A 69,732-nucleotide genomic window follows, 5' to 3' on the forward strand; every position below is an offset into this window, starting at 1 on the left:
AGAGGGAGGGAGGGAGGAAGGGGAGGGAGTGAGGGGAAAGAGAAAGAAAAAGGAGGATTTATATATCAATCATAATTTATCATAAATTTGAATTCTGTGAAATACACATAAATAAGACAGTTTTGTGGCTTTTTATCCTAAATTTGCCAAGCAACCTGAGGATTGCTGGGGAGACCCCACAGACAGGGATATGCTAGAGCTGACTGTTAAATTTGGGGGAATGTTGCAAGCCAGTTGTTAAACACAGCCATTATTAAAACTTAAATAATACGTAGACAACAGTGTGAGTGTACTTAATGCCAGTGAACTGTATACTTAAATGGTTAAAATGGTAAATTTTATGTTATGTATATTTTACACAACAAAAAATATTAATCAAGAAAAAATAAAATAATATAAACTTACAATTAAATAAATTATATTAAAAATGAGGGAAGCTCATCATTTCCTACTTATTTCACCGTATTTCACTACTACGTGTGCTCTCGAGGCTACTGTGCTATCGTATCCACATGATGGGAAGGCTGTACCATGACACATGCTGCACATTTCCTCCTGACTCACATTCAGTGATTTCACATTGGTAGTCGTATTATCTGCTCAGGCTGCCAGAGAAAAATAGCACAGACAGAGTGGCTAAAAAACAGAAATTTATATCTCTCAGTTCTGGAGGGTGGGAAGCCCAAGATCCAGGTGCTGACAAGGTAGGTTTCACTCTGAGGCCTCTTCCCCTTGGCTTGTAGGCGGCTGCCTTCTTGCCCTGTGTTCACAATGGCCTCTGAGTGCAGACTCGTGGAGGAGGCAGAGGGGGCACTCTGGGGTCACTTCTCATGAGGACATTACTCCTATTGGGCCAGGGCCCCCTCCTCATGACCTCATTCAACATTAAGCATTTCCTTAGGGGCGCATCTCCAAATACAGCCACACTGGGGGTTAGGGCTTCAACATATGGATATGGGGTGAGAGGGGCACACAGTCAGTCCCTACAATAGTTAACTTGACACTTGGAAATTGGAAAAGCCTACAAATCAGGACTCCTTTTCTGGAGATGGTTTGGTGAACACGTACCAGCACACTGCTCTGAGGGGAAGTGCAGACAATGATCTCCTGGTCCCATTCTTCTGGGTATCCTTCACTTCTCCCAGCCTGGGAGCTCAGCAAGGTCGGGGGTCAACCTTTGATCCCCAGTTCTCATCCCTCTGCTCTCATCTCCTAGAAGCCCAATCAGCATTTGTCAGATTGACCAGGAGCTGAAATGCATCCTGGTGGCATGAAAAGGAGGCTGACAAGAGAGGAAGTCTCGGTCCCACAAAGATGAAACTTGTGAATATGACAGAAGCAGGAACTACAGACACAGGCTCTGGAGTCGACTGTGGGGTGGATGACTTCCCTTCCCTGAACTTCGGGTTTCTCATCTGTAAAGTGGGGGTAGTAACAGTACCTCCCTTGGAGGGTCCCAGTGAGGACAGGATGAGGTAACACTGAGGACCCTGCACACAGCCTGGAAAACTACATGGATCATCACACAGCTACCCATCTTTTAAAGATCTCTCCTTCTTCCATAAACATTCAGTCGGCACTGACTGCCCCACTCACTGTGCCACCTGACAAGGACCCAACGCCCCCTGCGCCAGTGTCCCAGTCAGTCCTCAAGCTTCTCCCTGTGTAGCAGGAAGACAACACAGAAAAGGGAAGCGTTGGCTGTTAATGGGGCCAGAGGGCTGTTGACCTTCGTCACTGCGTGGGGAAGTGGTAGGGAGCAGGGGCTCTGGGCTCAGACCCAACGCCGCAGCGGACATTTACATGCGATGTGACCCTCAGTTAAATCTCATAATCTCACTTGGGACCTGAGTTTCTTCCTGCATAAAAATGAGGATCAAAATAAACCCTGCCTACCTCCTGGGGTTGTTGGGAGAGTTAAGAGCTATTTTAAAATATAACCTGGATTTGTTTTAATCAGGTATGGTAAGTGACACATGCAAATGACTGTTATGAAGGAAGCAGTTTATATTCACAAAACCATAAAAACAAGATGCCCAGCACTCCACGCAGGGCCATGCAAGGAGGCACCAGGGTCAGTCAGGAGGCAGAGGGAGGGAGGGGGAAACATGGGCAGGAGCCTTTGTTGTAGGTTCTGTGAGAAAGACAAGGCAAGGGAGAGCAGGCAGGTTTAGGATCAGCTGGCATGAATAATGTCTGCGGGCTCTGGGGATTAGGGGCTGTCCCTAGTTGCCTGGTACCTGGCCCTGGGATGAATACGGCAGAAGAACATGGGCCTCCTGGAGCATAAGAGCCAGATGGAGAGGTGGTGGGGAGTGTGGGCTCTGGACTGGTTGGTTTGCATATGACAGGCGAGTTCCTGGGCACGTCCACTGCTCTTCTAAGAACTGGCAGCCCTGGGAGGGACAGTATCTCCCTGGTCAGTGAGGCCCCAGATGTCACAGCATCAAGAATACAGCAAATAAGAAAACATGGTCAACACGAGTGCAAAGCACCCGACACACAGGAAGTGGGAGATGTCATCCCTGCCTGTTTCAACTTTGTGGGGCCTGGGTCTCCCTCTACTTGCTTCACATAGTGAAGTAAGCTGAGAGTCTTCCCTTCCCAGCTGGACTCTAGTTCCTGGAGGGCTCACTGCACGATTGCACCCACCAGGGCAGGAGAAGCCTTCTCTGGGCCCCTCCCTGCCTGGAAAACAAGAGGAAGTAAACAGAGTGCTGATGTCAGCAGAGGCCCATGGACAGCCCATGGGAAAGAGCAGAGACCAAGACCTTGCCCTTCGTCCCTCCCCCTTCCCTGTGCTCTTTTCTTTGCCTCGTGTGTCCTGCCTCACCTCAGGGGCCACACTCACATCCCTCCTGCCTTTGTTTCCCCAGACCCTGAGAAGTGGCCAGCTGAATGAAGCACAGTGAATGACCCCCCAGGATGGGCTGTGGAAGGAAGGGGAAGTGAGGGAGGTTAATGGGGGTGGTTGGTGGGGGAGGGGCAATCTTGGGTAAGTGCCAAGCTCACGAGGCAGACAGACCTGAGTGCGGTCCAAATCCAGACCTGGAGGGAACCAGAGTAAGTGAGGTCACCTCCCTGCGGACTGTGGAAGACGTTTGGGCTGAATTGGTGACAGGAGTTCATCCTCCCTTCCCCCAACAGGAATGGGGGAGTTTGGGACTCTCCATGACATTAAGGCTCTGGGCCTCAGTTTCTTCCTGGGTAAAATGGACATAAGGATATATCACCACAGAATGTTGTAAAGCTGAAAATGAGAAAACGCAGGTTTAGGGCTTGACTCAGACAAGAGGGTTCCAAGAAAGGGCAGAATCTGTCCTCTGCGGCCTATAAGTGCAGGCACATAGAGAAAGCCAGGACTACCTGGCTGGCCATGAGAGAACTGTGCAAAAACTCTATTAGGATTGGGAAAAAAACTGAGAAAAGGAAAAAGGAAGTTCAAATCATGTCCTCCCACCCCCATGGTCCATTCTGTGAACCAATGCCAACGCCATCCTGGAGAGCGGGTGAGCAGGGCCTCCATCCCAGCCAGCCCTGGGGGGCCACCAAAGTTCCCAGCCCCCAGTCTCTCACCCCGCCCACCACCAGTCACAGGCGGGCAGGGCCTCCATCAGAGAGGGTCCCAGGGACTGTCACCAGGATGGATCATGACTGCTCTGACCTTCATCCCCTCTGTCCAGGGAAGGCTCTGGATGAGCCTGGGTCGCACAGGTGCTGATGGAACCCCCTGAGAAGCGTTATTAAAAACAGCCTCCGGGCTCAGCCCCCAGAGCTCTGCACTCACAGGGTGAGGCCCAGAGATTCTGTGGCGCAGCCAGGAGGAAGCATCCAGAGGAGCAGAAGGCTCTGTGGGCTCAGAAACACTGGAGCTGAAGTCCTGGACCCGCCACCTCAGAGTCCTGGGCGTGGGGCAGGGCGTGCCTGAGCCCCGGTGTCCTCCTTGTAGAGTGTGGGGACAGAGGGCCCTGCAGATGCAGTCCTGCATCCCTGGGTGGAGGCGTGGCCTCCAGAAGGCCCACCCTCTGGGTAGCTGGGAACCTGCGCCCACCCCCACCTCCTCACCTCAGGGAGGGTGAGAGACTGCAGGGAGCAGAGCAGTGCGGGAGGGGCCTGGTGGGCCTTGGTTCTGCCTGGAGACTGACGCGGGCACTGCAGTGTCCCCTACCTGCAGAGAGAGACCACCAGCATGCTGGGTGCCCCTGGTGCCTGGGCTGGGGGCTGAGGCTTGAGCACCAGCGGCTCCCTCCTCCTCCTTCTCTCTAAGGGGCTGTAGCTGGGCAGGGACTCAGGGCCGTGGACCTCTCCCTGAAGGAGCCTGAACTGGTCCTGCTGTCGCCCCTTTCCCTGGGAGGAGAGAGACACTCAGAGAAGCAGAGAAAAGGAGAGAGAGACACACAGAGAGACACAGAGACTGACTCCTAAGGAGATGCCAAGTGGGTGGCAGAGGCAGGAAGCTGAGGGAGAGAGGAGAGGCCCCAGCTGGCCCAGGTCAGGACCAGCCCCTCAGTGTGCAGAGGAGGGCAGGGAGCCCTAGGTCATGGTTCCCTTTGCACTGACCACAGAGAGCTCCTTTTGCAATATAGGAAAAGAAGCCAGATTGATAAAGGAACTGCCAGTCACAGCAGGGGTGGGCGGGTTTGGGGAAGGCCCCTACCCTCCTCAGTCCTCTGAAGGAGCCTGGTCCTCGCTCTCCTGGTGCTGAGACTCCCCACAGGCGGCCCCTCCACAGGCCTCCCCTCTGGCCTTGAAGGCTCTGCTTGTCTTCTCATCCCGGGAGGAGGGCAAGGCCATGGGTCTGCCCCTGCTGTTGCCCCTGCTGCTGCCCCTGGCATCTCTGCAGGCAGGTGAGAGGCCGGGACTGTCCTGTCTGCCCAGGGCCGCAGGGACCACCCCCCCGGGGGAGGGGCTATGGCTGGGTGTCTGTAGAAGTGTCCCCTGGGGTAGCCGGCCAGGCCTCCCACCCCCAACAAACAAAGAGCTGGTCCCACAGTGCCGGGTCCCCCCAACCCCACACCCTCCTCCCCGCCCCAAGCCTGGAGAGGGGCTCACCCAGGCCAGAGGGCCAGTCCTACCACCTGTCACACATCCCCCTGTAGGTGAGGGTGGCTGACGGTCTGGGGTCACCTTCAAAGTCTCTCCCTCTCCCTCTCTCCTCTAGGTCACTTGGTAGAACCCAATCCAAACACTGACTTTGGGATGAACCAACCAAAGAAACTCTCAGCCTCCAAGGATGGCTCCATCCACATCCCCTTCTCCTTCTGTTACTCCTGGGAATTAGACAAGGTTCCCAACGTGAGACTCTCCTGGAGATGGAAACACTTCCATGGGGAGTTCATCTACAACACGACCCCGCTGTTCATCCATAAGGATTTCAAGGACCGGCTCCTCCTGAACTGGAAACAGGATGGGAAGAACGGCTCCCTCCAGATCTCGAAACTGCGGAGGGAGGATGAGTCTACATACTTCTGCCGGGTGGAGGTGCGCACACTGAGACAAGGCAAGCGGATGTGGCAGTCCATCGAGGGAACCACACTCACCGTCACCCCCAGTGAGTCCAGCTGTCCTGCCTGAGGCTCTTGGAGGCCACTGGGGTCTTGTCTCCCAGGCCTGGCCCAGGCCCCCTCTTCCTCTCTTCTCTCAAACTCCTCTCCCTGCCCCCTCTACTCCTCCCCAGGCCTCTCTCAACCCCTTTTCCCCTTAATCTTCCCCAGCCCTGGGCTGCCTCCCTTGCCCATCCTCCTCTCTGCCCTCCAGATCCAGCGCCCTCCCTCATCCTCAGGCCTCCGCCCTCTGGGCTCCCAGCTCTTCTCCTTTCTTGCTCCAAGCTGGGGCTGCACCCTCCCCTGCCCTCACCCCATGTCCTCCAGGTGACTTGACATCTTTGGGATGTGGCTGCCTCCCCTTTGTCATGTGTCCATGTGTGGAGGCTCGGCCACCCCATGTCTGTCTCCCCACGGCCATGAGCTCAGCCCACACACACAGTAGGTGTGTGGTGGCCACCAATGGTGGCCCGAGGCGTGCCGTGTCCCCATCACCTGTTTCCCATCTCCCCCTTCCTTCTGCTGCTCTGCTCCCCAGAACGTGGCCCTCAACGCTCCCACCCCCATCCCATCTCTTTCCCATCTCCTCTTGCCCGCTTCCATCCTCTTTACCTCCTTGCCTCCCCTCCACCTCTCCCTGTGTGGTTCTAGTCACACTGTCCCCGTTGTCCACCCTGATCTTGCTCCTCTGTCCTGGTCATGACGAGGCAGCAGCAGCGGTAACAGCAGCTCCCGCTGACTGTGTCCTGCGTCCCGGCTGGACACCTTGGCAGCGTCACCCCAGCTGAACCCCAGCTAACCTTCCCCACGACCCCAGTAACAGTCGGCCCTTCTGCCATCCTCCTGTTACAGGAAGGGACACCGAGGCTCGCACAGCAAACACCTGCCCGAAGTCACTCCTGGTGCAGGTGGGGTTTGACCCCAGTTTAACCCCAGAGCCTCTTCTCTTAACCATGAGCCGCTTGGCCTCAGGTACTGACCTGATCATCTTGTTTTGACTATTTTTCACCTAATAATGGACGTGTAGCATCAACGGATCTCCCTCTGTCATTAAGTGGGGCGTTGGAACTTGAACCTCAGTGTATCTGACTCCAGGGCAGAGGTGAGGGGTTCTCCCCCAGGCACAGACAATAAAGAGGTGTGTTGTCTGTAGATTATTTTTTTTTGAAAATCATCTACGATTGTTTGATTTTTATAATCACTTGTGCTGGCAATTCTAAGCAGCATCAGTGATGGATTTCTGCTCCCGGCTGGGATGGACACTCCCCGTGTCTCCCCCTCGGAAAACCATTGCCCCTTCTTGACCACTATGCTCGTTTTAAAGCAAATAGATAGTGACTCACAACCTGAATTAAGCAAGACAGCCTTGGATTAATATTTCCTGCACCTCCTCCGTATTTCCTTAAATGGCCTTTTCTGAAGGACTTCGTCTCGCCTTAAATCCCTCTTCTTCCTTTCCTAATTCTTCCTTCTTTTTCTCATTTCTGTGTTTCAGTCACACTTACTCTGAGTTTTTTCATCAATAAGTTAATTTTTTTCAATTAATTTAATTAATTGGATGGTCATGCTCATTACTTTTTAAAAGATACAAGAAAGTAATAAAAAGAAATGTTTTTAATCCCAGTGAAGTACCACCATGCAAAAAAATCACACCAAAGGAATATCTGTAGCAAACATATCTCATAAGTTTGAGATTGGCTTATTAATTTTTTTTTACAAACGGTTTACTTTTGTAGCCAAATCTAATTATATTCTCATTTGTAGTTTTTCTCTTTTATTTCTAAGCTGAAAACCCCACATCCCACTTGGAATGAAAATATTTTTTCCTAATTTTTGTAAGATTTGATTACATAAGATTTGATTACATTTGATTACATTTGATTACAATTTTCATAATAAAATTCTTCAACATAGTGAGAATTTATTTTGGTATATGGTGTGAGATAAAGAACTAAGTTGATCTTTATGCCAAGAAACAAATCAGTTGTCTTTACTTCATTTATTGAATATTTTTTCTTTCTTCCATTGATTCATAGGCCTAGCTTTTAAGTTCTTTTGTAGAATAGCATCCATTTCTGGTCTGTCTATTCTGTTTCACTAGTCTGTGTTTTCTTATATTAGTACGACACTGTTTTAATTATTATAACTTTATCATGTTTCAATGACTGTTAAGACTTTTTCCATCACAACCACATATTTCTTCCTCAAAAACTTTATTATCATTGCCCGCCTATTCTTCCACATAACTGTTAGAATAAGTTTGCCAAGTACCTAGAAAAATGCTTATGTTGATTTTTTAAATAAGAATTGCATTAAACCTATAAAGCAATTGACAGAAACTGAAATCAGTATGATGTGCAATCTTCTCACTGAGGAACGGGTCCTATTTTATATCCCTCAGTAAACCTTTGTAATGTTCTTCCAAAGATCATGTAAATACCTCACAAGACTTTTTCCTATTCTCTACTTTTATTATTAATGTGCAACATTTTAAAAAATATATACTTGTTATGCTTCATTTTAAAAGTAATGCATAAATTCTGGCCAAGATGCTGGGTTATATGCACATGTTTACCTCCACTCCCTCCCAAAGTCTACTAAAATGACAGCAAAGGGAATTTTTTAAGACAAAAACCCACAAGGACAAAGTATTTGCAATCCAGGTGAACAAAAACAAAACTGAGGACGCTGGAAACAGATAGACTAATGTAACTGGCTCAGGAGACCAGAGGAGTTAAACCCTAAGCCACCAGCAGCGACACCCAGAAGGAAGGCAATTTACACTGCAAAACCCTTTAAAGGGTCAGGAATGGCAGCTCCTAGTACTCGTGAAACTGGGGGTGGAAGGGGGTCTGAAAACTAGAGGACTAGTTGAAATGTATTTAAGAAACAGAGACACCTCCATACCCCCACCCACCACCCCAGCCAAAGAGTGGATATTTGCTTTCTAGAAACGATAATCCACAAGGAGCCTGTGGGGAGTACCCTGGGGCCTAACTGGCGACAAGGATTTATTTCTTAAATCTGGAGATTTGGTGAACTGATGAGACCTTAAACAACTTGACCCCTGTGGGAGCCTCCCAGGATGCAGGTAGCCAGGCTGGTACCCACAACCCACCCACCAAGGGCAGAATATTAGGAGACTCTTCTCTGGGATATCTATCTGATGGGCCTGAAAAGATCTAGAAATCTAACAGATCACACTCTACAGCCCACTAACTGACATGCCTTTTCTGCTATAACACACACAGCTTCCTGCATGCTGGGAGCCAAAGGGGTAAGGTGATTGGGGTCTCGGCCTTGCACCAAATCCCCTGCATGAAGGATTGTACCCTCACCTCAGCTGTGCCCAGGTTGCTTGAGGCTACAGAAGCTGTTTTAAAAATGACTGAACTAAACATTTAAAGAATGCTTTTCCCATGAAATGCAGAGAACAGAACAATCTGGGGGGAAAGGGCATCTGGAAGAATCCAAAATAATGAAAGGAGATTAAAATTTTCAAATAACTATCATCCTCAGAAAGTTAAGGAATTTCATGTATATAACACAAAAGGGTGCTTTACAAAGGAGCTTCTGAAACAAACAAAAAAAAGACCTTGGAAATTAGAGGTATACTAGCAAAGATGGAAAACTCAATAAATAATTGAAAGATGAAGTTTGTGGAAATACCTCAGAAGGTAGAAAAAAATGCAAAGATTTGGATATTGTAGTGGGTGAACAGCAGCCCCCCAAAGGTCATGTCCACATCCTAATCCCCAGAACTTTATACTGAATAATGTGAATACTGCCTTATACTGTTGGAGATGTGATTCAGTTGAGGAATTTGAGATGAGATTATCTGGGATTATCTGAGTGGGCTCTAAATACTAATAAAAGTGTCCTTATAAGAGAGGGGCAGTGGGAGATTTGACACAGCTGGAAGAGAAGGCAGTGTGACCACAGAAGCAGAGACTGTAATGAAGCAGCCCCAAGAAGCTGGAAGAAGCAAGGAACAGATTCCCCTTCAGAGCCTCCTGAGTGAGTGCAGCATGGCTGACACCTTGATTTCTGACTTCTGGCCTCCAGATCTGTGAGAGTAAACTTCTGTTGTTTAGAGTCACCCAGTTTGTGGCAATTTGTCATAGCAGCCATAGAAATTTAATATAGGAATTATAAGGAAGGATAAGAAAAATTGAGAAATGGTCCAAGAGTTCCAACCCCTGAATAATAGAGTTTTAAAAACAGAGAAAAAAGAAGCCCATGGGGAAGAAATTATCAACAAAATTACTCTAGAAATTTTCCAGAATGAAAGAACCCAGCAAAATGGATAAAAATAAAGTGACCAACCCTGGGCCACTGCAACATGAAATTTCAAAACACCAGGGATAAAGGAAGATCCAATACATTTCCAAGGAGGAAATAAACTGGCCACATAAAGAGATTCAGGAATCAGAGTGGCTTGACTCTCTCAGTAGCAATAGAGGAAGCTGGAAGACAGAGGTTGAATGTTGTGAAATTCCAAGGGAAAATTATTTCATTTATTCATTTAACAAATGAAATAACAAGTACTGACTGAGTGCCTATTATATGTCAAGTCCTAATCTGGGCACTGGGATAAAGCAGTTAAGACAAAACAAAATGAAAATGTCCTTAACAATAGAACTTACGCTTGAGAATACAACAAAAAAAGCAAACAAATTTATTCTGTGTGTCAGGTGGTGGTGAGAAGAGAAAAGCAGGAAAATGGAGTAGAATCTGTGGATAGAGGGGCTGGGGGTGCTGCTTTATTCAGATGGAACAGGGAAGGCCGTGGGGACATTGTCAGAGTCCCGGCAGGAGGCAGCTCCTCCAACAGGGTAACTGAGGAGAGTTTTAAGGGGGGCACAGGGTAGGGAACCAGTCAGGGACAGTGAGACACCTGGGACCAGCCACAGGCCTAAGAAGCAGGGAAGGAGTAGGTACTGGGACCCAGAAAGGAGCTGTGGCCTCTGGGGAGAGAGAGTCCACATGCCCGTGATGGTTAGTTCTGTGTCCACTTGACTGGATACCTGCTAAGACATTATTTCTGAGTGTGTCTGTGAGGATGTTTCCAGAGGAGATTAGCAGATGGTGGGCACCAGACAATCCCTTGAGGGCCTGAGTGGAACAAAACAGTAGGAGAAGGACCAACTTGCTCTCCACTTGAGCTGGGACATCCATCTTCTTCTGCACCCAGACATCAGAATTCGTGGTCTCGGTCTTTTGGAATTAGACTGGGACTTACACCATTGCCCCCGTAGTCTCAGGCTTTTGGGTTTGGACTGGAACGACACCACCAGCTTTCTGAACCTTCCCCCTTGCAGATGGCAGAGCGTGGGACTTCTCAGCCATCATAATTGAAGAAGCAATCCCTCATGTTAAAACTATTTCTCTCTGTATATCCTGTTGGTTCCTGTTTCTCTGGAGAGCACTGACTAATACGATGCCCATCAGGGAGGGACCCAAGGGCTATGCCCTGACTCACTCGCCTCTCCCCCTGAGCCCATGGCTGGAGTCCACTAAGACCAGCCTCCAAAGGCACCAAGCAGGGTGGAGAAGAGCTGGGGAGGGATCTGAAGAAATGAGCAAAAAAAATCCAGCCTAGGCACAGATGTGCAGGAAGTGAGGGAGAGGTCTGGAGAAGAAGGTTCCAGTCAAGAGGGAGCAGCAAGGGCAAAGGCCGTGAGGTGGGACAAGTGTATCTGCAACAGAGGAAGAGGTTGAGGGTGGCAGGAGGTGAGGGCAGAACAGGCAGGTCTCGTGTGGCTTTGAAAGCCAAGGAGAGAGCTTTGACTCCAAGAGTGATGGGAGCAGGTGAGGGTTTCCTGCAAAGGAGCGCCGTGATTGGATTTACATTGTAAAAGTGTCCCTCCGGCTGTTGTGTGGAGAATAAGACTGCACAGATGACCAAGGTCAAAGCGGGGAGACTGGTGAGAGGTGGTGAGGCTTGATTAGGGTGACAGCTATGGCAGGTGAGAAGTTGCCAGATGCTGGTTATATTCTGAAGACAGAGCAGACAGGATTTGCAGATGATGGGAGAAGAGAAAGAAAGAAGCAAGGATGACTCTATGGCCTTTGGCCTGAGCATCTTGAAGGATGGGGTTCCATTTACTGAGAGGGGGAGTTGAGGGAAGAACAGGTTTGAGAAGAAATGAAGAGCTCTGTTTTGAACATCTTAAATTTGAGATGTTACCAGACAAACAAGAGGAGGTGTGAGGAGGCAGTGAGATATATATGACTCCAAGTGCAAGGGGAGAGATGGCTGGATGTGTAAGTTCAGGAGTTTTCTGTGTATGGCTGGTGGTTAATGCCATAGGGCAGGATGAGATTATCTGGGAAGTGAGTGTAGAGAGAGGAGGTCCCAGCACTGAACGCTGATGGTTACAGGTGGGAAGACAAGGAGGAATCAACAAAGAAAACTGAGATGGAGCTGCTAGTGAGGCAGGAGAAGAACAAAGAGAGATGGTGTCCCAGATGCCACGTGAAGAACATGTTTCATGAAAGGGAGAATATCAAACGCTGAGATGTTGAGTAAGATGAAGAAAAGGGGGTGTAAGAGATCTAAATCCTGGATTTCAATAGTAGGAAGGACTAGATACTACCTAAAACAACAAGATCAAACAATAGCAGTAAAAGCCAGTGACTTAGAAATATGAGGTTAATGCCAAAAAATAGCTAAAGTTGCTGAAAATAGTTCCATCTGGGGAGTGGGAAAGGAGTGAGGAGGCTTATGCAGGGGGTGCTGTTTTTATAACCTGTAGGGAATTTGTTGATTCTTTAAATTATGTGCCTATACAACTTATATAAAAATAAATATTACGTTTTAAAATAATAAAAGTACTGGTAATACATACTTGTGCATAGTTTTAAAAATGGTCAAACACACAGAGGGAATCAAATGAAAAACAAGTTCCTCTCTCCACTTTATCTCTCAGCCATTATCTCTTTCTGCAGAAATATTGTCTCTACAGATATAGATATAGTTACAGATATATAGAGATGGAACACAACAGAATCAAACTGCATACTTTTCTGCTCTTCAGTTTGCTATGTTTACTTCATGGACCTCAAGTATCTTTCCACTTCAACACATATACATCTACACCTATCTTTTTATTTATTTATTTTTAAAAACATCTTTATTGGAGTATAATTGCTTTACAATGGTGTGTTAGTTTCTGCTGTATAACAAAGTGAATCAGCTATACATATACATACATCCCCATATCTCCTCCCTCTCACATCTCCCTCCCACCCTCCCTATCCCACCCCTCTAGGTGGACACAAAGCACCGAGCTGATCTCCCTGTGCTATGCTGCTGCTTCCCACTAGCTATCTGTTTTACATTTGGTAGTGTGTATATGTCCATGCCACTCTCTCACTTAGTCCCAGCTTACCCTTCCCCCTCTCCATGTCCTCCAGTCCATTCTCTATGTCTGCATCTTTATTCCTGTCCTGCTCCTAGGTTCTTCAGAACCTTTTTTTTTTTTTTAGATTCCATATATATGTGTTAGCATACAGTATTTGTTTTCCTCTTTCTGACTTACTTCACTCTATATGACAGTCTCTAGGTCCATCCACCTCTCTACAAATAACTCAGTTTCATTTCTTTTTATGGCTGAGTAATAGTCCATTGTATATATGTGCCACATCTTCTTTATCCATTCATCTGTCGATGGACAAATCAAAAGCTTTTCCCTTTCATCACTTTAAATATGTCCTGCTACTCCCTTCTGGTTTGCAGAGTTTCTGCTGAAAGATCACCTATTAAACTTATGGGGATTCCTTTGTATGTTAATTGTTGCTTTTCCCTTGCTGCTTTTAATATTTTTTCTTTGTATTTAATTTTTGATAGTTTGATTAATATGTGTCTTGGTGTGTTTCTCCTTGGATTTATCCTGTATGGGACTCTCTGTGTTTCCTGGACTTGATTGACTATTTCCTTTCACATATTAGGGAAGTTTTCAACTATAATCTGTTTAAATATTTTCTCAGTCCCTTTTTTTTCTCTTCTTCTTCTGGGACCCCTATAATTCGAATGTTGGTGCATTTTATGTTGTCCCAGAGGTCTCTGAGATTGTCTTCAATTCTTTTCATTCTTTTTTCTTTATTCTGCTCTGTGGTAGTTATCTCCACTATTTTATCCTCCAGGTCACTTATCCGTTCTTCTGCCTCAGTTATTCTGCTATTAATTCCTTCTAGAGAATTTTTAATTTCATTTATTGTGCTGCTCATCAATGTTTGTTTGCTCTTTAGTTCTTCTAGGTCCTTGTTAAATGTTTCTTGTATTTTCTCCATTCTATTTCCAAGATTTTGGATCATCTTTATTATCATTACTCTGAATTCTTTTTCAGGTAGACTGCCTATTTCCTCTTCATTTGTTTGGTCTGGTGGGGTTTTACCTTGCTCCTTCATCTGCTGTGTATTTCTCTGTCTTCTCATTTTGCTTAACTTACTGCATTTGGGGTCTCCATTTTGCAGGCTGCAGGTTCATAGTTCTCGTTGTTTTTGCTGTCTGCTCCCAGTGGGTAAGGTTGGTTCAGTGGGTTGTGTAGGCTTCCTGGTGGAGGGGACTGGTGCCTGTGTTCTGGTGGATGAGGCTGGATCTTGTCTTTCTGGTGGGCAGGACCATGTCCAGTGGTGTGTTTTGGGGAGTCTGTGAACTTATTATGATTTTAGGCAGCCTCTCTGCTAATGAGTGCATTTGTGTTCCTGTCTTGCTAGTTTTTTGGCATATGTCCAGCATTGTAGGTTGCTGGTCATTGAGTGGAGCTGGGTCTTAGCATTGAGATGGAAATCTCTGGGAGAGCTTTCACCATTTGATATTACGTGGGACCGGAAGGTCTCTGGTGGACCAATATCCTGAACTCAGCTCTCCCATCTCAGAGGCTCAGGCCTGACACCCGGCCAGACCACTAAGACAGTGTCAACCACACGGCTCAGAAGAAAAGGGAGAAAAAGAAAGAGAAAGAAAGAAAGAAAGAGAGAGAGAGAGGAAAGAAGGAAGGAAGGAAGGAAGGATGGAAGGGAAGAAAAAAATAAAATAAAGTTATTAAAATAGAAAAAAATTATTAAAAATTAAAAAAAGAGAAAGAAAGAAGAGAGCAACCAAACCAAAAAACAAATCCACCAATGATAAAAGCACTAAACACTATACTAAAAAATAAAAAAAAAAAGAACCCCCACACACAAAATGGACAGTCAGAACCCTAGGACAAATGACAAAAGCAAAGCTATACAAACAAAATCACACAAAGAAGCATACACATACACACTCACAAAAAGAGAAAAAGGAAAAAATATTTATATATATATAAAATAAAAAAAGGAAGAGAGCAACCAAGACAATAAACAAATCTACCAATGATAATAAGCTCTAAATAATAAATTAAGATAAACATAAAACCAGAAACAAATTAGATGCAGCAAGCAAACACCAAGTCTACAGTTGCTCCCAAAGTCCACTGCCTCAATTTTGGGATGATTCGTTGTCTATTCAGGTATTCCACAGATACAGGGTACATCAAGTTGACTGTGGAGATTTAATCTGCTGCTCCTGAGGCTGCTGGGAGAAACTTCCCTTTCTCTTCTTTGTTCACACAGCTCCTGCGTTCAGCTTTGGATTTGGCCCTGCCTCTGTGTGTAGGTCGCCTGAGAGCATCTGTTCCCCACCCAGACAGGACAGGGTTAAAGGAGCGGCTGATAAGGGGCCTCTGGCTCACTCAGGCCAGGGGGGAGGGAGGGGTACAGAATGCGGGGTGAGCCTGCGGCAGCAGAGGTTAGCATGACATTGCAACAGCCTGAGGTGTGCCATGTGTTCTCCCAGGGAAGCTATCCCTGGATCACGGGACCCTGGCACTGGCAGGCTGCACAGGCTCCCGAGGGGTGTGGAGAGTGACCTGTGCTTGCACACAGGCTTCTTGGTGGCTGCAGCAGCAGCCTCAGCATTTCATGCCTGTCTCTGGGGTCTGCGCTGATAGCCGTGGCTCGCGCCCATCTCTGGAGCTCATTTAGGCGGTGTTCTGAATCCCCTCTCTTTACACACCCCGAAAAATGGTCTCTTGCCTCTTAGGCAGGTCCAGACTTTTTCCCAGGCTCCCTCCCGGCTAGCTGTGGTGCGCTAGCCACCTTCAGGCTGTGTTCATGCAGCCAACACCAGTCCTCTACCTGGGATCTGACCTCCGAGGCCGAGCCTCAGCTCCCAGCCCCCGCCTGTCCTGGCGGGTGAGCAGACGAGCCTCTTAGGCTGGTGAGTGCTGGTCAGCACCGACCCTCTGTGTGGGAATCTCTCCACTTTGCCCTCTGCATCCCTGTTGCTGCGTTCTCCTCCATGGCTCCAAAGCTTCCCCCCCCGCCCCCACCCCCACCCCCGTCTCCGCCAGTGAAGGGGCTTCCTAGTATGTGGAAACTTTTCCTCCTTCACAGCTCCCTCCCAGAGGTGCAGGTCCGGTCCCTATTCTTTTGTCTCTGTTTTTCCTTTTTTCTTTTGCCCTACCCAGGTACGTGGGGAGTTTCTTGCCTTTTGGGAAGACTGAGATGTTCTGCCAGCATTCAGTAGGTGTTCTGTAGGAGTTGTTCCACATGTAGATGTAGTTTTGATGTATTTGTGGGGAGAAAGGTGATCTCCACATCTTACTTCTCCACCATCTTGAGGGCACCCCCTACACCTATCTTTTTAAATGGCTGCATGGTCTCCCACTGTAGCAATGGATCATAATTCATTTAATCACTCTCATATTTAAAGACATTTAGGTTGTTGTCATATCACAAAGTTGCAGAGAATACCCTTAAACACAGGCCTTTGAACACTTGTACCAGCATTTCCATAGGATAATTTCCTAGCACAGAAATCACTGGGTCTAAGGGCATGCACACACATTTTACATTTTGATAGATATTCCGAAATGCATTCCCAAAAGTTGTGCCTTTGTGTCAATTGTGTCCCATTGTGTCAATACTGGGTATTTTCCCCCACTCAGGTCAGTTAAACGCAAAAACAAAAACAGCCTTTTATTCTTTTAATCTACATATCTAAAAATTATGAATGGATATTAGCATCAGGGTTATCTTTTTACAAAATGAATTAGAATTGCATAGTTTTCCATATTTTTCTGTTCTAGAATCATCTATCTGGGAATTATCTGTTCCTTAAATTTTCACAAGAATTTTCCCATTAAATATCCTGAGCTTGAAATCTTTACGAAAGGTAGTTCTTTAATAGTGTTCTCAATTTCTTCTTTGTCTACCCATAAGTTAAAGTTTACTATTTCTTAAACCCATTTTTAAAATAAATTTTTAAAATTTATGTTATTTATTTATTTTGGGCTGTGTTGGGTCTTCGTTGCTGCGCACGGGCTTTTCCTCTAGTTGCGGTGAGCAGGGGCTACTCTTCGTTGCAATGTGCGGGCTTCTCATTGTGGTGGCTTCTCTTATTGTGGAGCACGTGCTCTAGGCACGCAGGCTTCAGTAGTTGGGGCGCACAGGCTTAGTTGCCCCGTGGCCTGTGGGATCTTCCCAGACCAGGACTTGGGCCCGTGTCCCCTACATTGGCAGGTGGATTCTTAACCACTGCGCCACCAGGGAAGTCCCTCTTAAATCCATTTTTAAAAATTATTATTTGGGGCTTCCCTGGTGGCGCAGTGGTTGAGAGTCCGCCTGCCGATGCAGGGGACACAGGTTCGTGCCCCGGTCTGGGAAGATCCCACATTCCACGGAGCGGCTAGGCCCGTGAGCCATGGCTGCTGAGCCTGCGCATCCGGAGCCTGTGCTCCGCAACAGGAGAGGCCACAACAGTGGGAGGCCCGCGTACCACACACACACACACAAATTATTATTTGTCTCAGAAAATCATCAATTTCACAGAAATTTTTTAAAATTATCAGCCTATGATTGAGCACACACTCACTCATGATTTCAACAGACTCTTTGTGGTTGTTAGATTTGCAGGAGTCTTACCTGTCTTCTTGTTTGTTTTTTCTCTAACCACTTCCTGTATTTGTTACTCCTTCTGCTGTTCTGTTTCATAAAAACGTTTATTCCAACACAGGTTTTCATTACTTTCAAACTATGAGTTTCCTTAGAGCTGGCTCCTCTCTGTTTGGTAATTTTTTTCTTTGGAAATTGACTTTTCATTCATTTTTAAAATTTCTTCCCATTTTAAATAATTACAGCATTTAATACTATGAATTTAGCTTAGAGTGTGGTTTAGTCATATTCCAGGAGTTTTTAAAAAATACACCTTGCTCTTGTTCTTATTTTCTAAATAGCATGTCATTATATATATTTCTTTGACTAAGAACTTAAAATTTTTTATCTCAACTGAGTGATGGGATTCACACTTTTATTATTAATTTCTACAAGCAGACAGAAAATTCAGTCCACACTAACCTGAAGATTTTAATGGAGTTGGATTTTCTGTATGTGGCTTAGTATTATGTCAATTTTTTAATGGTGCCTTAAACATCTACAAAGACACAATCTGTGTGTAGGAACTAAAGTTCAGTACATATTAATTTAACCGTAATAATATATTTCCAATATACATTAGGTGCTTTACAGATGTTTTCTCACATATTAAGACAATCATGTAAAATGACAAATACTGTTTGAATCCACTTCTATGAGGTACCTAGAGTAGTCAAATGCTTAGGGTCAGAAAGTAGAATGGCGAGTGCCAGGGGCTGGGGAAAGGGGGAATAGGGAGTTGGTGTTTAATGGGGACAGAGTTTCAGTTTGGAAAGATGAAAAATTTCGGAAGATGGATGGTGGTGATGGTTGCATGATAATGTGAATACACTTGATGTCACTGAACTATACACTTAAATATGGTTAAAATGGTAAATCTGTGTTACATATATTTTACCACAATAATTTTTTTTGATCCTGTGACTTAGTTGTCCCTATTTGTAGGTGATGAAATGAGGTTCTGAGATCACAGCACTGGTCAGTGGTAGGGTCAGGATTTAAACAGAGTGATGAGGATTCAGAGCTTCCAGCATCTGCCCTTGTTACTCCCCTCCCTGTGGGAGAGCTTCAGAGACTTGCTCCCCACACCCCCACATTCCACAAACTAGGGAACAAAATGTGACAGCTTCACCCAGATACCTCCAGCCCTTTAGTGAAGAATTTGCGTATTTCTCATGTCTTCCCAGCAACCAAGACAAATCAAGGCCCTACAACCACCAAGACAACCATTCAAGGCCCCACCACCACCATCACCACCACATCTGGCCTCAGGGTCCCAGAGGGCAAAAGGAGTTCATGGTCTTGGCCCTTGAGTACTGAAGCTACAGTTGGGTTGGCACTGGCCAGCGCTGTGCTCATAACTGCAATTGTGGGACTGATTGTGTACCTCAGGTGGAAGAGAATCAAAGGTAAGTGGTCTGGGACCCCCAATCTCTACCCAGGATTCTCAGCTGGGTGTTTCTCAGAACGCTCCTGCATCTGAATGACCATAGGTGTCCATTAAAAATGCAGATCCCTGCTGGGCTTGAGATGAGCTTGGGAATCTGCATTTTTACTGGTCTCCTCAGGTGGTATTTGTGTGTCAAGTTTGGGAACCACAGCTCAAGACCAATCCCTCTCCACAAATCTGATCGTTTCCAGTTCTTTTCATTTGACTTAATCATTTCTCATTTGTCCTCACCTTTTGGTGCAAGGGTAGGGAGGGTCTGCCCTGGGAAATGTAAGGAGAGAACAGAAGGGACAGGAAGGTGGCTCCACTCAGCAAGCACTGGTTGGACACCCATTTTCCAGGGTCTGGGTTATAATTGGAGATGCAAAAGTAAATAAAGCACAGGCCCTGCTTTCAAGGAACTGGGGGATAGGAGGATATGGGGAAGACAGTTGCCTCAAGGGCTAATGGCCTCATTTGCAAAGAGCTATGGTAGGTTGGGAGGAAGGAGGGGTAATCAAGGAGGACTTCCCAGAGGAAGTGACGCCTGCAAAAAGTCTCAAAGAATGAAAAAGAATTAGCCAGGTGGTGAGGGTGCTGTAGAGGTCACTGTCCTTCCAGGGGAAGGAAACCATGCTGGGAACTCTAAGTAGCTCACAGCTGTGGAGGAGGCAGATGAGAGAAGGAGACCTTGGAAATCACACCCCAGAGCCTCTGATCCCAGCAGCAATGTGATAAAGCAAAGTGGCAACCTCAGCTTGGCCTTGCAGATACAGAGTCTGCAGTGGAAGGGCCAGAGGTGGGCCAGGCTGGGGTCACTCTAAAATTGCTATTTTAGCTCTGCAGAGCAAAAACCACAGTGGTTGTGTCCTGAGAGTGAGGATGAACGTTCAAGATGTAGCGAAAATGTGACATAGTCACTGAGGAAATGCAAGATGGTATTTGAGGGTCAACTCAGATGAGAAGCCATAAATCTGTACAAGCATCATGGCACATGACTATGTTTTTTTTCAGCAGTATTCAACCATGCAGGTTTAGAAACCTTTAGGAATTGCTGATTAAAAGTTGTGTTCAGGGAATTCCCTGGCAGTCCAGTGGTTGGACCCTGTACTTTCACTGCTGAGGGCCTGGGTTCGATTTCTGGTTGGGGAACTAAGATCCCGCAAGTCGTGCCACAGCCAAAGAAAAAAAGTTGTGTTCAGCTGCTAGCATCAGAGAACAGAAGTAACAGTGGGTTAAGTAACACAGAGGGTTTCTTTTTTCCTCATCTAAAAGGATCTGGAGCCAGAGAGCAGAGGACACCGTCCTTAGGTACTCAGGCTCCTACCTTTCTGCTCACTGTCCTGGATACTGACTTCTATCCTGAAGGCTGCTTTAAGGTGCAAGATGGCTGCTAGGACTCCAGGCATTATTTGTGAATCTAAACAGGAAACAGGATGTAGGAGGAAAGGACAAAAAGACTATGACCCAGCTCTCTGTCCTCCTTTTAAAGAGCCTTCCTGAAAGTCCTACCTACAACTTCCCCTTATATCTCACTGGCTATATTTAGTCATAGGTCCCATATCTATCTGTAGGGGGGCACACTGCCACTCCAAATAAAATCAAGGTTCTGTAACTGAATAAGAAGAAGCAAATGGATATTGGGATAAGCAAATAGCATTTCCTGCCTTAGGACACATCCAGGATTGAAGATGTGTCAGCAAGTGTGGCAGAAGGACAGGGGAACACAGGAGGTCAAGGAGCGAGTGAGGGGGCAGAGATGGAGAGGAGAGGACTCAGCAGGGAGCCTGGATAACCTGAAAGAAAGTGGATCATCAAGAGACAAGAGTTAGTGAGGTTAAGCACAGGTACAGAGGGATGATGACAAAAGAGACCTGGAAGGAAAGACAGCAGTAGCATAACAATGATACTAGCATTTACCAGGTCAGAGGTCTCAGCTCGAGTGATTAAAAAAAAAAAAAAGGCCCATGGTGTGGCTGAGTGGAGCAGAGGTCACTGGAGTTGGGGGAAGTGGGCAAGTCCAATGTGTTCAGAAGGTGAAGGGGTGCAGGGAAGAGCTGCTCTCCTGATGTGTGTTGAGGACAAGGCAGGACAGGAGTGGGCAGCCTCAGGGTGCCTGCTGGGTGCAGGCTCAGAGTCCCAGGCCCTTCCCAGGTGGGTTTCAGCCGAGCTGCTTCGCTGCTCTGGTCTCTCCAAGGATGAGCTCACAGTGGGACGGGGCAGAGAAGGCAGGCAGGAGACAGGCCTCCATGGATGACACATTGACACACTGTTGGTCCCCCTACAGGTCTGCAGACTAAAGCCAGAACCCCAGCCAGGTGAGCGCTTCTCCTCCAAGGGGGGAGGGGGGTGCTGTTTTGTGAAGCAGGAAGTTTCCTTCTGGGAACAGCACTGGGGAGCCTTTCACAGCCCCTCCCCTCCTGGACTCTCCATCCACACCCTCCCAAGTCCCCTAACAGGCCAGGCTCTTCACTTCCGGAGGCTCCAGCTCTTTAAAAAATCGAGAACAGTGGACCAGCACTTTCTCTGATTCTTTCCCAGAACATCTCCCTTTGTCTTTCTCTGGCTGCCTCTTTCCTCCTTCACCCCCAGTTCTCAGCCTTTTCCTCTGTTCATCCTGGTTTCTCTCCACCTCGTCCTTCCTGAACACACCTACCACCTCCACGTTCTGTCCTCTTTCTTGCCCCTCATCCAATCTGTCCTTTTCCCCTGTGACGCGGGACTTCCAGCTGCTCCGCCCTCTGTCTTTACTCAGAGCAACTTCCCTCCTGGCTTCCAGCCTGGCTCCCTCTCCTCGGGCCCCAGCTCCTCTTCCTTTCCTGAGCTCTTACCCTCCTCATGGCCCACCTCTTCCCTTTCTCCATCTTTCCTTCCACTTCCAGGCTTTTCCTTCTCTCAGCCCCTCCCTCTTTTCTCTCCCTCCTGACTCTTGACAGCTGCCCTCCTCGGACCCCTCCCCATGGCGATGGCATCTCCTCTAGGGACCAAGGCCTGAGCACCGCCCAGGGGACCTGAGATTAGCTTCCTGGTTCTCAGGCTCCAGTTTTAACTGAGGTGCTGCGGCAGAGAGAACAGAAGCTCCCCCTCCTGCTTCTCCTCCCTGTGCCCCTGCAGTAAAGCCGCTTCTCCAGAACAATCCACCGCAGTCAGCACTCAGGGACAGGGCTACACCGCAAATGACCCCTCAACCACGTCCAGGCGGTCTCCTTCTGAGAGCCTCAATCCTCTGCCTTCATCTTCCGAGTGTGTCCAGGCAGGTCACAGAGCCCCCACCAAGAGAACCAGTCCGATGCAGGTGGTAACTCTTTTCTGCCCAGCCTCTGACACATCGCCCCCCTCCTGTTCCCACACAGGGGATCCTTCCAAAACCCGGAGGAGAAATACGAGAACATTGGGAATAAAGGTAGGTCCTGCCGCCATTATCCCCGCTCTCCACCTGGGCCGTCCTTCCCCCCACACACCCCCTCCCTACACACGTGCCCTCAGCATCCTCCTCTCTCCCCCGCCTCACCCACCCTCCCCCAGACCCTGTTCCTGACCTAAAGATGACCTCACTACTGGAGCCCCCTGCCCACTTCTCTACTCTTGCTGCCAGGCCACCTAACCCTGGCACATCTTGATTTTTTCTAGGACAACATACAGGCCCCAAGCTGGACACCAAGGTAAGCAGCTCAGATTAGGGCCTGAAAGAATTAAAGGGAAGTTTGGAGAAGGTGGGGTGGAAGAACAGGGGGACTGTGGTTTCGGCAGGGCATCAGCTGTGGGACTGCGGCTCTGAGAAGGGACAGCTCCCCCTCTGCTGCCTAACACCCTCCCCTTTCCATTCTCCCCCAGGATGATGGCATCCTGTATGCCTCCCTCGCCCTCTCCAGCTTGACCTCACCAGCAGCGCCTCCCCACCCGCCTCCCCAAGAGGGCCCCCAGGAAGAGACCCTATACTCTGTCTTAAAGGCCTAAGGAGTGGGACTGAGTGAGGACCTGCTTAGAGTCAGCTGCACACAGGGATCTCAGTTTCTCATAATCACCCTGGACAGACACAGACGACTCAGAAGCCAGCAGGTGTTGAAGGCCACCAAGGACCTGAGAGACACACAGCCACCTGCTCCAGATCCCTCTTCAACTTCCTAGCCCTTGACCACAAAAATAAAAGTCCCTGTACAATTTGGCTGAATGCATCTAAGGAGAAAGCTGACATCACCTTCCACTTCTGTCCTTCTTGCCATATATTAACCATAATAGATAGCTCACACCCAAGATCCCTCCCCTAGTACCTTTGTTCAGTGACCGCCTCAGGCCAGGGATCAATAAATCCCCAAACACTGGTAGTCAGTCTGGAAGCAAAGGTTTGTCCCCCAACTTTAACCATTCTGCTTTCCTTAGGAAGATAACTAGCATGTATTGTGTTAGTGCCTTACGTGCATCACCTAATTTCAGCATCATCACCCTATATGGCACTGGATGTACCATCTGAGGCAGGATAACAAGACCCAGAATGGTTACAGTGCTTTTCCTAAGGCCATGTAGCTAGTAAGTGGCTGAGGCAGGATTTCAACCCAGACCTGCCCTTCTCAGTGTCCTTCTCCTAGGACTCGGGTGTCATCGCCTTCCCAGATCCCTATACTGACAGGCCTCCCACCAGAAAGCATGATGTGCCACAGTGACACGGAGGAGGAGGGAGAGAAGGCAAAAGAAAGCAAGTGGTTGAGACGAACCAAACCAACTAAACCAGTAACCTGGTTTATTAACATAAACTGCACATCTCTGACTTTAGCCAACAACCTCACAGCCAATGAACAACGCCAACATTTATCAGCTTCTCGGGGATCCTCTGAGAGGCTCTGCCTCCTGCTCCCACAGAAGGGATGAGAGAGCAGGAAGGAGGTGCGAGGCCACAGCTATTCCTCACAGCAGGACACGGCGAGCTCCCCTGCGTCCTCTCTGTGCTGTGGCTCCTCCCTCTGCTCCAGCTCTTCTCCAACATCCTCCATGAGCTGGTCCAGGTCCAGGTCACTGGAGGCTCCATCATCAGAGAGGACACTTCCAGCCTCCTGAGGCCATGGCTCCTGGGGTGCAGGCCCTTCTTTCCCCACCATGGGACAGGCCCCGGGAGGAGCTGGTGGGGTCAGGACCTCTGGCAGTATTCTAGCTTCTTTTTCCTCAGATGAGCTGCTTACTGGGGCCTTGCTTTGGGGAGCTTTAAATTTTTTCTTAGGGCCTAAATGAAAAAGTGATAAAACTGAGAGATTTATTGGGTCATCTGTCCTCACCTTTTACAAGTCAAACTCCTAAATTTCTATTACCAAAACAATCTCTGGAAAAGATGACCTTTCTTAAAAGAAAGAAAATGGGGTTTGGAGTCAGAAAGACTTGGATCCACAGGCTAGACATGGGTCTTGAGCAAACTTTAAACCCTTTAAACCTCAGTCTCTTTATCTGTAAAATGGCAAATATCCAGTCATAGAGATACTGAAAGAATTAAAGGGAACAAGTATAGAAGTATCTATCTAGCCGGCCCATGGAAATATCAATAAATGTTAATTCCCACCTCCTTACCATTCTCCTATCCCTGAATGTCCCTGAATCAAATCAATTAATAACCACCAAATGTTTCTACAGTGTGTGCTGTGTTCTACAATTTGGATGACACCCTTTTGGCCAAACTTTTTTTTTTAAGTAATTAAAAGCTGTGAAATTGTTAAAAAATGATCAAAGGAGGGAAAATGCAGACATGAACCTCATTTCCCCACAGTTTTCCCCAAGTCTTGAGCCTTACCTGGCTGCTCAGGTTCTGAATTCCCATGCCCTTTTTCCCCTCCCATTATGGGTAAAGATGGAGCTGCAGATTCATTTCCCAGAGATCTCTTCGTTGTCTTCCTTTGCGGGGTCCCATCTCGTCCATGTGCTCCACCTGCATCACCCCCAACCCCCAACCGTGAAGGACATTGGTTTATTTCTCACTGAGTGACAGCATGGCTAGGGTCCATAGACTCCCCATATTTGTTCTCTGCCTTGCATCTTATGCTCATTTTCAATCTAGTAAGTCCTCTTGGTTCCTTTCTTCTCCCCAAATATTTCCTTTCCCCCCCCGCCCCCCGGGTCTTCTTCTCTTTATAGTTCACCTCAGAACCCACCTCCTCCAAGAAGTCATCCTTCTTGGCTAAGAATTTAAAACATTCATTCCACCTTTAACCTAAGATTTTATAATTCAACTCACAGAAGTGAGAAGGCTACAGCTTCCCTGACGACATTAGCATGAGTCTTTTTTTTTTTTTTTCCCGGTACACGGGCCTCTCACTGTTGTGGCCTTTCCCGTTGCGGAGCACAGGCTCCGGACGCGCAGGCTCAGCGGCCATGGCTCACGGGCCCAGCCGCTCCGCAGCTTGTGGGATCTTCCCGGACCGGGGCACGAACCCGTGTCCCCTGCATCGGCAGGCGGACTCTCAACCACTGTGCCACCAGGGAAGCCCCTAGCATGAGTCTTGCTCATTTCCTCAGGTTCTGGAGCTGAGACATCAGTAAGGCCCAGCCACATGCAGACCCTCCCACTCTCTGCTTCTGCCTTGCCTTAACTGTAGCACATGTCTCATTTCCAGCTGACTTGCTTACCTCTTGCCTTGGGTTTTTTTGTCTGAATTTTGGCTGGCTTGGGACCAGGCAAAGTTGGATCCTGAGAAAAATAAGGAGAGAAAAATAGGAAAATATAAATGAAGTCACATAATTGTGATTTAATAGAGTGGGATGCTACAGAAATGATGAGTGCACTTAAGGGAGTTCAAATTAGCTTCTGTGAGTCTGATACAATTTAAATCAATGACAGCACTTCCCTGGTGGTGCAGTGGTTAAGAATCCACCTGCCAATGCAGGGGACACGGGTTCGAGCCCTGGTCCAGGAAGATCCCACATGATGCAGAGCAGCTAAGCCCGTGTGCCACAACTACCGAGCCTGTGCTCTAAAACCCACATGCCACAACTACTGAAGCCCATGCGCCTAGAGTCCGTGCTCCGAAACAAGGGAAGCCACTGCAATGAGAAGCCCATGCACCACAATGAAGAGTAGCCCCCCTCACTACAACTAGAGAAGCCCCCACGCAGCAACAAAGACCCAACACAGCCAAAAATAAATTAAAAATTTTTAAATGTTTAAAAATAAATAAATAAATGACAACAAAGATAAAAATGTTCATCCTTTCCATTCTATTTGTTATTAGTCAATGTAAGGCTTTATGCACAACAGAAGGAAATAAAGTTAGGCCACAAACATGATAAAAACTGGTAAATTAAAAATTAAAAGAGAAAGTGAAAAATCTACATTTCAGAGCTTCTAGTTTCCAGATCTACACACAAGGAGCTTGGAAGCTGTAACTGTGTTCTAACAACTAAAAAGCTGAACAGACTGAAATACCAATAACTCTTCTTAGATCCATAAGGATGGTGAGGACACAGGGAAAACCTCTGCCCTCAAAACTGAAGATACACAGGCAAATACAGGGAGCCATGCTTATCAGAACATACACTCACAAGCAGAAACCACCAAGAGAACTAGTGTCAGGATAGGAAAACCTCAACAGTAATAAAGGAATTGCTCAGTGTGGACAAGTCTGAGAGTTAAAAACTCCAGGGATACCCAGTCATGGGGGACTTCCAGACTTTTTGTGAGTTTTACGTCCAGGAGCTCAACCAGATTCTCACAGAAAATATCAAAGAAAAACTCCTTCATGCTTCCAGCAGGGAGAGGGGGAAAGAAACATTTTGAAATATACCAGAGCATTCTGTTCTTCTTAACAAAACCTACCCTCAGGAGAAACCAGTTAACCAGAGCCTAACCTACTAGGGTGTTAACACAGCCTAACTGTCCTGGGGGTAGGGAAATACCCAACTTCAGCTCACTCTAATCACCCTGTCCCACCTAAGGGGGTGGGAAAAAACTAAGAAACACTGTGAAGTTTACAGTCCAGAGGCATAAGTTCATTAATAGACTTAGACCCAATCACAGGATATAGAACACTTCCCCTCCCCTGACACCTTACCACCACATTACTAAAGGTATATTTACAGCAGTACTTTTTACCTGGTACATCATGTTTGGCAATCAAGAAAAAATCTACAAGGCATATCAAATGGCAAAAACACAACCTGAAGAGACAGAGCAAGTATCAAAACCAGGGACTTCCTTGGTGGCACAGTGGTTAAGAATCCACCTGCCAATGCAGGGGACACGGGTTCGAGCCCTGGTCCAGGAAGATCCCACATGCTATGGAGCAACTAAGCCCGTGAGCCACAACTACTGAGCCTGCGCTCTAGAGCCCACGAGCCACAACTACTGAGCCCACAAGCCACAACTACTGAGCCCGCGTGCCACAACTACTGAAGTCCGTGCACCTAGAGCCCATGCTCCTCAACAAGAGAAGCCACTGCAATGAGAAGCCTGTGCGCTGCAACAGAGTAGCCCCCACTCCCTGTAACTAGAGAAAGCCCGTGTGCAGCAATGAAGACTCAACGCAGCCAAAAATAAATAAATAAATAAATTTTTTAAAGTATCAAAACCAAACATGCTAGAGAATTATCAGATTGGAAATTTAAAGCAAATATGATTAGTATGCAAAGGGCTCTAAAGGATAAAGTAGACAGCATTCAAGAACAGATGAGCAATGTCAGCAAAGAGATGGAAATCCTAAGAAAGAATCAAAAGGAAATGCTGGGGATCAAAAACACTGTAACTAAAACGAAGAATGCCTTTGATGGGCTTATTGGTAGACTGGTCACAGCTGAGGAAAGAATCTCTGAACTTGAGGATATCTCAAAAGAAACCTTCAAAACTGAAAATCAAAGGGAACAAAGACTGGAAAAAAGAATGCAATATCCAAAGATTGTAGGATGACTACAGAATGTATAGATATGTGTAATGGGAATACCAGAAGGATAAGAAAAAGAGAAATATTGAAAACAATAATGACTGAGAATTTCCCAAATTAATGTCAGACACCAAACCACAGATCCAGTAAGCTCAGAGAACACCAAGAAGGATAAATGCCAAACAGCCACACCAACGCATATTATTTTCAAACTACAGAAAATTAAAGTCCTGAAAGAAGCCAAAGGAAAAAAAAATCTTACCTGATATGCTAAGGAAGGGGAGAAAATGGAATCATATAAAAGCTCAATCAAAACCACAAAAGGCAGAAAAAGAATGGAAGACAAAAGTAGGAAGAAAGAACAAAGGCAACAAATAGAAAACAGTAACAAATATTGTAGATAATAATCCAACTGTATTATAATTACTTTGAACATCAACAGTCTAAATGACTGTCTAAAATGACCAATTAAAAGACACAGATTGCCTGAATGGATCAAAAAACAAGACCCAACTATATATTCCCTACAAGAACCCCACTTTAAATATAAATACACTTTATATAAATATAAAGACACATACAGGTTGTAAAAGTAAATGCATGCAGAAAAATATACCATGCTAACACTAATCAAAAGAAAGCAGGAATAGCTATATGTTAATTTCAGACAGAGCAGACTTCAAAGCAAGTAAAGTTACCAGGGATAAAAAAGGGCATTACAGGGTTTCCCTGGTGGCGCAGTGGTTGAGAGTCCGCCTGCTGATGCAGGGGACACGGGTTCGTGCCCCAGTCCAGGAAGATCCCACACGCCGCGGAGCGGCTAGGCCCGTGACCCATGGCTGCTGAGCCTGAGCGTCCGGAGCCTGTGCTCCGCAACGGGAGAGGCCACAACAGTGAGAGGCCCGCGTACCGCAAAAAACAACAGCAACAAAAAAAAAGACTCATGATAAAGGACTATTATCTAAAATAAACAAAGACAAATGAACTTATTTACAAAAATAGACCCATAGACATAGAAAACAAACTTACGGTTACCAAAGGAGAAGGGGGGAGGAATAAATTAGGAGGTTGAGATTAACATATATACATTACTATATATAAAATAGATAACCAACAAGGACCTACTATATATCACAATATTTTGTAATAACCTATAAGGGAAAAGAATCTGAAAAAGAATATATATATATACATGTCACTGAATCACTGTGCTATACATATGAAACTAACATATTATAAATCAACTATACTTCAATAAAATAAAAAATAAAATAAAACATACAAAGAACTCATAAAACTCAACAATAAGAAAATAAACAACTCAATTTAAAAATGGGCCACACACCTTAATGGATATCTCACCAAAGGAGATATACAAATGGCCAATAAGAATATAAAAAGATGCTCCACATCATATGTCATCAGGAAAATGCAAATTAAAGCAACAAGATACCACTACACACCTATTAAAATGGCCAAAATCCAGAAAACTGACAATACCAAATGCCAGCAAGGATGTGCAGCAATAGGAACTCTCATTTATTGTTGGTGAGAATGCAAAATGGTACAGCCACTTTGGAAGACAGTTTGATGGTTTCTTACAAAACAAAACATACTCTTACCATACAATCCAGTGATTAAGCTCCCTGATATTTACTCCAAAGGAGTTAAAAACTTATGTTCCCACAAAACCATAGTTATAGTGGCTTTATCCATAATTGCTCAAACTTGGAAGAAACCAAGATGCCCTTCTGTACGTGAATGTATAAATAAACTGTGGTATATCCAGAAAAATACAATATTATTCAGCCAAAAAAAATTAATAAATGAGCTATCAAGCCATGAAAATACATGGAGGAATAGTAAATGCATAGTTGTAAGCGAAAGAAGCTAGTCTGAAAAGGTTACACATACTGTATGATTCCCACTATATGGTATTTCAGAGAAGGCAAAACTATGGAGGCAGTAAAAAAAAAATCAGTGGTTGTCAGTGGTTGAGGGGTATGGGAGGAAAGGAATGAGTAAATGGAACACACAAAATTTTTAGGGCAGTAAAAATAATCTATATGATACCATAATGATGGATATGATGTGTCATTATACATTTGTCCAGGCCCATAGAATGAATGTACAACACCAAGAGTGAGTCCTAATGTAAACTATGGACTTTGTGTGATTATCATGTGTCAATGTAGGTTCATCAACTGTAACCAAATGCACCACTCTGGTGGGATGTTGATAACAGAGGAGGCTATACATGTGTGGAGGCAGGAGGTACATAGGGACTCTCTGTACCTTCTTCTCAGTTTTCCTGTGAACATAAAATTGCTCTTAAAAAGTCTTTAAATATGAAAAATATATGTATTTCATATGCCTGAAAACAGACTAAGGAAATAAAATAATGAATATCCTAAGTGTTCACACAGGGAAGAAAGGTGAGTGAAGAGAAGCAACCTGCTATTCTCTGAAATTGCTCCAGTAGGAACCAAAGAACTACAGTAGGAACTGAGATTATAATCAAAAGATAAGTTCCTAGAGATATGAGATATTAGAGAGAATAACTGAGGAAAGAGGAGACTCTCCTTCCCTGAAGACCTGCTAAGAGATAAAACCAGCCAGCCAGTCAGGGCTACTCTGATGCAGGGACAGGACGGTTCCTTAGAAAATATAAATCCATGCTAACCAGATGCCTTACAGCAATCTCCTAAAAGGAATCCCCAAGATCAATCTTACTTTTTTCTGTTGTTCTTCCTCCTCTTCCTCCAACTCTAACTCCTCCTCTTCTCTCTCCAAGCAGGAATCTAAGCTGTTAGCCCCAGAGAGCATTACGTCTAGAACAGGAATAGGAAGGGAAGGCTAAATAATTTATCCGATAAAATAGGTGATGAGTTAGTGGAGCTGATCCCAGAGAATCAGTCTTCTAATTCTGCCTTTCAGGTCCAAGTCACATTTTCTCCACGAAATCTGATCCTAGATTATCATGGTTCCACCCTTTTCAAAGTCCCGTCACTATTCAACATGCACCCTCCCTCCCTACTCCCTTTTTTTCTCCATTCCTCTCTCTACCCATCTGTGTATCCATCCATCCTGGACACTTGGTCAATGGCATTCGTGGAGAGCCTCCTATTATAGAATCCAGAACTAGGTTGATGATATTGGATATAAAATAAAAGCTTCAGTTGCTGCCCTCATGAAGGAATCCCTTCCCTCTCTCTCTAGTCTTTAACCTCCTACTTATCCTACCTTTTTCTTCCCCACTGTTGTCAGATCCACTGTATCGGCTCCAGAAACCAAACAGGTTAACCCGCTCCTGAGGGAACCAAGAAACAAAAGCATCATCTACTACTCTCCCAGGGGCTATTTTTGTCCTCTGTCTTCAAGGTTTTTAGTTACAGAATTTGTATTCATATTTCATACCATTTTCACTTGAAATTTCATACTTTCTATCTAGATTTTGTAGAGCTTAACTATTATAATATGTTATAATATTATAATATACAATATTATTATAACTTTTTTCCAGTTTGTTTAATTCAGTTAATAACTGGGAAGGGGAAATTCACTGTCATTCTCTACCCCACCCAAAAGCAGAATTTGAGGGTAAAAACTGACTCCACATAAGAGAGAAGATAAGGTAGATATACCTGAGACTCGAAGTTAAATAGGTTGGTGGGATTCCCCCTACCAACAGTCCCTGTTTGGACTGAGAAAAGATCCCATTTGTCCAAGGGTAGGGAAAAGAATGGATGATTTAAGGCATCAAGGGAAGCTGGCCTGGGAAGAAAAGACTAGTTCTAGGACTAAGACTGTGTAATGGGGAAGGACAGCAGGTTTTCTACAGTAGGAAATGCATAACTTGCTTTGTGTCCCAAGTCCCAAAGAGAAGCAGGTATATGATCTAAACTTTCCCACCTGAATACTGATCTGCTCGGCCTCTTGAGCCATCATCAGGGCTGCCCCCAGTTTCTGACTGCAGTCCTTATTCCTGCAATTTTTCTGAAATGAAAGATTTCAGAAAAGTGACTCCAACAAACTGCTACTCACTAGACATTAGCTTTACACTTATTTCCAGTTTCTGGTATTGATATGATACTCCTATTCTTAATCTTTTGAGCTCAGAGACACAATCCCGTCTTATACCCAAACAAACCTTTCATCAATTTCTAGCAAAATTTTCAACCAACATTTTGGTGTCCTCTCCAAAGTAAAGCCCATGGAAATTTGTAAAAGTAAAATTAAAGGAGTTCAGATGACTGTACTTCTAAGCTCGTCACAAGTTTCTTTAGATCCAGCTGCTTGATTTAGTACTCACTGCCTGATTTTCTAAGGTCCCTGAGCTCCTAAACCTCTGCTCATTTGCAAGGCTCATCAAGACAAACTGATTATAGGGAAAAAATATTATTTAGTTAATTCAGTGGTTCTCAACCAGGGGAGATTTTCCCCCCCAGAATATATTCGGCAATGTCTAGAGACAATTTTTTGGCTGTCATAGCTAGGGTTAGGGGTCCTACTGGCTAGATGCCAGTAGGATGCCAAGGGTGCTGCTAAACCTCCTACAATGCCTAGGAATCCCCTCACAACAAAAAATTATGTCAAGTGGCCCAAAATATCAAGTGTCGAGACTGAGAAACCCTAAGTTAATCTGTGCCTTCATTTCTATCACACCTGCTTTGGCTAAACTGTAGAAAACCATGGTCTTTAGGAAGGCCCTCTATCTGCAGACAGGGAAAGAGACTAAGAAAAATCATTATCCTGCTGCAATCCTGGCAGAAAGAAGTGTACCTCATAAATAACCTCACCCTTGCATACTTGGTCAGATATGTACTTTCTCCTCACACAGCTTCCACTGGGAGAAATCAGGTTTAATAAAGAGAGGACTTTGTTTTTCAAGTTCCCTATATCACAACTGACCCCTGAGGGTTGCTCACCACTCCAGCTAACTCCGGAGATAGCTCCTGGAAGTTCTTTAGCATGTTGACTGGGATCCAAGCACGAGAGGCTGTTTCTCCAAAAAATGTCACATGGTACTTGGACTGTAATAAAAGATGGTTCTGTTATAGCCTCTTGTCCTTCTTCTTGCTTTGGCCCTCTAGCCAGAAAAGGCAGGAGAAGAACTGAGGATTCACAAGGAAGGAGAGGCTGGGCCTTCTCTGTTCCTTTAAACCTGACCCACATATCCCACCTTATTCCACTGTCCTTCAATCCTGACCTCAGGAGTCCTAACCAAAGCATATTTATCAAAACATAAATGCCCTAGTAATGATACAAATTTGTTTCTATATCTTTTTGTCACTCTAGCTAAGAATCTGTTTCTGCTTGTGTCTGCTGGCTATGTCTGTATTTCTAACTCTGTACATCTGTTAGGATGGATTTGTTCATTACTTTGGCCTGAGCACCCACCCACCCTGAATCAGGAGAACTCACTGGCAGGGAATCAAGATGAGATGCAAAAAGAAAATATTCCCCCAGGTCAGGATCAGATTCTACCATGCCTGGCCACCTGGAGAAGACAGATGGGTGTAGGGAATGGAAGAGAAGGGGTTAGGTGAACAGAACACAAACTCATCAATATACATGTACATAAAAGGGCAATATGTTTCACAAATAAAGGACCCCCAGAATAGACCCCTCTGTCAACCCTCCACAGTGGTCACTACCAAATGATTGAAGTGACTTCCATCAATGTACAAAGAAGCTCAGAATCTTCCTAGTAAAAATACCTTATCCTTCTAGGCCTTCTGGAAACCCTGAGAACAAAAGCTTTTGACTAGGGACATCTCCAAAAAAGAAGCTACTCCACCCTTCCTTGTTCTCTTTACTTTGTATATCTCTCATTTCCCAATGTCTAAAAAAATCTTAGATCCACTCTTCTCTTTCTACCCATCCAGGGTAGAACTGTCCAACCTTTTTTTTCCGGGGAGATACCACATCCATCGTGAAACCTCTAGAAAACAGGTTCTTTCAAAGCCTCCAAGCTGAGCACTTTATATTCTCCCTCACCCATGCTCTTTCTAAGGCAGGTACCATTTCCATTATAAATCCCTTCCATTTCCTTCCCTCCCTGCTTGAATCTACCACTCCCAAGTTCATGAAGGATGCTCTGACTCTGCCATAGCACCCTACCAGGGGTAACCGTATTGCTTGGCCCAGATGATGGATCCTGGGATGTAGGAGGCATAGGCCACTTCACTCTCATGCCCTGTCCAGGTCTCCTCAGGGATATCACAGTGATTATACTCCAAATCTGCCAAAAGAGAGGAGGAATGAAGGGACGGAAAGAGCCTCATAAGGTGAAAATCTGGATGAGGGAAGAGGAGAGGACAAGAAGAAATTGGTATATGCAGCAGGTAGGACCTAAAGGACACCTGGGAGACCCATGAAGGAAATGCAGCCAGAGCCTGAAGAAGTAGGAGAGTTGCCTCATTACGCTCTATAGAAAGAGACTCCAAACTTCTACCTACATCCCACGCGTCTGACCCTGCTTGCATCAGTGTAACATCATGAAGGTAATTTCTCTGATATTCTGTTTTCTCATCTGTAAAATAGTTGGGCTAGACTAGAGCTTCATAATCTCTTTCAAGTAGTTTCAAACATTCTAGAATTCTAAGACACTGAATCTCTCTCACTGGCTTTTCCCCATACATCCCATATCCCTTCTTATCTGCCAACCCAACACCAACAATCTAATCAGATTGACAGGCTCAAACCAATGCTGAAGAAGATGGAATTCACTCAGAACATACATTTAGATCCCAGGACTCTCCTCACAACATAGCTCTTCAGGGTGTCTTCCTCTAGCCCTTTATGCCAGATTCATCTTGACATGACAGCAAGATCCCCCCCTCTCCCCAAACACTAACTACAAGGACCCCTGGAATCCTAACTGTACTTTTGTCATATTTAATCTAAAGGATGAAAGCAGGCAAAGAAAGGGACGAACAATAAAAACTGAAAAAAAAATTTCCCACTCCATTCTACCTGTATTCTGGTCACAGGACCAATTATCTGGGAGGACTGAGGGGTCAATGTTCCCACGTAGCCGCCTCCATTTCTCACAGTTTGGGAAGGAACACTGGACCCAGACTAGACATTGACCTGTCACAGGAAAAAAACTGATATAAGAGACTCAAAAATATGTTCTTCCTTCTTCAATTTAATTAAAATCAATATACTCCCTGCCACCACCACCTCTGCCAGAATCACAAAGCCTTAGAGATCAACTCATCCAATCCCTAACTTATAAATGGTAAAACCAAAAGCTCAGAGGAGATAACTGACTGCTAAAGATCAGTCTAAATTGGTGGCAAAGCTGAACTTAGAGCCCAGGTCTCACATCTCAATCTTTCTCCTATACCACGCTATCATCTCTCCTCCCCTAAGGCAGAAAGGAGTGTTTCCTGTATTGACAGTTCTTTAAAAAGTTGTCTGGCATATTTCTGGCTAGTGCCTCATTTCTCTGAGGGCATGTCACTAAAAAGTTCTTCTGAAGGACTAACCAGCACCTCTTTTGTGCACAGCATCCAGAGTTCCTGTTTCAACCTCAACAAATTAACCTGACACCAAATCACCAAGTTGCAGCCTTTGGGACCCACAGCCCTGAGTTCACCCCTCTCCAAGACAGGTTTAAGCCTATTGTTTCTCAAACTATTTACTTCAGGCTGCGCTCAATGGTCAAACACTCCTTTTATCCACTACCTTCCAAACTCTCATCCCCACCTTTCTCTACCCCCACATCTTCTAAGTTGACCCAACGTCCCACACAGCCTCTCCTCTCTCCCTCCCAGACTCTTCCACTATAGTCTTTGGGATTCCAAACAACAGCAACAAAAGTCCACGTCTTCAATCTCTTCTCTGAAATTCTGCCTCCTTTCTGAAATCTGGTGATGCGCTAATGACACTGCCCCAACCCGACCCCACCCCACTGCTGAAGCCCTCTAAGAGCCTGTCCTTCTCACATACCCCACGCCAGAAAGTGGGGTCAGCATCATCCTTACTCCCCATTGACACTTGCAGACCATTACTATCCTCCCTCCTATAAAACCCTTCCTCCCTCAAGGTCTATGCCATGGGACTACACTGCCCTCTCATCACCCTTGTCACGATGCTGTCATCTGGTTCAGACTTCTCCTCTCCACCTCCTGCCCTCGTAGATGACCGTTACAGCCACAGGGGTAACTCACAAGGCACCCCGTATGTTCTCCTCCATGCCACCTCGGTCACCCCCTCACCTCAGGAACCCACTCCCACCCTGCATGCCACACCCAGTCATCTGCAGGGACCGTGCACTCCCCTGAACCACTTATCTAAACCCCTCTCTGATAAAAATGCCCCATTCTTCCACCTTACTTGCTCCAAGACCCCTGTGGCAACTTTTAGTTTATCTAGATCTCCAATCCACTGGCCCCTACCTTTCTCTCAATCTAGTAGCAATTAAGGTTGTTTTTCTTCACTCTGTACTTACGCAGGTTTGGTTTCCTTAGATTCTCCTGCAGACATCAACAACTCCCTTTCCCTCTGTCCTTCCTCCCACCCAGCTAGCAAACACAATTCTGAATGAACCCACTCTCCTTTTTCTGTGCCTATACTCATTTGACAGAGCATTGCTAGAGAAAAATCACTGACCAGCCACCTAGGTATACTATATATATTCACAGCTAACAATATCAACCAATATGTTTCTCTAGTAAGTTCACTCTCCCACTGTCAAATTTTACCTTGAATAAGGAATGCCCTCCATCCCACCAAAATCATCCCTCAGAAAAGCAGTTGGCTTACATTTGGGTCCCTTCACAATATCCCATATTATGGATCACCTTCTCAATTACTTTATTTTGAAGAATAAAGTACTGGTTGAGAATGATATATTAGTCTGAAAAGACAGTTTCCAATGATAGTTTTGGATGTTTACAGAGGTGACCTGGCAAGACTAGAAAAAAAGAGTGGGGGAAAGGGCCAGGGACCATAAAAGTGAACAGAGATGAATCAAATAAATGGTGGTTGTAAAAATAATGAATATTAATGAGGAAATGAGTGGGGGAAAATCATCCTAATGCTATAAAACTAGATATTTATGGTTTAGGATGAACTTTCCAATGACAGTTTTTAAAGACATACAGTTCCTTAAAGTTTCCTTTCAAGCAACTTAGAAAGAAGAGGTGTTTGAAAACAGTGTTTGAGGCTCACGATGTGGCTCTGTGATAATGAAGGCTGATGTCACAGACACAGGTCAAGAGCATTTCGGTTGACTGCTCATTCTTTTTTTTTTTTTTTACAACTTTATTGGAGTATAATTGCTTCACAATGGTGTATTAGTTTCTGCTTTATAACAAAGTGAATCAGTTATACATATATATCTGTTCCCATATCCCTTCCCTCTTGCATCTCCCTCCCTCCCACCCTCCCTATCCCACCCCTCCAGGCGGTCACAAAGCACTGAGCTGATCTCCCTGTGCTCTGCAGCTGCTTCCCACTAGCTATCCACCTTACGTTTGGTAGTGTATATATATCCATGCCTCTCTCTCGCTTTGTCACAGCTTACCCTTCCCCCTCCCCATATCCTCAAGTCCATTCTCAAGTAGGTCTGTGCCTTTATTCCTGTTTTACCCCTAGGTTCTTCATGACATTTTTTTTCTTAAATTCCACATATATGTGTTAGCATACAGTATTTGTCTTTCTCGTTCTGACTTACTTCACTCTGTATGACAGACTCTAGGTCTATCCACCTCATTACAAATAGCTCAATTTTGTTTCTTTTTATGGCTGAGTAATATTCCATTGTATATATGTGCCACATCTTCTTTATCCATTCATCCGATGATGGACACTTAGGTTGTTTCCATCTCCGGGCTATTGTAAATAGAGCTGCAGTGAACATTTTGGTACATGACTCTTTTTGAATTATGGTTTTCTCAGGGTATATGCCTAGTAGTGGGATTGCTGGGTCATATGGTAGTTCTATTTGTAATTTTTTAAGGAACCTCCATACTGTTCTCCATAGTGGCTGTACCAATTCACATTCCCACCAGCAGTGCAAGAGTATTCCCTTTTCTCCACACCCTCTCCAGCATTTATTGTTTCTAGATTTTTTGATGATGGCCATTCTGACCGGTGTGAGATGACTGCTCATTCTTGAAACACTAGCTTCCTTGGGTTCTGTGATCCCTCATTCTCCCGCTTCCCCATCCCATCTTTCTGGTAGCTCCCTCCTCAGTCTCCTTTACTGAATTCTCCTCGCTCTCTGTCCAATCTCTAAATCTCTGAGTTGGAGTTCCAAAGCCTAATCATGGGTCTTCACTCCCCATGCTGCACTTTCTCCTGAGGCCGGCTCATCCATTCCCTCAGCTTTGAAATCCACTTTCACACCTGACAACACACAGAAGTACGCTAACAGCCTCTGTTCTGAGCTCCCGCTTCCTATAGCCATCTTGCTCTTTGATCTCTCTATCTGGATGTCTCACAACGATCTCAGGCCTAATGGGCCCAAACCCAAATGCTTGATCTTATCCTACAGAACTATTTTTTCCCACCTCCTTTCACATAACTGCTCAAGCCAGAAGCCAATCATCTTTGACAAACCCTCTCCTCTCTCTCACCTCCCAATATCCAGCTCATTACCAAGTTCTGATAATTTTACCTCTAAAACATATCTTAAAACCATTTACTTCTTGTCTCCTTCACCACCCAAGCCACCAAAATATCTAATCCTAGCACTAACTTCCTAGCTGGTCTACTCTTGTCTCCCCATACTCCATTCTCCAATTAATCACCAAAGGGATCCTTTTAAAACATCAATTTGATGGTGTCACTTCCCTGGTTAAAACCCACCAGGGGCTTCCCACTACACTTAAAATTCTCACTTCATAACATGGTCTTTGATCTAGCCACTGCCTACCTCCTTACATTTATCCAGAGCCACTTTCCAGCCTTGCTTCCCTTGCTCTCTGAATTCCAATTATAGCAGCTTTCTTTTAGTACCTGGAGTAAGACAATCTTCACCTTACCTAAAACTTTCTCCTACGCTTCACTTGGCTAACTTCTAGTCTTGCTCCAGGTTTCAGCTTAAATGTTATTTCCTTACAAATGCTTTCTCTAGCTGACCCAATCTTAATTAGGTCTCCACCATTTCCTCTCATGACATTCTTTTCCTTCCCTTCACAGAACTTAATGCAAATTTATTTACTGGATACTCCCTTTCTACTTCCTGCTCCAGGAGCACTCACCTCTCCTTGGCAACTGTGAAAAACAGGAAGAGTGGTTCATTAATAGGAAGAGGTTTACACAGTCACTACAACCACAATTCAACTCACAAGCACTGCCAAAGGAGTGAACTTCTGTCTCCCAGTCTAAAATCTATCCCTCGCCTTAATACTGAGAGTTACAGGAGATGGAACACTACTACCCAGACCACCCGACTGCCCAAATTAGACTTATACCTCCAGCTCTTTATACTGATTGCCATGTCATTACAACATGAGGAGTGGTTTATTGCCCTAGACTACCTTGTTTCGTACCTGCATAGTCTTCCTAGAGTTTTCTTTCCAGTATGTACAAACCATATTATTCTTCTATAATCCAAACTTGCCTATTAGACACCAGCTGACTGTTTAGTCCACTGTTCCTTAATCTTTGGGTTCTGGTTTTTGGTTTTTGGGTTTTTTTCTTTTTTGGTGCAAGCCTGTTTTCCCCCTGATTAAGACTACTTATTTTCAAAATTTTAAACATACTAATATATTGTATGATCTATTTTATTTATCATACTAAAATTTCCCAATATTACCAAGGTTATTTCACACAATGTATTTGTTTGTTATCTATCTAGCACACTAAAACTGTAAATTCTATGACAGCAAGGGTTATCTATTTTGTTCACTAATATATTTCTAGTACCCAGCACAATGCCTGGCATATAAGGCATTAAAAACTATTGTTAAAAGAATAAATAAAAATCTATATGCATCCTTATTTCCCTCCATCCAATCTGAAAGGCTGGGTCCTTTCTGACTCAAAATAAACCCTCTGGTTCTCTTCTTTAATCTCTCCCTCTCTATAAACAATTTTCCCTCAGCATATAAATATGCTGACAATAAAGAGGTCAAGTATCTTTCTTTTAAAAGAAAGCTAAAAAAAAAAAAGAAAGAAAAATCTTCCATCTACTTTATACCCACTCCCCTTTATTTACTATTTTTTCCCTCCTTGTTTTCACATCTAAACTAATTGAAAAAAGTATCTATTCTTCAACCAACAATAACCTGCCATTCACCCTCACCAACCCCTATGGTTGCTCTAATCAACACTAATGATTTCCTAATTGTGGTATCTGTTGATTTTCAAATCTTTATTCTTTTTATCATCTCTGTAGCAGCATTTAACATGGCGAAACACTCCCTCTTTCTTGACATTCTCTCCTCCCCTGGAATCTGTGATACCACACTCTCCTAGTTTTCCTCCTACCTTTCTGAGCTTTCTCTTAGTTCTTCTTAGCTTCCTCCCTGGGTAGCTCTTCCTCTGCTCAACCCTAAACATTATGCTCCCCCAGGGTTTTTATCCAATGTTCCCTTTTCACTCTACGCCCTCTTCTTGGAAAATTTCATCTATTCCTATTGATGCAGATGACTCCCGAATCTGTATCTCCAAAAGCCCAGACCCCTTTCTTGAGCTCTAAATCTCATCACAGACCCCCTAACTCAGGCAAAGCTCAATCCATCATCTTCAACTTGCTCTTTCTTCTATATTTTCCACTTCAGATAATGATTCTTCATCCACTCAGTCACTCATGCTGGAAAACAGGACCATCCTAGAGGCCTCACTCTTCCTCAGCTCTCATATCCAGGAGCAGTCATATCATATTGATCTTGCGTCCTAAAGATCTCAATTTTGTCTCTTCCTCTTCACTGCTATTGTCTGTCTTCCTTGCCTGGATAATTATTTCTATGGGTCTAGTCTTTCTCCTGCCAATCCATCTTCCATGCTAGTGCCAGAGCAAGCTTTCTAAAATGCAAATCTTATCAAGTTTTGCCTACTTAATGTCAATCGTTCCTCTTTACTTTTAAAATAAAATCCAACTTCCTTAGCCTGACTTGTAAGGTCCTTTAAGATCTGGCTCTTACTTGCCTCTAGCCTTATCTCCCCCATCCCTACAACCCCCTACCCCCAAAATACCCAAAAGCTACAAACATTAGCCCTCCTCCATTACTCTGCCAATAATTATCACTCTGACCCCCACTCCCACCTTAGTTCGTCTGACTAAATTATACTTCAAGATCTGGTTCAAGTGATATCTTTTTCTTGGAAACTTTTCCAGGACTACTCCCAATTTGTAGCTTTCTTGTTGGCCTTCCTCACAAGCTTCTCTCGCACGACAGGTTTATATTTGTTTCCTCTGCATTTACTCAGTACCTCCTAAAATGCCTAGAATTTAGCAAGCACCAAACACCTGTGGATTATATGAGTTAATAACTGAATGAATGAAATAGTCCTCTCTCTTCCTCAGCACCATATCCTCTAACAAGCAGCTGTGAGTGATAAATTATAGTCTTTGCAGAATTTCCTCTAACATCCTAACCCTTACCTCTCTCGTCCACCTCCAATTTTCAAGCCCAAGGTAGGTTTTTCAAACCATGGCTGAACTCACCAAAACCACTTCCCTCTCCCTTTTGTTGGTCCCTGATCTGAGAATGATCCTGAACTGTTTTCTTCAGTTGGTCTTTCTGCCTGTGCTCATGTCCACTTTGGGCTTTCTCCATTTTCTCACCTTCTGGGAAGATAAAAGAAAACATTGTAGGGTAGGGAAATGAGGAAGAGAATCTTTGTAGATAGTAAAGGCCAGTTAAAGAAGGAAGAAGAATCATAGCTCAATAGTTTCAAGTCTTGGGCTGAAAATTCTCAGTATGCCCACTGTCCAATTCCCTAATTTCATGGAGTAAGTGCTTGAGCCAGGTGTCAAAGTGTATCTGACTATACTTACGAGCGGCCTTCTTTCTTTTGCTTAAGGAGAGTTTATTGAATTTCTTCTCAGAAGGTGCAGGATCTGGCTGGCCTGGCTTAGATGTCTTTATCTCAGGGATTACTCCACCTTCCTGAGAGGCTGAAATCTCTAGAATATGCGGTACCACCACCCTCTCTCTGCAAATAAGATTTTTAATTAAAAGGTATAAAGGGGCAATTTGTAGTACCCCTCTTTTGAAAAAACCCAAGGATAAAAGTTAGGAGGACAGAAGAATTGTAAGCTCTCTATGGCCTCCTGAGGTCATTTGATCCATCTATTGGCCTGTTTTTCCCAACTCAACTCAAGTATCTTTCCTGAGATAAGAGAAAGCTATAGAGATATGAAAAATGACTAGATAGATAGATAGATGGATAACCATTTATCAATATTAAGCCTACCCTGTGATCAACTCACCTCACTGGGATAAACTTACCCATCAGCATTATTATTAGTAGTAGTAGAAGAAGCAATTCCTGGCTCCTTGTCTAACTGGGTACATCTTGTAGGCTGGGCACAGGAAGTCTCTGCAAAATCAAGGCTAGATTCCATCCCTCCCAAAACAAAATACTATAAGCAGAGAAGCAATTAAAGAAAACAACTACTCCATTATTTCCAAACTGTAAACTTTCATTAAAATATCTCCCATCAGTTGCCTGGAAGAGCTTACCTTTGGACTTTTGCCACACCACAGAACTTTCAAGTTTGTTTGTTTGTTTTACATATTTATTTATTTATTTATTTATTTATTTGGTTGTACTAGGTCTCAGTTACGGCAGGCGGGGTCCTCAGCTGTGGCTCACAGTTTACTTAGTTGCAGCTCACCGGCTCCTTAGTTGTGGCATGCGAACTCTTAGTTGCGGCATGCATGCGGGATCTAGTTCCCCAACCAGGGATCAAACCCGGGCCTCCTGCATTGGGAGCGTGGAGTCTCAACCACTGTGCTACCAGGGAAGTTCCAACTTTCAAGTTTTCTAATTCTCAGGAAAAACTACAAATCTGTATCCTTCTGCAAGCCTTTCCAGATTGATTTGCCTATTCTAGGATAGCCAGGTAATGTTAATTTTATTTTGTGTACATAACAGAAATTTTATGTACCATGTTTTATATCATTTGTTCCTCAAACTTTCTCTAGGAATGGAAGTATACCTAGGAATAGCTGAAAATGTCAAACCACTGTCCTTAGCCTCATGACCTTATGGAGAAGGCCTCATGACTTATGCTATAGAGTTCCTTTTTCTAAAATCAAATTCCTGAGCATATGTTAGAGCAGTATTAGAAACAGAAATATACAAGGGTAGATGGAGACTAAGTTCTTCAAATCTGGGAAAAATAATTTATCTTTTCTATGAAGATTGTAAACATATAGAAATAAATTTAAATTACATTTAAAAAATCTAGATAAGACTATTTTTATATTCTGAAGTCAATGTAATCTACTTTTCTAAAAGTCTGTACCCTCTGTCTAAGGTGGTTTAGCTATAGTCCTGTTGATAGAAGATGAAGTATTTAAAAATATTTCAAAGTCTCATCTAATATTTCCTTACTTAGAAAGATGGAGGGAAGGAGAGAAGCTATCGACTTACTCTACCCCTCAGATAACAGTTTCTTTGCCAAACTGAAACTCTTTTTCTCCCACTATAAGCCATACCCAAGCACTCCTGGAGGGACTTCTGTAGCACAATCTGGACAATCTCCTCAAATTCTGTATTGGTAAGAGTTGATTTTCCCTGCAGAGAGAAGGGTAGGGGAGAAAAACTGCTCATCTTTCCCCAGTCCTCCTCTGTGACTAGTCAAGGAAGCCTCCTTTAGATGAGGCAGTAAGTTCACAAGACTGAGAGCATAAATTCAACCTAAGGATTCCATAAATTCTATCCCAGATCTCCTGGGAGTAAAGGAGTCAAAGAAAAGGAAAAAGTTTATAAAATTTCTGTCTACCTCTACTCTCACTTCCATCCCACCTCAGCCCCTCCCTGCCCAGTACGCCCTGCTAAACGCTTTCATCAAAACACTTTTTACCTCTTAAAGAAGAAAATAGAAGCCCCAAAAAGAAATCAAAAACTGAAACTACAGGATGAATTTTCCCTGTGGGATTTACCACATTCAAATTTATGTTATAAATATTTAAATGTCTTCTGAAATGAAAAGATCCTGTCTGCCCAGGCTGGGTGACTAGGAGAAACTGTCCCACTAGAGCCCATCATTGTGATTTTTACCTTTTCTTTCTTCTCTGCTTTCTTGTTGTCTTGAGCCTTTCCTTTTATCTCCTGGCCACTGCCTGTACCATTCTCTTTGGTTGTTTTCTCCTTCTTCTTCTCTAACCTGGCCTTTAGCAGGCTTGGCCTTGTCTCTGCCTCTGGGGAACTGATTCCCGGGATCTCCTCCTTCGATGAGTTAAGGTTATAGGGCATCAGGCTATGCAGTTTTTGTGCAGGTGGGGCAAAGGTTTTCTTTGGTCCCTTCCCGCATACTGAAAGAAATTTGATCATCAAATGGAATTTATGAAATATAGAATCTAACACAGAAATTGCCAAGCACTGCCATTGATTGACCATATCAGAATTATCTGGATATGAAATATTAATAACAATATTATAATATGAAATATTATAATATGAAAAAATAATAAATTATTATTCAACAAATTCAGATTCCTAGGCCTTCCTTCCCCAACCCTCCCAGCCCCCCCCATCCCTGCCCTAAGATTCTGATGAAGTAGTTTGAAGTGAGGCCCAAGAATCTGTAATTTTACGAGGCTATCTAGATGATTCTGATGCACTACCAGGTTTAAGAACTACTGAGTAAGTCAAAGGTGATAAATATAAGTATGCAGGAAACTGAATTATTCAAATGTGAAATTTTTTTTAATTTGCTTGTTTTAACTTTGCACAAAATTTTAGGGGAAATTAGAGAAATTTTTAAAAACCTTGTCAAAATCTACAAACGATGCAATGAAAATTGTACTGATCCTCCCAGGTATAAGTAATGTATCTTTCTTCTGAGCTTCCATAATACTTTGTACCTGTCCTGTGGCATTTACCACATTCAAATTTATGTTTTAAATATCTAAATGTCTCTTCTCTCCCTACGAGTTCATACATTTCTTGAATAAGACTGTTTGTAAGTCAAATATATTTCACTCAAAGTGTCTAGAAAAGTAGTAACTTTAACAAAGTGGACATGAAATACATGTGAATTGAGTTTCCCTTTGGGGGGAAAGGTGTCCAAATGACCAAGGGCTGAGAAAGAAGAGGAAAGTGACTCTTGACTCACTTTCTTTACTCTGCAAGGTTGTCATCATTCAGCTCAGAAGCTACACTTTTCTTTATGCCTGTTAGAAAAAAGAAATGAACTGCTATTACTCTGAACATGATTTTTCAAATTTTATTGAAGCCTAGTTGATTTACAACGTTCTGTTAATTTCTGCTGCACAGCAAAGTGATTCAGTTTAACTTATATATATTCTTTTTCATACTCTTCACCATTATGGTTTATCACAGGATACTGAATATAGTTCCCTGTGCTATACAGTGCTGATCGAACATGATTTTAAACTTTCTCCTCTCCTTGTCTTCTTGGGTTCAGGGTCTCTTTGCCTGGGACACTTGAACCACATTTTCTGCCTTCTTGACTACAATTCTACTCCTCAGCAGTGCCAATACATGCTGGAGGATAATAAAAGTTGCTGTTTTAAAGATCAGCAACAATCCTTAGTGTTTTAAGTGCCTAGAACCATGTGCAACATGAGGTAGGCACTTGTAAGTAGGTAGAAATGATAGTGGTAGTGATTTGTTAAAAAACAAAATTCAGGGGCTTCCCTGGTGGCACGGTGGTTAAGAACCCGCCTGCTCATGCAGGGGACACGGGTTCGAGCCCTGGTGAGGGAAGATCCCACATGCCGCGGAGCAACTAAGCCCGTGCACCACAACTACTGAGCCTGTGCTCTAGAGCCTGCATGCCACAACTACTGAGCCCGCGCACCTACAACCCGTGCTCGGCAACAAGAGAAGCCACCGCAGTGAGAAGCCCACACAACGCAACAAAGAGTAGCCCCCGCTCATCGCAACTAGAGAAAGCCCGCGTGCAGCGACAAAGACCCAATGCAACCAAAAATAAATAAATTAAAAAAAAATTCAACTGAGTAAATTTTGAGGATCTTATTGGCTTTATTCAACAATTCATGAATTGGGCAGCATCTAATCTACCAGATAGACAGGAGTTCCAAGGAGCTATACAAAATTAAAGACTTTTACAGGCAGAAGGGGGCAGGAACAAGGAAGTAATACTAGGAAAAAAAAAAAAAAAAAGCATGTTGGTCATACAAGGTTACTTTCCTTTAAGGGACTACTGGAGTCTATCAGGCAGATTACTCAACTAGTGCTGATCAGGCAATTCCTGACTGACTGGTTTAAGATTCCATTTCTGGGAGACCTAACATTGTAATTAAGTTGTCTTGGTTTAGTGACTTGGGGCTTAGCATAAGCAACCCCACTTGGTGCCTCTTATTAAAGCAAGACACGTTTTTAACAGCCAGAAGTATAAATAGTAGCAGAGTAGTGGTAGTAGGGTGTGGACAGTCCTGGGAGTTAAACAGTGAGAGTTTTCTTCAGAGGGATAACCTCATTTCACAAGGTTCTCCTAAATACTTAAAACACAAATAACCTATAAATTCTCCTACCTAATTCAGACATCCCTATGCATAGAGAACCCCCTTTATTAACATCACTATAATGTATATCTTCCCTTTACCTAGATCTTCTAGTCTAATAAATTTCCGAATGTGCTGGATTCTCGCAATTTCTATTCATGGCTCAGAAATAATTAGTAATCAGCAGAGGTCCCCAGAGAAGCTAGTAATAAGAATCTAGCATATTCACTCTATATCCATAGTTTATCTGTAGCTATCTACTCACAGATGTTCTACACAATATCAGCATGCTTCATTATTTCTACCAAAGTTGTGACTAATAATAATGAATAACACTTATTGAGCACTCACTATAATCTTTGAATATGTCATCTCATTTAATTCTCCCAATAAATCTATGAAATTGATACCATTTTACATTTGGGGAAATTGAGGCTTAGAGGGATTTAGAGACATTAAGTAATCGATAAAGTGGTAAAAATCAGGATTAGAATCTGTCTGATTTATAAGTTTGTGTTATGAATTGTGCTACACTACATCCCAATCGTCTAGTTCAGTAGTTCAGTGCTTCACAATAATTTTAGTATCACAGCACACATGTAAAGCATACATTAAAAGTACACATTGAAACACAGAAAATATTTCTAGGTACTCTAGGGTAAAAGGACCAGGCTGCCCACATCCATATACAACTGTGGGATGGGAGTGGGGGGCCTCCAGCCACACTACAGGCTGAAGAGGTTAACATCACTACACAGCTATAAGTCATCTGTGATCCAGCACAGGGCCAAGATTCATCTTGTGATGTTCCAAGAACTTGTACATTTTTCCAGTTTTCACTTTCCACCATTAATATTATTTCTACCCAGCTGTGGTTTGCCCAAAACCTCAGTGTTAATACATGGTAGAGTCAAGATGAACCCAAGTTTTGGCTTCTAAATTCTAATAATATGTCTGTTCTTCTCAGTGATCTTATTTCTGGCTGTTGGTTTTGAGTGCTTTGAAGGCCCTGGACCTGAAACTCAATCTTCCAACTCTGCCATCTCCCACTATAAAGAGATCCAAAAGCAGCATAAAATGGATCTTTGGGTTCATACAGTCTTCCCTCTAAAGGGGCTGAATATTTTACGACCCTCAAATGGCCAAGCTAAACACTCAGTTGTTCAGGGTGTAGAATTCCTCCCTCCAGATCCCAAGATGAATTCAAAAGGTACTGGCGACTTGACTTAGTGTGGCCACAGCATGGCTGAATATAAAGTATTTTTAATTTTTTCTTCTTGGTATTTTTCTGTTCCTTTTCTTCATTCCATAAATGCAAATAATTGATATGCGCTATTCTGCAGTAACCACTTTTCTTATATATTAAGGAGCACATTTTATCATTGTTTCCATCTTAACTTTTCACCACCAACTCCCAAACTTATTTGACACTGGAAAAAAAGCAAGTGGGACACTGGGGGAGAATCACTGCAGCAAATTGGTCCCTTCTTTACGACAATCCTAAATAGAAGCTGGAAACTGGATAAAATTAGGCTGCAAAAGGAATAATAATAATAAATAACAAACATATCTTCTCCCAGACTCTAGAATTCCAAAAATGATCCTGAGAAGTCCCTATGAAGACAATCAGAATTATAAAACTATACGAAATGAGAAAAACAAAATGAAAATTAGTGTACCTGAGATGACAAAATTTGATTTTTTTAAATGTTCATCTATATAAGATGCTTGTGTATCCGTAAACTATCTCTGGAAGAATACACAAGAAACTGACAAAAGTGTCTCAGCAGAGTGGAAACGGGTGGCTGGGGGTGGAAATGAGCTCTCTACTGTACCCTCTTGTGTAACCCTAGCATTTTATACATATACCACCATTTCAAAGTGATTTTTTAAAACTCTATTTTTAAAATAAAAAGAGTATTTTAATCAACTTAAAAAGGCTAAATTTTTCCAATATTTAGGTTCAAATCGTTATCTAAACCTATACTGACCTCTCTAGGCAAAAGTGTGTTACTGGAGCCCCAACCAACTAGATACAATTGTGGATCATTGTTGAGTTAATAAGATGTAGTAAATATACAAGCAGCAATGAATACTGGTTTTCCTTAATCTACAGTGAGCGTGTGATGAAGAACATTACTTTTAAATAAAATCTCTAACCTGATCAATAGAGAAGGGAAAATCTGTAGTCACCGTCTGACAAGTCAAGTCTCTGCTCCTCTGTTTCAGGCGAAGTATTTTCTTCCACAATAACGAATGTTGAAATCTACTTCAGAGAGAGAAAAACAATTTTAAGGAAGTTAATAAATATACAAAATACCACCAACTTTCACCTGGCCAGCTATGAAATGACTGGGAGCTCTAGACCCAGGAATTGGGGCTCTAGACCCAGGAATAACATTTGAGGTTTTAATTTCTTTTTTCTGACCTTAGATGAAAAAAGAGAGACAAAAAAATCCAATAAAGCTTTAAGTGTGAAAGTAACAGAAAGTTCCATAACCAGATCCTAACTACTGAACTAACATAAGAAAGAAGGGTGAATAAGAAGGGGGAAATAACTTAGAAATAATAAAGGGAACCAAGGGAAGGTGAATGAGCTGTTCCAAAAAATAGTTTTCTTTCATTTAGAACACTAAAAATCATGACACTGATTATAGAATGAAATCACCTAGCTCAGCAGATCTCAAAGTGTGATCCAAAGACCCCTGAGGGCCCCCTCCCTTTTTCAACTACTTATCTGTGTTAGGCTGGGTTTTCTCATACTCTTCAACCAAAACAAGATATCATAACAGATTGAATTCAGAAACAGATGAAAATCCAGCTGTTTTCTATTAAGCCAGACATGAAAGAGATTTGCAGAAATGTAAAACACCATTCTTCATACTAAATTTTCTCTCATTTAGGAAAATATATTTTTCATTAAAATATTATCTACGTTAACATTATGTAATGGGTTCATTATCGTTATTTTAAAATTAATAAATAAATGTTTAATTTTTTTCTCAGTTTAATTTCTAATATACTAGTATCAATAGATCCATAAATAGATATAAACCAATCTTTGGAATCCTTCATAATTTTTAAGAGTATAAAAGGATTCTGAGACCAAAATGTTTGAGAATTGATCTAGCTAAATAAATTCAGTCTTGTCAATATTTTTCAAAAAGCATTAATCCTCCTCCCCCTTCCCCCCATTTAGAATATGTTCACAAATTTCTCCCCTCTTAAGTATCCAATTATTCCCTCTTTATATTGTCCCTGGAATCCTTGGTCTAAAAGAACAAAAGAAACCCTTTAGAATTGTCCTCTAACACACAGACTCCGTGAGCCTCAAAAAACTGTATTTAAAGACTATATTTTGAAAAAAAAAAAAAGACTATATTTTGAGCAGAGAACAAGAAAGATCGAGTTTCTGTTCTCACTGAGCTGACATTCTAGTGGGAGTAGTTAGACACAAACAAAAATAAGTAAATATATATTGTAAAATAAATAAATAAAGACTATATTTTGGGAGCAGTTTTCTCAGGTTTACTTGAGATGCTGCCTCCCAGGCTTGAAGTCCTCAGTATGGCCACCAGATAAAACATAACTCTTAAATAAATAAATAAAGACTATATTTTAAATATCCTTTAAGCTGGAGTTTGCTTTCTTTTTGTCTTAATGTCCAACGGTATGTAGATCCCTGCTCATTATCATTCCCCCGTAAGAGGTTTTTTTCTCTTTCTCTCTTCTTTCCTTCCTGTCTCTTTCTTCCTTCTTTCTCTAATGTGCACTCAGCAAGCACGATTTAAAACGTTTAACAAGACAGAAGGAAAAAATGATCCCCGCTACGCTTACTGCCCATAGCAGACTACCTAACAAGACTTTTACTCTCCTAACTACCTGAACTAAACCTTTTCCATAATCTTATAAATAAATTAACGGTGACTAAAGCTTCTCGGCTCAGAGAGTGCAAGGAAGCACAGAGATACGGGCACTTATCACCAGAACAGACTCTTTCTTTAGGACCCTGATCCTGGTTCAGACCCTTGCTATCTAACTCCCGAAAAGCTTCCATACTTGCCCCAAACTATTGCCGACCTCAAACTAGCCTTTTTGTGTTGTTTTCGCTTAAAGGGGTCATGCCCGTGGACTCCCAGACTCCGGCAGCATTTTGCCTCACAGAGCACCAAGGTGATGTTTAGAATAAAAGGCCTGATTCCACCTTATAAACCAGAGGGAAGAACTTTGACGGACCCACATTTTTCCCTCTCTCTTCCCTCACCAATTCTGTCTTAAGAATTGCATTTAAGACCGGAGGTACCACAGAGCCAAAAGTCCTTGACTCCCCTCAAAGGGTAAAACAGTGGCTTTCTAGCCTCTCTTCCCCATGAACAACTCCCCCACCATGAGAGAATTTCCCCTCAGCTCCCACCCCCAACCCGCGGAGGCACCAGGATCCGCATTCTCGCTCAGGTCCGTCGTCGCCCGCCGTGATATTGAGTTACTTTTGTTTGTTTGTTGGGAGTAAGTTTACGGTTAGAGATTCTGAGGACAGGGGTTAAGAGTTGGACGGCACCCTGAAGAGAAAACTTCTCAGGCGACAGGTGCCAGGATTGGCCACGCCTAGCACCTTCAGCTGCAAGCGGAGAAGCACCAGCTACCTTCTGGAAAGATGAGAACCTAAGCGCGAGGAGCAAAATGGGCTAATGCAGAGATTCTCCGAGCCCCCTCGAACCTCGAGCCAGCTTTCCCGCCACCAGAGAAAGGCGCGAGGCCGCGCACAAGCTCCACCTCCACCCCCACCGGCGGCCTGCTCGCAGGGCTAAGGCGCATGCGCAGCTGGAATCGGTTTCTGCGTCTGCGCAGCTGAGTTATTTCCGCCATCTTCCAACAGACCACCCTGTAAAACTACAAATCCCATAATCCTCGTTGGCCTCACTTTTTTTTAGGTGGCAGCAATAGCGCCTGATCGTTCAAGATGCACATCTTCCTTTTACTAACTTTACTCTGTGCCCCAGACTGCCTTTTCCTTCCCCTGGGAATCGTGCCCTGATTCCCATTCTTCCACTTAGTCTCCTTCATGCCCTTATTTTGATATTTTATTTTGAGACTATCCTTAACCCCATTCTCGCCTCTTCCTCCCTCTTCTCAGCCACAGGACCCGCACCCCAAGCGCTGTTGGCAAGGAGAACGAGCCACCAAGCACCCTCTGGAAAGGCCGTCGAGTAGCTTCTTCCCCACTGACTGAGGCAGGGGGGTCCCCAAAGCAGACCAAAGCCTCTTCTCCGCCCACATTCGTTTTTATATAAGGCGGCGCGAAGCCGCAACGTGTGCTCGGGAAGCCCTGCGTACGAGGGGGCGGTGGTGGTGGGTGTACTGCTATTGGTGGCTGTGGTGGGCGTCGGGGTCGCTCTCCGCGGGCTCGGGGGCTCGTGCGCAGACATCGGGTGGTGGGCGGAGGCGTTGGTGTCCGGGCGGTGGGTGGGGAGGCGGAGAGGAGGGCGTAGTATCCCCAGGTGATTGCGATTGGGGGAAGGCGGAGGAGCGAGAGAACTACTCGGCCATTTCGGGGGAAGAGGAAGTTGGACAACATTGCCTGTTTTAGTAGTTTTTTTCCAGTTCAGCAGAGAATATTTTCCAGGGGGTGAGTTAAAATGACCTGTCGTATTATACTGTGAACAGTTAGTAGGAAGACGGGCAGTACGCTCCGCTCCTTCCCCTCCCCTACTTCTAGGTTCCCCCCTCTGCTCCCTCGGAAGCCCTTCTAAGTAGGTGGACACAGGGGGCAACCAGGTCATGAATAATTCATGAGGGCCGCCCCGTTCCTTAGCCACGCCCCTCCGAGTCGTGCTGACGCATGATGCGTGTACCAAACCTGAGGAAGAAACGTAACGGTCCCCGCCCCTAGGGCGGCGGGCGGGGCGTCATCTCCAGCACGTGCTGCATCTACCCGCGCAAGCCCAAAAGGGTGTGCGCAGGCGCTGCCCGCTAGGGGGAGGAAGGAGGCGGGGTGGGGAGGTTGCTGGGTTTAGAGCCGGGCGGAGACCGCTGAGACTCATTCCTCAGGAACAAGGGTCGGGTGTCAAGGAGACCTTTTCACACCAGCTCCCCGTCCCCCGCCTACGGTGGGTGGGATCGCGCGGCAGAGACAAAGGATATCAGTAGGGACGGACATAGCTGCGAAGGGAAGTAGGGTGTCAGTTTGGGGTGGTGGGCTTTTGGGGGGGCTGAGAGGGGCTATATTTAAACTCCCGGAGCCGTTAAGTTGGTTCGTACTCCGATGCGCGCGCAACCAGGGTGGTGGCGGAGTGCGCATGCGTGATTCCAGGGCGAGAGGAACGCGCCCCAGCAGTGCGCGCTCGCGGCGAAGCGGTAGTGGTAGTGGAGAAAGGGGTCGGCGCACGCGCGGTTGATTCCTCGAGTTGTTCGGGTCTCGCGGGCATCTTGTTTTGGTCTCGCGGGCGAGTAGGGCGCGCTTCGGGGGAGGCGCTTGGGCGCGAGACTAGGGGAGAAGAGCAGAACTGCGCGCGCACTCGCGAAAGCGGGGGGGAAGCGAGCGGGGTCTAGGAAGGAGGGTTAAGCCCCCGGTCCCCCCGGTTGCCCTCGACTGGGACGGAATAAGGGGAGGAAATGATCGAGATGGCGGCGGAGAAGGAGCCGTTTCTGGTGCCGGCCCCGCCGCCGCCGCTCAAAGATGAGTCGGGCGGAGGGGGCGGCCCCACTGTGCAACCGCACCGAGAGGCAGCCTCCGGGGAGCTCCGCGGCGGAACACAGCGTGGGCCGGGCCCGCGCGCACACTCGGCGGGATCCCCGGCTTCTGGGGCCGGCAAGGAGAGCCCCGGGGCTGCATCCACCCCTCGGGGCGGTCAGTCGCAGCAGCAACGAGGGGGCGGCCCCCAGGCGCAGTCGCACGCGGAGGCCCGCTTGTCGGATCCCCCCGGGCGAGCCGCTCCCCCGGACGTGGGGGAGGAGCGACGGGGAGGGGGCGGAACAGAACTGGGCCCCCCTGCTCCTCCTCGACCCCGTAATGGCTATCAGCCCCACCGGCCCCCTGGGGGAGGTGGGGGCAAGAGGAGAAATAGCTGTAATGTAGGGGGAGGTGGTGGAGGCTTCAAACATCCGGCCTTCAAGAGGCGCAGGCGGGTCAATTCGGACTGTGACTCTGTCTTACCCTCCAACTTCCTCCTGGGGGGCAATATCTTTGATCCATTGAACCTGAATAGTCTCCTGGATGAGGAAGTGAGCCGCGCACTCAATGCGGAGACCCCTAAGTCATCCCCACTTCCGGCCAAGGGGCGAGATCCAGTGGAGATCCTCATCCCCAAAGATATTACAGACCCTCTCAGTCTCAATACTTGCACTGATGAGGCCCAAGTAGTCCTTGCTTCGCCACTCAAGACTGGTCGGAAGCGGCATAGACACCGGGGACAGCACCACCAGCAGCAGCAGCAGGCAGCTGGAGGGAATGATAGCCACTCCGTGCTGCCCACAGCCCCCCTCACTTCCTCACTCCATGGGGAGGGCACCCCGCAGCAGCAGCAGCAGCAGCATAGAGGCCAGAACCGGGACGCCCCCGAACCCTATGAACTCAACACAGCCATCAACTGCAGGGATGAGGTCGTGTCTCCCCTTCCATCTGCCCTACAGGGTCCCTCAGGCTCCCTTTCAGCCCCTCCAGCTGCCTCAGTTACCTCTGCACCCTCGTCTTCCTCCTCACGACATCGCAAACGTCGCAGGACTTCCAGCAAGTCAGAGGCAGGGGCTAGGGGTGGAGGCCAGGGTCCCAGGGAAAAGGGCCGAGGGAGTGGGGGAGGCCGCCACCACCTCCACCCACTACCTGCTGCGGGCTTCAAAAAGCAACAGTGCAAGTTCCAGTATGGGAATTTTTGCAAGTACTATGGGTACCGCAATCCTTCCTGTGAGGACGGGCGCCTTCGGGTGTTGAAGCCTGAGTGGTTTCGGGGTCGGGACGTCCTAGATCTGGGCTGCAATGTGGGCCATTTGACCCTGAGCATTGCCTGTAAGTGGGGCCCGTCCCGCATGGTGGGCCTGGATATTGATGCCCAGCTCATCCACTCGGCCCGCCAAAACATCCGACACTACCTGTCCGAAGAGCTGCGTCTGCCACCCCAGACTTCTGACGGGGCCCCAGGAGCAGAGAGTGAGGAAGGGACCACAACCGTCCGAAAGAGAAGCTACTTCCCAGCCTCACTGACAGCCAGCCGGGGTCCCATTGCTGCACCCCAAGTGCCCTTGGATGGAGCAGACACATCCATCTTCCCCAACAATGTCGTCTTCGTCACGGTAAGAGGGTTCACAGGCTCTTGGGATAGGGGCCGGGAATGAAGATGAGATAAAATGGGAACATGGCAGGGAAAGGTTATGACCCAGAGGGTGTCTGTGCATGCACCCCTCCCTAGGAAAACCAAATCCTCCAGAGAAGGATCTGAATCTGCGATTGATTCCACTGGGTGTGTCTCCCCCCTATAACCTGGGGGGGGGCGGGGGCGGTGGCTCTACTTGGAGTCCTTTCTCATGACTGCAAGCCCCAGAATTGGGGCAAACTCCTCTTGCCCTGCTCTTGGCCAGTACTGTAATCCAGACCTGTCCACCTTCCCCGTTAGAGGATGTGGTCCAGATGAAAACTTGTCCTCCAACCTACTGAAGGTGCATGAAGGGATGGGTTTCAGATATGGAATGTCTTGGGATGGGGGGGGAGGATTAGGGTAGTGGCTGACTAATTACAGTTTCTGTCCTTTGATAGGGACCTTATTTGCATTAGATGCAGAATTGATTGTCAGTGGCCAGGAACCTAAGCACCTTGGCCTAAGGTCATCTCCACACTGACCCTAGATGGTGGGATGGGGAAGTGTCAGAAAGAGTACCTTGGGGAAGCAGGAGAGAGTACCATGTCGTCAGTGTCTGTCCCCTGACTGCAGGTGGATTCCCATAAAATGCTCCAGTTAGGCCAGCTACAGGAATAGTTGGCAGTGTGTTGGGTTACAACCTAGAAGACTGGACTTTGCAGAGGGTGGTAATGAGCTTATCATCTAGAAAAGGTTTCCTGAGGGATGGGGTTCTTCATTTCTCTGGGAGAAAAAGAATAGGCCTGAAACTTTGCCAGTCCCAACTACAGGGAAGGAACCCACAGGTCTCCCTTTCAAACCTGGGTTGGAGCCCTTTGCATAACGGTGAATCTCTCAGCTTAATGACTGTGGGGTGGGAACAAGTAGTGGACAGGGTCTTGGGAAAACCCCACCATTCTTTCTGTGCAATTTGACCCCAGCTTTGGTGATCTCGTGGATAATTTGCTCAATTTAGTTACCCAAGCTCCCTTTTTATGTTTGATTGGCTTACCGCCAATAGAAAGCAAGAAAATGAGACTCAAACAGGGTACCATTTGGGAGTTATTTTGAGGAGTGTCAAAGCAGGTTGTGGCCAAGGACTAAAGTGAGGCTGCAGAGTGGGTTGTGAGGGGGCAGTGGCTTTCACGCCTCTGTTGCCCTCACCCCCAATTCTTGCGCTCAGGGGAACTACGTGCTGGATCGAGACGAGCTGGTGGAGGCCCAAAAACCCGAGTACGATGTGGTGCTCTGCCTCAGCCTCACCAAGTGGGTGCATCTCAACTGGGGAGACGAGGGGCTGAAGCGCATGTTTCGCCGAATCTACCGGCACCTACATCCTGGGGGCATCCTGGTCCTGGAGCCCCAGCCTTGGTCATCCTACGGCAGGAGAAAGACTCTCACGGTGAGTTGGGGTTTCTGTGGAAGTTGGGCCTATCCTTCCCTTAGTTGAGGCAAGGAAGGCCTCAAAGAAGCAGAAAGAGGACTTTCTGAACAAGGTGAAAAGGCCCCCTGGGTGGGCATCATCCTCCACCAGCAGAGAAGGCAACGAGCTAAAGTGATCCCTTGCCCTCCTCCCTAGGAAACAATCTACAAGAACTACTATCGAATTCAGTTGAAGCCAGAGCAGTTCACTTCCTACCTGACATCCCCAGAGGTGGGCTTCTCCAGCTATGAGCTTGTGGCCACACCCCACAACACCTCCAGAGGTAAGGCTGGCTTATTTTGTTGGGGGAGGAAGGGAGGCCAGTCCTGGTGCAGGGTGCAGACCCTGTGGAGTCTTAAGGTCCTGCCAAAACCCCTCCTGATTGCACACTCTTCCCTCAGGCTTCCAGCGTCCTGTGTACCTGTTCCACAAGGCCCATTCCCCCAGCCACTAAGTGGCCCCCTGAACAGAAAGTGTGAAGCTGCCCGCTGCTCCAGAGGACCTGGGGGGGGAGAGGAAAGTATCCCAAGGTCTTTTCTTTCTGCCTCCAAAAATAGTTTCCTCTCCTGGATCTGCAGAGAAAGCTTTTCCTGTGTTGCTGCCCCAGCCTCTTCCCTACACCTCTGGCACCTAAGCAGCAAGCCCAGCTGTGCTGGAGTCACCATCATCTTCCTCTCCCCTAGCCCACTGGGCTGGATGGCATGGACTGTTTGCTGCCCTCTGTTCTCCGAGGGCATGGGAGGTGGGGGGTATCAAGTTCTCTAGCCTCTTCCTCCTGTTCTCCCAAGGAGAGGTTCCCATTTCTCCTCGGCCTTTGTCCCTAGCTGCGTTTCAGTGGACCACGGATAGATGGACTGAGGGTTAAGAGGGGGACGTTGCTGGGGAGGCATGCAGGTACTGTGAAAATCCTTCCCTCTGCTGTCCCTCACTGAGAGAGGGGGTTGGGTTTGGAATGTGAGAACAGCACAATAAACTTGATGTTTAGGGCAGTGGCCCACACACCTATGTCTGGCACATTCTAGTTTGGGGGTGGGGGGTGGGGACGGTGCCTCCTGGTAGAACCTGTGCTTCCTCTCTGCCCAAACTATAGTCTTAAGGAAGAGGGCAGGTTTTTCAATGGTTGGGAAGACTGTTGAATGCTAACGAGACCCACACACAAGTGTACAGAACCCTAGGCCAGGAAAAAAGGGTATGTGAACTTTGATGTGAAACTTGAAGAATCCATCTATCCTCCCCCAAAACAACACTGACAAAATTTTTTTACGTAAGCTTTGGGCACAAGGCTAACTTTGGAAAAGTTAACCGTGGAGTCCAAGTGGAACTAGAAAAAGGCACTCTTAGGACCAGACCACCCGCCTGCTCTATTTCTCATCACTACCAAGTTCCTTTAAAGGAGGGCCAAAACCTTGACTTTCTGGCAGCTTCCAACCTGAGGCCTGACCCCATCTCAAGGCTCCCAAGAAGAGTCCCATTTGTTAGCAAAACCACTTTATTCTCATAGTTTAAAAACAAAAAAATATGAACTAGCAATCCAGGGAGCCTCCAAGTCTACGCTTCCCATCGCCTCAGTGTCCGATGCATAAGGAAGGTATCCTCTGAAGGGCGGGGCCGGAGTTGAAGCCGGAGAGGGGGCAGACCTTCCAGGGTCAGGTGTGGAGATTCATAAAATAATGTTTCTGGATCACACAAAATGGTCATGTCTGGCCCTGGCCCAGGTGGCTCCTGTTGGAGTTGGAGCACAAAGCAAGGTTACCCTCGGGGAGGGGACAGAACCTCTGGCAGTTGGGGAGGAGGGGGGACGGGGTAGGGGAGACTCAAGCCCAGGTCCCTCACCTTTGGAGGCGGGGCTCGGGCCTGCGGCGGCAGGAGCGCCAATTTCTCCCTCAGCGCGGCGTTCAGAACCTGTTCCTCGGGCACCTGCAGGCTCACCAGGTCTCGGAAGAGCCGCTTGGAGCGCGGTACGTTCAGCCCTGAGATCGCAGGAGGGGCGGAAGTGAGCGGCGCCTCGCACCCCCGCTCCCGCGCCCGGCCGGCCGCCTGCCCCCCTCACCCTCGGCCACGCTCTCTTCCAGGCTGCAGCGGGTCTGGAACGATTTTCTCAGCTGTTCTTCCACGGCCTTCGCGGCATCGAACTGGCCCCCGGCTGCGGCCCGCGCGGCCTGCAGCTCGAAGCTCAGGGCCAGGCTGCTCTGCTGAGTGGGCGTCCCCAGGTCCTGCGGCGCCGCGGGCTTCTCGCTCGGTGCGGCGGCGGCTGGCGGCGGCTCGGACCGTACCGGGGAGGGCGGCGCCAGGCGGAAGCGGACCTGGAAGCAGAGAGCGGGGCGGTGAAGAGGTAGGCGCGGGGTCGTCGGCGGGCTAGCGGCCAGGCCTTCCCCCAGCTCACCTGCCGCCCCTTGCGGGCCCCGCCCCGCCGGTCCGCCCGCCCCTTCCGCCGTCCCGGGCTGCAGTTCGACCGCCTGCGCCCGGGGCTCTCGGACAGAGGGCTCAGGCTCAGGTCCAGGCCGAGCTCCGGCACTGGGGCTCCGGGCTCGGGGGCTCGGGGTTCTGGGGGTGGCCCTGGGTCAGCCACGGCCTCTCCCCCTTCCACCGACTCCAGCTCTGACTCCTCATAGCCCATCATCTTGGGGTGTCTGCAGGGGTGCGGAGTCGCTGGGGGCCAAGGGTCAGGGGACACGGACTCGCCACCTCCTCTCCCCCGCCCCTCTTAAGACGGCGCTACCGAAAACCGTTAGCGCCCGCCCCGCCCTATTGGTGCGCCTAAGCGTCATTTCCGTTGCCCCGCTCCCCGCCTCCCGGCAGGCTTCCGCCCACAAACCGGGGTTTTAGAGCTGAAGCCCTTGGCAGCTCTACGGGTCCTCATTAGGACCATTTTCATTTAGAAACTTGCGCTACAGCGTCGTTTCCCTATCCAATCGTCAACACCTGGCCTCCGCTGGAATCCAGAGTGTGTCAGTCCTCCCTATTAACTGTCCAGCGTCCCCATACTGGACCTCCCTACTCGGTGCCTCCACAGCATCTCCGGGTGTTCCGTCGCCTCCGAGCTCTGACCGGAGCTTCCCAGTTTGAGTGAGGGCGAGGCTTGCTGACTCCAGCTCCGGACTCCCTTCTAGGCGACCGTGGTTGCCTGGGCGACAGCAGCCTCATTCAGCCTTGCGGCCTTTTGTGACTTATAACCCTTCGAAGATCCACTAAAATATTCATCTATATAAAAAATAAATATCTGCATATAAGTACAGTTTTTTTAAAAAAAGCCTCCGTTGATTTATCCCGGACTGCAGGGCAGGAAACGGGAGCTCTCGCCTCATTCCCTAATGTTCCTTGGGGTAGGCCCTCTCAGTTCTGTGAGCCTCTGTTTCTTCTTCTGTAAAATGTACTAAGTTGGGTTCAAGACTTTTGAGGCTCTCCCAAAATGCGTAAACAGTCAACAGGCGTGTTTTTGTGTCACTTTTAAGTTTGTTTTCACATACTTTATCTTCCAAGAAATGCTGTGGAAGATCAGATAGAATGGATGGTGTTACCCATATTTTACAAAAAAGTTTTCGAGAATCTCAATGGTGAAACTAGAGGCTTTCCTGCTAAAGTCAGGAATAAGTATGCCCATTCCCTCTACTGCAGATCTTTCTCCACTTATGATGGGGTTATGTTGAGAGAAATATATCGTTAAGTCAAAAATGCATTTAATACACCTAACCTACTGACCATCATAGCTTAGCCTAGCCTACCTTAAATGTGCTCAGAACACTTAATTTAGCATATAGTTGGACAGAATCATGTAACACAAAGCCTATTTTATAATAAAGTGTTGACTATCTCATGTAATGTATGGAATACTGTGCTGAAAGTGGGTACAGAATGGTTTTAAGTGTATCACATTGCTTACCCTCATGATCACGAGGTTGACTGGAAGCTGCAACTCACTGCCTCTGCCCAGCATCACAAGACAGTATGGTACCATACATTGCAAGCCCGGGAAAAAGATCAAAATTCAAAATTTGAAGTATGGTTTCTACTGAATGCTTATTGCTTTCACACCATCATAAAGTTGAAAAATCGTAAATCAAACCATCACAGGTAAGGGACCATCTGTATACTTCGTTTTGTATATGTGACTTTGGAAACTTATATGTTTTACATGATTATATGATACAAATTAATTTTTAAAAATCAGTCCCTAAAAGTTGAAAGTAAGATGAAACAAATAAACCTAAATGTATATTTACTACACAGATGGGAACTAACTAACTACACAGATGGGAACTCTTCTGAATGACTTGAAAAACACAGTAATTTAGTTATACATCCAAAAGATCTACCCTAAAGACAAAATTAACTGCTGTTTAAAAAAATTTTAACTGCCATAAAATCTTAAATTATATTCAGTAGTCATATTGTTGGGAATAAGTGAAAATGGGTAGGATAGAACATAATTATGTTGATGTTATCAGATCTGGAATTTTGGCATAGGAGAAAAAACATACAAATATAAAATCAATGATGTTATGCAAATTCCCTATACTCTTGAATTTAGGGAGTATCTTATGAACCCATGGAATATTTTAGTTTAAATTTAAAAGCATATACTAACTCTGTCTACTGAAAAGCCCTTAGAAGCAATGATGGACCCAGTAAGCACCCCTGGCCCCCAGAATGTGGTAACTAATTTCATATCCCTGGGCATTTCAAAACCTACACGCCAATGTTCATAGCAGCTTTATTCATAATAGACAAAAACTGAAAACAACTCAGTGTCCTCCAACAGGTAAAGAATTAAACTATGTTTCACTTAATGCCATAGAATACTAATCAGCAATCAAAAGGTGCATACTATTGATAACATGCAACAACTTAGATAAATTGCCAGGTTATTATGCTGAGCAAAAAAAGTCAACTCAAAAAAATTAGATACTATATGGTTCCATTTATATAACATTTTGGAAATGACAAAAATTTAGAAATGGAAGACAGATTCCGTGGTTGCCAAGTGTTAGGGATGAAGTGGAAGAGATGCAGGTGGTGGGAAGGAGGTGGGTGTGGTCATAAAAGGTGTAACCCCAGAGTTTTTCTTTGGTGTTGGAACTGTTCATTTCCTTTACTGTGGTGATGGATACAGGAAACTACACAGGTGATAAAACTACACAGAACTTCAATGAAAGATCTGAAACAGAAATTAAGGAAACAAGCCCATTTACCACCACATCAAAAAGAATAACATACCTAGGAATAAGCCTACCTAAGGAGGCAAAAGACCTGTACTCTGAAAACTAGAAGACGCTGATGAAAGAAATCAAAGATGACACAAACAGATGGAAAGATATACCATGTTCTTAGATTGGAAGAATCAATATTGTCAAAATGACTATACTACCCAAGGCAACCACAGATTCAATGCAATCCCTATCAAATTACCAATGGCATTTTTCACAGAGCTAGAACAAAAAAATTTTAATTTGTATAGAAACAAAAAAGACCCTGAATAGCCAAAGCAATCTTGAGAAAGAAAAATGGAGCTGGAGGAATCAGGCTCCCTGACTTCAAAATATACTATAAACTATAGTACAATAATCAAAACAGTATGGTACTGGCACAAGAACAGAAATATAGATCAATGGAACAGGATAGAATTAATCTACGACAAAGGAGGCAAGAATATACAATGGAGAAAAGACAGTTTCTTCAATAAGGGGTGCTGGGAAAACTGTGCAGCTACATGTAAAAGAATGAAATTAGAACATTCCCTAACACCATACAAAAAAATAAACTCAAAATGGATTAAAGACCTAAATGTAAGACCAGATACTATAAAACGCTTAGAGGAAAACATAGGCAGAACACTCTTTGTCATAAATCACAGCAATATCTTTTTGGATCCACCTCTTAGAGAAATGAAAATAAAAACAGGGCTTCCCTGGTGGCGCAGTGGTTGAGAGTCCGCCTGCCGATGCAGGGGACATGGGTTCGTGCCCCGGTCCGGGAAGATCCCACATGCCGCGGAGCGGCTGGGCCCGTGAGCCATGGTCGCTGAGCCTGCGCGTCCGGAGCCTGTGCTCCTCAACGGGAGAGGCCACACCAGTGAGAGGCCCGCGTACTGCAAAAAAAAAAAAAAAAAAAAAAAATTAAAAGAATAAATAAATAAATAATAATAATAATAAACAAATGGGACCTAATTAAACTTAAAAGCTTTTGCACAGCAAAGAAAACCATAAACAAAATGAAAAGACAATGCACAGAATGGGAGAAAATATTTGCAAACGATGCTACCGACAAGGGATTAATCTCCAAAATATACAAACAGCTTGTGCAGCTCAATATCAAAAAAACAAACAACCCAATCAAAAAAAGGGCAGAAGATCTAAATAGACATTTCTCCAAAGAAGACATACAGTGCTCCAAAAAGCACATGAAAAGCTGCTCAACATCGCTAATTATTAGAGAAGTTCAAACCAAAACTACAATGAGGTATCACCTCACACTACTCAGAATGGCCATCAACAAAAAGTTTACAAACAATAAACGCTGGAGAGGGTGTGGAGAAAAGGGAACCCTCCTACACTCTTTGTTGTGGCCTCTCCCGTTGCGGAGCACAGGCTCCGGATGCACAGGCCCAGCGGCCATGGCTCACGGGCCCAGCCGCTCCGCGGCATATGGGATCCTCCCAGACCGGGGCACGAACCCGTATCCCCTGCATCGGCAGGCGGACTCTCAACCACTGCGCCACCAGGGAGGCCCGTCCTCCTACACTCTTGATGGGAAAGAAAATTGGTACAACCACTATGGAGAACAGTATGGAGGTTCCTTTAAAAAATAAAAATAGAACTACCATATAATCCAGCAATCCCACCCCTGGGCATATATCTGGAAAAAAAACACAGTTTGAAAATATACATGCACCCCAATGTTCATAGCAGCACTATTTACAATAGCCAAGACATGGAAGCAACCTAAATGTCCATTAACAGAGGAATGGATAAAGAAGAGGTGGTACATATATACAACAGGATACTACTCAGCCATAAAAAAAAGAATGAAATAATGCCATTGGCAGCAACATGGATGGACCTAGAGATTATCACATTAAGTGAAGTCAGTCAGACAGAGAAAGACAAATATCATATGATGTCACTTATAATGTGGAATCTAAAAAGATAATACAAATGAACTTATTTACAAAACAGAAACAGACTCACAGACTTCAAAAACAAACTTATGGTTATCAAAGGGGAAAGGTGGTGGGGGGTGGAAATTAGGAGCTTGGGATTAACATATACACACTACTATATATAAGATAGATAACCAACAAGGACCTACTGTATAGCACAGGGAGCTCTACTCAATATTCTGTAATAACCTATACGGGAAAAGAATATGAAAAAGAATGTGTATACATATATGTATAACTGAACCACTTTGCTGTACACCTGAAACTAAGACAACATTGTAAATCAACTATACCCCAATATTTAAAAAATTAAATTAAAAAAAAATTTAAAAACTATATAGAACTTAATACACACACACACACATACACATGAGTACAAAACTGGGAAATGTTAATGAGATTGGTGTATTATGTGAATGGCAACATCCTGGTTGTCACAGTATAGTATAGTTTTGCAAAATGTTACTGCTTTAGTTGGTTCATGCTGCTATTAACAGAATACCACAGACTGGGTGGCTATAAACAACAGAAATTGATTTCTCACAGTTCTGGAGGCTGGGAAGTCCAAGATCAAGGTCCTGGCAGATTCCACGTCTGGTGAGGAACCACTTCTTGGTTCACGGGTGGCTATCTTCTCATTGTGCCCTCACATGGTGAGAGGGGTAAGGGAGCTCTCTGGGGTCTCTTTTGTAAGGGCACTAATCACCTAATCACCTCCCAAAGACCCCACCTCCAAATACCAACACTTTGGGGATTAGGTTTCATTATAGGAACTTTCAGGGAACACAAATATTCAGTCTATAGCAGTTACCATGGGGGAAAACTGTGGAAAGTGTACGAGGGATGTTTCTGTATTATTTCTTACAACTGCATGTGAATCTACAGTGATCTCAATAAAAATTTTAATTAAAAGTAATGCTGGGGCTGGGAAGAAGGGCAGTGTGTGAGGGTGGGTGTATACAGGAAACAAGATTAGTCAAATGTGGGTGATTGTTGAAGCTGGGTGATGGGTACATGGGGGTTTATCATAATATTTTTCTTTACTTTTGTATATATTAGAACATTTCTATGATTTAGAAAAAAAAAACCTTTGGGTTTTTGGGGGTTTTTTTTAAGGAGGCTGAGATAGTTTTGGCACCCAGGAAGTGTTGGAGCTGAAACTTGAAACTGCACCCTATCCCCTAACCCTCAGGCCTGGGCTGCAATGATGGATATAAATGCCCTACAGGAACCCTAGCCATGAATTCAGTAAACTCAATTCCTCAGTCTTAAAATCTAGCCACTTCACCTCACATCAATTAGAATGGCCATCATCAAAAAGTCTACAAACAGTAAATGCTGGAGAGGGTGTGGAGAAAAAGGAACCCTCCTACACTGTTGGTGGGAATGTAAATTGATACAGCCACTATGGAGAACAGTAAGGAGGTTCCTTAAAAAAATAAAAATAGAGCTACCATATAATCCAGCAATCCCACTCCTGGGCATGTACCTGGAGAAAACCATAATTCAAAAAGATTCAGGCACCCCAATGTTCACAGCAGTAATATTTACAATAGCCAAGACATGGAAACAACCTAAGTGTCCATCAACAGATGAATGGATAGAGAAGATGTGGTGTATATATATATAAATATATATATATATATATATACACACACAATGGAATATTACTCAGCCATAAGAAAGAATGAAATAATGCCATCTGCAGCAACATGGATGGACCTAGAGATTATCATACTAAGTGAAATAAGCTAGACAAAGACAAATATCATATGATATCCCTTATATGTGGAATCTAAAAAAAGATACAAATAAACTTATTTACAAAACAGACATAGACTCACAGACACAGAAAACAAACTTATGGTTACCAAAGGGGAAAGGAAGGTGTATAAATTAAGAGTTTGGGATTAAAATATACACACTACTATGTATAAAATATGTAAGCAATAAGGACCTACTGTATAGCCTATATAGCACAGGGAACTATACTCAGTATCTTATAATAACCTATAATTGAAGAGGATGTAAAGAGAATGAATGTACGTATAACTGAATCACTTTTCTGTATACCTGAAACTAACACAACATTGTAAATCAACTGTATTTCGTTAAAAATAATTAATTAAATAATTGATTTTTAAGCAAAAAGAATAACTATAAAACATTTTTTAAAAATCTGGCCTCTACCTCTTCTTAGGCCTGGATACAGAGATTAAAACAAGCCATTCCCGGGAATTCCCTGGAGGTCCAGTGGTTAGGACTTGGCGCTTTCATTGCCAGGGTCCTGGGTTTGATCCCTAGTTGGGGAACTAAAATCCTGCAAGCTATGCAGCACGGGCCAAAAAAAACAAGCCATTCTGTTTGCTAGCTTATGTTATGGGCCTCCAAGAAGTGTAAAGTTCACCGATCAACTTTAAAGAAACAATATGAATATGAGGATGGGTAAGTGGAGGTGAGGGAATGAGGGGTCTCAGTCCAACCTCCACTCTGCCTAAGATTTTTTTGGCTGGAATTGCTTGTGCTCTTTTTTTTTTTTAATTATCATGTACATATTTATGTTAATACAATTTGATATTGCTCTTCCTCTCTAAAAAAAGAAGTCCCCCCTTTAAGACGGAACTGATAAGCAAGGAAGATTCCTTCTCTATCCTGAACTTCAGAGTCCCCTCATGGCGGCATGTTCTAGAGCTCTACCCTCTTCTGCAAAGATGGATTCCAGTTACACACCATAGCAAACCAAGCCCTGACTAGGGGCAGTAGAAAGTGTGAAGGGGGAACCCAGGAGGAGGGAGTGAGGAGAGAGATTGTAAATGTGGTCCAGGAACTGACCCCCCTCCACCACCTACTCAAAGCAAAGGAGAGGAGAAACAGAGAAGCTTCCCCGAACCCTGTTAACTGAGATTGCCAAGTGAGGGGGCCCTGCCCGAGCCCTCATCAACTAGCCCCTCCCTCCACTCTCCAGGCTGGGGAGGTCCCACCTCTGCATCCATTCCCATCCTGGGGAGGGTGGGAGAGGAGAGAAGAAACAATGCTGAAGGAAGAGGGCAAGGAGCACAAGAGGACCCCCAGGAAGAGGTCATGCTTCGGGCTCTTGGGTTTTGTCTTGATGGGTTAGACTCACCAGGTAGTGGTGCCCCCTTTAGTCATCTAGGACAGGCAATCCCAGACACGGATCCTGGCTTGGGGAAGACAAGGCTAGGTGCTGGAAGGGGTCATTCAGGGTCATCCCTGAGGTTCTGCTGGGCCAGACACTATAGGTGGGCTAAGGTGGGACAGCAGACAGGACAGGGTCAGAGGTCCTTCAAGGGACCATGCTGTTGAGTAGCACCAGCATGCATCCAGCACAGTGGTGTGACTGGGACCATGACAGCAGGCAGCTAGGAAGACCCGCCCCAGCTGAGAAGGCAGGGGAAGAGCCAAGTTTCCATCCAGGAAAGTGCCCTCCAATAGGGCCCAGACACGTCAAAGAGATGAGTCAGCAACCCTCCGCCACCACCCTCTGCAAACCCCATGTGCAGGGACCCCTCACTTCCCGCCTCCCACTCCCAAACTGGCTGCTGCCGAGGGGTCAACCCAGAGACACCTCCACACTGTGTCCCTGTCACTCAGTGGGTGCTGGAGGATGGGAGTGGCTGACCTTGCACTCAACAGCTATAACCCACCCCTCAGCCACACACACATCCAGGCTCCCAGCCCCAGTGTACTTTCCCATCCTACCTAATCTCAGGGGTTGGCAGGGTAAACCACCCCCCGGCAGAGGGCCTGAGCCCTCCTCTCCTTTCTCCCAACCCAGAAGGAACAGACCGACATCTGGAGGCGAGGGCACAGATCCGGCTGTCCACCAACGCACTGACTCTGAGCCCCTCGGCCTGGCCCCTCCAGAAGCAGGGAAAGGAACAGGAGGGCCAGGGTGACACCCCTTATGTCTAAGTCTCCAGGGATATGGGATGAGACCAGTTTCTGGGATGGAGAGTTGAGGGTAGGGAATAAGGTCTCATTCGGAAGAAGCTGTCCACAGTCTGGGTGGGGTAGAGAATGAAGACGGCGAAATTGGATGAAACTAGGAAAACAGATTTTCAGGGTTGGAGGTATGGAGAATTCAGTGGAGCTGGGCTTGGCAAAGGGGAGAGTATTGGATTTCGAGCCTGGGCTTGATGGGGAGGGGATGTCCTTGATGTCACCATAGGGAAGAGAAGTTGATGCCCATTGGTTAGGGCCTAAAAGAGCCTGGGGAGAGGCTGGTCAAAAACCACTGGAGCTACAAGAAAGGGGATAGAGGCCATGAGCAAGGTGGGTGGGGTTAGAGCCACAAAACATATGGCCATAAACCAGGAAGATGGGGCCACGGGTAAGGGAAATTTAACTATGCAGAGGCACACATGGTAAACTGCTGGCCTTAACCTGGGATACAGGTCCTAACAGATCTCTGCCTGGCTGAGAGTCGGCACCTCAAAAAAATGGGATGGGGGCAGTCTGCTACTCAATGAGGGTGGGCACACAGGATATGCTGGGGGATCCCTAGGGTGAAGGGTGATTCCGCGGAAACCTCTAGGTCAAACAGGGAGATGCTGGTGTGAGGTCTTTGCACAGCCCGAGGCTGGCTGGTGGAAGAGAAGGATCAGAGTTGCTCTGACTCCACTCTCTGCAGTGGTCCCAGGGCCATCTGCCAAATGTCAACCCAACAGGAAAAGACAGGGTGGGGGCGGGGGAAGCAGAGGAGGGGGAATGCTGGAAGGGATGGGAAACATAAAGTTTCCAGGGAGGGGTGAGAGGTGCTCTAGGCGAAGAGGAGAGACGGGGGGTCAAGGGGGGCAGAGACAAGGTATTGGGGGCTGGGACATCATTAAGTGACTAAGAGGCTGGGGCCACGTTCCCCAGCAATAACCTCAGCCTGGGCAGCTGTGCAAAAACTTGAGGAGGGACCAGGGCCAGGGGTAAAAGGGAGAAGGCCTGAGAGGGAACTGAAGCTCTGAGGTCCTGCCTTGGTCCTGAGGCTGCAGGAGGTTCCAAGATGGTGGAGAAGGAACCCTGGCCCAGAGCCCACTGGTGTCCACCGCTGCTGAGGCTATAGGAAGCTTGGGTGGGGCAATAGGACTCTCCTCCCCAAAAACTACTGGGATGGGGAGTCCCAGCCTCCGCAGACCACCACCCTCCCTCGTCAAAGCCTGACCCAGCTCCCCAAACTCTTCCCCTTTATCTCAACCTGTGTCTCTGCCTCCACACTCTCCCCACCTCCCCTAAGCTGCCCCCAAGAGGTGCCCAGGCCCAGACTGAGCCCTCTCCCAGGAACTGCAATGCAGAGGGGATCTTAGAGTCTATGAGAAAACTGACACAGGGCCAGCAGCTGGTAGGTGCAGAGCCAGGGCCTGAGCCCAAGGCACCCTCCTCTGTGTGGTGCCCAGCCTTCCTCTCCCCACCCGCCATTTATGCTCAGGCAAGAGGGTGACCATGTTCCCCAGAGCCCAGCACAGGCCCACCACAGAGAGAGAAGATAAATATTTGCCAAATGAGAAAAAAAGTATTCTTTTCAGGTTTTAAACACTATCCTTGATTCTGACAATTTAGGATTTGACTAATATGATGACTTTTTTTTTAATTGGCCCAAAATTCTTTGACATTCCTTCCATTGAGAGGCGCAGTGTACGTCCCCTCCCCTTGAATCTGACTCACATGCGCCTTCACTGAAACAACTCTGCTTCCCACAAGCCAACCACCGCACTAGCTGGGAACTGGAGCAGGAGGGAGGGCAGGTGAGACAGCCAGCCTGGGGGTAGCCCTGCTGAGGGTCCCCCGAGGAGCCAGGTGGTCTCCTTTTGTTATGTAAATTAAGCAGCTCTCCAGGTAACCATCACTTTTCCTCCTTTTCTGTGGCTGCCAGGGAGCTCAATGCTAAAGTTGGGCCAGATTGCAGTAACTGACATTGGCCTAGGTTTCTAGCACATTTAGCTCCTTTGAGACTTTAAAAAGTAAATGTAACACCTACATCACAGGATCGCTGGGAGGATTACAAGAAGACATTTAACATCTGTCAGAACCCACTATATGCTAGGGGTTATGCTAACTGCTTGAAACAAAACCCTGTGTGGTATTATCATCCCCATTTTGCAGATGGGGAAATACATCCGCACACAAAGAGGCCAAGTGATTTGCTCAAAGTCACACAGCAAGTAGGTATAGGAAATGGGACTACACTCTAAGGCTCTTTTCGTAGATCTAAAAAGATAATGCATGTGTGAAAGCACCTAAGTCAGCAATGGTTTCCTTCCTTCCATCTTTGGGCTCCCTCAGCACATCTGACCATCCCTCAGCTGGGGCATTTCTCACCCCGCATTGAGACTATCAATTTACCTTCTCTCAGCTGTGTACCGGGCTGGAGTGAATCACCTTCAAAACTGCCCCAGGGAGGACC

General features: G+C 45.6%; 4 protein-coding genes across 9 annotated transcripts; 2 read left to right on the forward strand and 2 right to left on the reverse strand.

Annotated features, from left to right (window-relative positions):
- Positions 1 to 4,777: 4,777 nt before the first annotated feature.
- On the forward strand, positions 4,778 to 22,890 carry LOC132476373 (paired immunoglobulin-like type 2 receptor alpha). Its single transcript, XM_060078284.1, has 7 exons — positions 4,778 to 4,847; positions 5,162 to 5,551; positions 18,710 to 18,913; positions 21,221 to 21,251; positions 22,287 to 22,336; positions 22,564 to 22,595; positions 22,768 to 22,890. Exons 1-7 carry the CDS (start codon positions 4,793 to 4,795, stop codon positions 22,888 to 22,890), a joined length of 885 nt encoding a protein of 294 aa, XP_059934267.1. The 5' UTR covers positions 4,778 to 4,792.
- An 803-nt stretch (positions 22,891 to 23,693) lies between these two features.
- Positions 23,694 to 51,185, reverse strand: ZCWPW1 (zinc finger CW-type and PWWP domain containing 1). 5 transcript variants are annotated; one of them, XM_060120536.1, is made up of 18 exons: positions 51,058 to 51,185; positions 48,575 to 48,680; positions 45,040 to 45,097; positions 43,983 to 44,236; positions 43,418 to 43,496; positions 42,203 to 42,293; positions 41,749 to 41,906; positions 41,416 to 41,538; positions 34,764 to 34,880; positions 33,909 to 34,029; positions 33,210 to 33,285; positions 32,714 to 32,818; positions 31,698 to 31,781; positions 31,029 to 31,095; positions 30,519 to 30,616; positions 25,540 to 25,600; positions 24,707 to 24,841; positions 23,694 to 24,148 (listed from the first exon to the last, which is right to left on the reverse strand). In XM_060120536.1, exons 3-18 carry the CDS (start codon positions 45,065 to 45,067, stop codon positions 23,829 to 23,831), a joined length of 1,917 nt encoding a protein of 638 aa, XP_059976519.1. In that variant the 5' UTR covers positions 45,068 to 45,097; positions 48,575 to 48,680; positions 51,058 to 51,185; the 3' UTR covers positions 23,694 to 23,828. The 5 variants fall into 5 exon arrangements, with proteins under 5 accessions (XP_059976519.1, XP_059976520.1, XP_059976518.1 ...); XM_060120537.1 differs by having other exon boundaries at positions 41,416 to 41,535; positions 48,575 to 48,683; XM_060120535.1 differs by having other exon boundaries at positions 48,575 to 48,683.
- A 1,246-nt stretch (positions 51,186 to 52,431) lies between these two features.
- Positions 52,432 to 57,165, forward strand: MEPCE (methylphosphate capping enzyme). 2 transcript variants are annotated; one of them, XM_060078885.1, is made up of 4 exons: positions 52,432 to 54,700; positions 55,925 to 56,143; positions 56,321 to 56,447; positions 56,722 to 57,165. In XM_060078885.1, the coding sequence occupies exons 1-4, from the start codon at positions 53,027 to 53,029 to the stop codon at positions 56,796 to 56,798; spliced, it is 2,097 nt and encodes a 698-aa protein (XP_059934868.1). In that variant the 5' UTR covers positions 52,432 to 53,026; the 3' UTR covers positions 56,799 to 57,165. The 2 variants fall into 2 exon arrangements, with proteins under 2 accessions (XP_059934868.1, XP_059934869.1); XM_060078886.1 differs by having other exon boundaries at positions 56,566 to 56,813.
- Positions 57,166 to 57,635: 470 nt separating this feature from the next.
- On the reverse strand, positions 57,636 to 58,904 carry PPP1R35 (protein phosphatase 1 regulatory subunit 35). Its single transcript, XM_060078231.1, has 4 exons — positions 58,548 to 58,904; positions 58,215 to 58,467; positions 57,998 to 58,134; positions 57,636 to 57,886 (listed from the first exon to the last, which is right to left on the reverse strand). Exons 1-4 carry the CDS (start codon positions 58,782 to 58,784, stop codon positions 57,713 to 57,715), a joined length of 801 nt encoding a protein of 266 aa, XP_059934214.1. The 5' UTR covers positions 58,785 to 58,904; the 3' UTR covers positions 57,636 to 57,712.
- Between the last annotated feature and the right edge of the window lie 10,828 nt (positions 58,905 to 69,732).

This window comes from Mesoplodon densirostris, chromosome 16 (genome assembly GCF_025265405.1).
Source record: "Mesoplodon densirostris isolate mMesDen1 chromosome 16, mMesDen1 primary haplotype, whole genome shotgun sequence".
Classification (NCBI taxonomy): Eukaryota; Metazoa; Chordata; class Mammalia; order Artiodactyla; family Ziphiidae; genus Mesoplodon; species Mesoplodon densirostris.

Excerpts from the sequence above, each read along its gene's own strand:
- ZCWPW1 (XM_060120536.1), bottom strand. The coding sequence starts at position 45,067 with ATGATGACAACCTTGCAGAGTAAAGAAA. Across the intron at positions 32,819-33,209 it reads CTCATCTTGATTCCCTGCCA|TCCAAGTACCATGTGACATT; the intron begins GTGAGTTCTCCT and ends CTTTTATTACAG. Across the intron at positions 31,096-31,697 it reads CCGAGCAGATCAGTATTCAG|GAGCGGGTTAACCTGTTTGG; the intron begins GTGGGAAAGTTT and ends TGGTTCCCTCAG.
- MEPCE (XM_060078885.1), top strand. The coding sequence starts at position 53,027 with ATGATCGAGATGGCGGCGGAGAAGGAGCCGTTTCTGGTGCCGGCCCCG. Across the intron at positions 54,701-55,924 it reads ACAATGTCGTCTTCGTCACG|GGGAACTACGTGCTGGATCG; the intron begins GTAAGAGGGTTC and ends TCTTGCGCTCAG. Across the intron at positions 56,448-56,721 it reads ACCCCACAACACCTCCAGAG|TTTCCTCTCCTGGATCTGCA; the intron begins GTAAGGCTGGCT and ends CTCCAAAAATAG.
- LOC132476373 (XM_060078284.1), top strand. The coding sequence starts at position 4,793 with ATGGGTCTGCCCCTGCTGTTGCCCCTGCTGCTGCCCCTGGCATCTCTG. Across the intron at positions 4,848-5,161 it reads CCTGGCATCTCTGCAGGCAG|GTCACTTGGTAGAACCCAAT; the intron begins GTGAGAGGCCGG and ends TCTCTCCTCTAG. Across the intron at positions 18,914-21,220 it reads CAGGTGGAAGAGAATCAAAG|GTCTGCAGACTAAAGCCAGA; the intron begins GTAAGTGGTCTG and ends GTCCCCCTACAG.
- PPP1R35 (XM_060078231.1), bottom strand. The coding sequence starts at position 58,784 with ATGATGGGCTATGAGGAGTCAGAGCTGGAGTCGGTGGAAGGGGGAGAG. Across the intron at positions 58,135-58,214 it reads GGAAGAGAGCGTGGCCGAGG|GGCTGAACGTACCGCGCTCC; the intron begins GTGAGGGGGGCA and ends CTGCGATCTCAG. Across the intron at positions 57,887-57,997 it reads CCCGAGCCCCGCCTCCAAAG|GAGCCACCTGGGCCAGGGCC; the intron begins GTGAGGGACCTG and ends CAACTCCAACAG.